Genomic DNA, 72,089 nt, shown 5'->3' with positions numbered 1-72,089 from the left:
TTATAAGAGACAAGGAAATGGGACATAAATTTATAAAATATTGCAAACAAATAGCACGTAAGGTAATAAACAAGAATAGCAATAAGTGAACAATTACTTATAATAAAATATAAGGTTATATATATATAGTAATAAGAAACAAAAGTAAGAAATTATGTACCTAATAATAAGATCTAGAAATGCGTAGAAAAACCATATATAGAGTAGTGTAAAGTAAGCATATATAAATAAATATATAAAAAAAGAAAAGTAAATGAACAAAATAACAAATATAACAATAAAACATATAAAATCTCTGGTTCTGCCAGGGGGAACGATAAATAAAAAAAAAAAAAAAAAAAAAATATTTTATTACTTATCCCTTAAATAACCTGTAGACCCCCAAATATAATTAAAAATATGACTCAAATGTTACTTTCACTACAGTTAAGACGCAATTTTCTAATAAATATTACAATATCAAAGTAGTATGAATATTCACAGGCGGGGGAGACGCGGCCGAAACGAGCAACGTTATGGAAATTTAATTATTTTATAGTGCTCACAATAAAACGTTGTATTCGGGAGGTGCGGGCTCGTAAAGCGATTCGTCTAATTTATTGCAACAATACAAACTCACGCGGTGGAAAATTCTAAATTATTGTGTACGCATACATTCCCTGTCTGTGACTTTCAATTCGCCCCTTACATTTCCATATTTATATGAAGTAGGATCAGTTTATTTTGGCGACACGAAATTTAATAGCGAGGTTACATGTATTTGTGTTGTTATATTGTGTGAAGACTTGTTAAAGTATAAACCGCCATCCCTTAGCTAAAAGTAAGAAAATCATTGGTGAGGAAACCTGCATACCTGAGAAGTTCTCCATAGGAATTTCGAGGGTGTGTGAAGTCTACCAATCCGCACTAGGCCAGCGTGGTGGACTAAGGCCTAATTCCTCGCAGTAGTAGAGATCGCCGTGCCTAGCAATGGGACAGCATATAATACAGAACTGATATTATTATTTACTATCCTAAAAATGTTCTTGCAAGCGACGTCTAACTAAAATCTTCCACCTGTCAAAAACAATCCCAAAACAGCACATCAATACATAAAACTTAAGCCTTACGAAACAATCCAGTTACCCAAGTCAAGGAACCAGCGGGCCGGCTAAACGGAAAGACGCGGCTGTGCCTGTTCCCACGCCGTCATCCGGATGAGTTTACCCGGCCGGGTAATTAAATGAGATCCCGTCAAGCGGACAAAAATTAAACGGGTATATTCATATTCCCAGTGATGAAATTTGCCCGGGCATTTATTAGAAGCGTTAATGATTGATGTGGAACGTTTAATTGGCTTTTTCCAGATATTGTTTTAGATATCTTCATTGTGAAATAGATGTACTTTTTGTAACGTTACTTTTACTCAGTCATCAGTAAAGACTTTATAGGACGTGATAGTATGAAGAATTTTATGTTTATTACTGCTGTATTTTGTTTAGTTTTAAGCTTAAATATTTGTTCAAAACTGAAATAGAAACGATAATTAAAATGCTACTTATACGATATATGTACTTGAAACAAATAACAGGGAAAAACCAAATAGATCCCTTCTGCATTCCAAATGTAAATATAATATTCTCTAATTCACTTGCATTTTATTATTTCAATTCGAACCGTTAGTTTCTGAGATTAGCGCATTTAAACAAACTCCTCAGCTTTACATATCAGTATAGATTTATATATAAACTAGCTGTTGCTCGCGGCTTCGCCCGCGTGAAGGATTTTTCCGGGATATTTTTTTTCCGACTTACTTGATATGTATCGTTATATTATGATCAAATTGCACAAAATCATTATAAATTGTAGCCTATGTGTTATTCTGATGAATAACCAATATTACTGTAAAGTTTCATCCAAATCCGTTCAGTAGTTTTTTTCGTGAAAGAAGAACAAACATACATACATCTATCCTCACCAACTTTCATATTTATAATATAACTAGGATCAACCATAAAACCGTTAAGCGGCGATAGCCTAGTTGGATGTGGAACGGACTGCCAAGACGAATGTCCGCAGGATCAAATCCCAAGGGCACACGCCTCTGACTTTTCTAAAATCAAGTGTGTATTCTTTGGGAATTTATCGTTTGCTTTAAACGGTTAAGGAAAACGTCGTGAGGAAACCTGCACATCTGAGAAGTTCTCTATAGGAATTTCGAAGGTGTGTGAAGTCTACCAATCCGCACTAGGCCCGCGTGCTGGTCTAAGGCCTAATCCCTCTCAGTAGTAGAGGAGGCCCGTGCTCAGCAGTGGGCAAGTATTTATATACTTAATACAGGGCTGATATTATTATTATTTTTAACCATAAAACCACCATAAATCTCAGTTTTACAAAAGAATTTCACAAAGGGTTGGCTCATTTACACGAAGGCAGCAATTATTAAAGGGCTCGACATAAATGCACATCACACATAGCGCGGCCACGGGAGCGCTGACGCGGCAAATTTGATCGCGCGGTTACCGGCTACGTTTAGTTATCGACCTACAGGATGATCCGGAACACACGTGAAAGAAGATTGAGATTGCATCGTGCAGTTGCCGTAAAAATGGATATAATATTCCCTATCCATTTCATTATTTCATGCCGCATTAAACTTAGTTTAGCATTTCCAAAACTTCGGTAATAAATGACGATAATTTATTGGTTATATTATAATTCTAATGCGTGCTAAAATTTAACTGATTCTGGGTTACAGAAGTTGTGATTTTATGTAAGGTATCGTTTCTCTCATCAACAGTAACTTAATGAGTATTTTTTTATTTATTGTAATTAAATTCCCATTGTTACTCTACCTTGATAATATACGAAGTTGCGAGAATGTGTTTAGCTATAGGTGTAATTATTGTACCGGGCCATGCGATGTTCCGTGTCACATAAGTATTACTATGTAAGTATGCGCTGGCGCCGCATGGATTGTGCCCGTAAACATTTAGTAGTAGCTAATGGATTTTCTTAAGCATTGCACGTCCTTGTGCTCCGTTAATTTGAAGTTTTGTTTGTCCCTGAGGTTGCCGACCAACACTCTACATACATAATGATATTTAAGAATGCAAAATATTCATTATAATATTCTTACAAATAATACACAAAACTAAAAATATAGTATACGCTTAAATCTGTATAATCTCAGAAAGATGAATTAATTCCATAAGAGACAATTACCTTATAAAATCACTGGCAATCGTACCATGACGTCATAAGTATAGTTCCACGAGTCCACCCTGTAGATAGCAGCGAGTACGATTCGCGAGCAAAGAAGCGTGAAATTGGTTTATTCGGTGGATATCCGATGAATAATTAATAACGTTACGCGTCTGCCGCCCGTGTGCACCGCCTAGATTGAACACCGACACATCTGCATACATCAGCCTTGTGGGAACGCCCGTCTGTTCGCCCTTATTGCCGTAGTTTTTCGACCTTCAGTTGAATAAAGATTGAAATGCTTCCGTCTGTCACTTTTAAAATTGTACATACATTACGTAGTATCACGCTTAAATCCCATAATAATAATAATAATATCAGTCCTGTATTATATACTTGCCCACTGCTAAGCACGGGCTTCCTCTACTACTGAGATGGATTAGGCCTTAGTCCACCACGCTGGCCTAGTGCGGATTGGTAGACTTCACACACCTTCGAAATTCCTATAGAGAACTTCTCAGATGTGCAAGGTTTCCTCACGATGTTTTCCTTCACCGTTAAAGCGAACGATAAATTCACAAAGAATACACACATGATTTTTTAGAAAAGTCAGAGGTGTATGCCCTTGGGATTTGAACCTGCGGACATTCGTCTTGGCAGTCCGTTCCACACCCAACTAGGCTATCGCCGCTTAAATCCCATAGAGGTAGGCAAAGACTAAGGATAGCCAATTTACTCGATTCTGGCCTACTTCTTTTGCTTTCTCTGCTCTCATCAATCTTCTTATGGATTTCCGCCAGTCTAAGGAACTTTTGACTGGACCTTTATCAATAATATCAGATATCTGACATTCGGAGGTTCGGTGCGATCAACCCCTACCAGCTCTTCTATATTTTTTTAGAATGCAAATAAAAAATGATCCGGTAATTAACTAAAAATGATTTGAAATGATTAACTATTTTTGAGGATAGAATCTATTTTTTATTATATTTTTATTTATTTATTTATACATATATTATAACACCATAACAGTTGATACTAATGCGATGTTATACAGATTTAATCTTAACAATTGATTTCAATACATCTCTAAGCAATTTCAGTGAATTCTGAGAGGTTACATATAAATATATCCAAGTTCTGGGATATAGTATTAAGCAATCGTATGACCCGTGACAAGGACGCAAACCTTAGAACATTTGTTCGCGGTGTTTGAAGGCGGAACAGTGGTAGGTGGCGCCGAGTGCTGACGCGGCCGCTCGGCACGCACAGCTGTAGCGCGGAGAGCAACTCCGGCAGGTGTACCCACCCGCGCCACGCTTTAAATATTAATTTGACAAACCCAACATCCCTCCTCACTTTCAGCTTGCAGTAACCAACCATACCTATCACAAACAGGTTATATCTAGTATGTTATCTATCGAATCTGTCTCCATATTTTTCTGGACAAGACTGTCACCCACAGCTATTGGCCTATCTAAACAAAAATGGTCAAAAAATACTCTAAACTAAATCTAGATTTGAAATCTGTCATTTTTATCTGAACAAAAGTGACAGCATGCAATTTAAATGTCGATTTATTCTAGACTCAGTTTAGATGTGTAACAGATGGACCATTTAACACGAAATATAGTATGTTAGTAGAATTTGAAAATAATATAACCAAATATTTTATTCAATACTAAGGTTTTTTGATGGATACCTTCAATCAAATGCCATTAAGAATCGCGTGTAAAACTGATAAAAACATATATTTTATCAAGATACGGTAAAATTACGACACTCGACTTGTTCTGATTCCTTACTGTGTAGTCAAAATACAATGTTAACTTCAAGAAACGTCACATCCCTCAACAGAAGATAGTATTACGCAACCCTGGGTTACTAGACGTACACCGATGGATTTAAAAACACGACACTAACGGGTTCTTTAGCAGTTTACAATGATAAAAATCCTATCTAAATGTGACATATCTGAGAAACATCTAGCCGCAAGCACATTATTTACAAATTCGCATGATAAAAACCGCTGAATACAATATATAAACACACCAAAATTCCTTAAGGTACATAGCTTATTTACACATACAAAACAAGACTTAAACACACCAAAATCTTCAAACTCCTTAACTCCTATTTTATACCCAAACAAGAAATTAATAAGCTGTTAAACAGCATCAACGACATTACACCCCTGCCCCCTCTTTAATTAACCCTTCCGACAGAATTGTTTCTCGCTGTTGAAATAACAATTCTTATTGAATGCTATTTGATGGGCAAAGTTGGTAATTGCGCGAGATATTTGGATTTCTGGTTAAATAAATGAAATTAATTTATTTATGTAGTACTTGTATTGCGGTAAATAAAGTATAAAATATATTTCATTTATTTTTTATGTAATTTTTTTTGACAATTGTATAATTTGTTATTTTAATTCCTAATGATACTATTCAAAGATAATATGTGATTCAGAAAGTGTTCCTTTTATTTGTAATAGTTTTTGAATTAAGTATTGGCAAAGTCTGAGAGTTGTAAAAATATAAGCTAATTTTACTTGTTGATGTATATGACTATTTCTTGTCCGAAATAAAATAAAATAAATAAATTTGCCTCATAATACAATTGCCTTTTTACAATCGTTAACTAGCGATAAGCTATAGCTATGGTATGTCATTCTTATATTTTTTTTTATTTTCTATTAGCATTACAATTGCAGACTGGATTCTTGTCTAAGGCTTCTCGTAATGTATCCCGCAATTGCCAAAAACATTAATATCTTAAAATATGTTATGTGTTTGGTTCAACAAAATATCGACTAAGGCTGGCAACACATCTATAAAGTCTAGTGTTGATTTTAGTTGGTAAAGTGACTAACCATAAAGTGATAAACCTAAGGGCTAATAATTAAATAATAGACTAAAAAACATCATTTGGCTACGTCTCACAAAAAAGGAAAGGAAATTTCATTATATTTAGCACAACTCCTCCGCGCCCCACCAAAGAAATTTGCCGAGGTCTTATAGATCAGATCCCCTTTTGATTGTAATTAGAGTAACCTACTATTATTACAATGTGGATGTTTACATGTGATGATCATTTATCAACAGATAATTTATTCATTGCAAGTTAAATAAATAAGACGAATATAAAACAACACTTAAATCCATTTTGAACGCAAAGAAGTCTTGTAACAAAATGAAAATAGGATTTCGACAATCCAATATCTTTGAAGAGTTTCTAAAGGCGTTATATTCAAATGCCCTATCAAAATGCTATAAAAAGCCAATGAAAGAACTATCACGTAGTAATGCAGCCGCAGGCGCGGAAGGTGACAATATTATTCGTCCCAAAATTCGGGATCTACCGCATTTATTAAAGAGAAAACCAGCAACAAAGGGATATTGAATTGTAAGGAAAAGGTGACGAGGATCAGTGAAGTTTCTACGTATGGATACGACATTTTAGGGTATTATGGGAATGTAGTATTAGGAAGACACAAATTCTAATGGAATAGACGTTCTAGTAATATGCTAGGACTTCCTGATGGTCCCAGAAAAGAATGTAAGGCGAGTTGAACATCTATGAAGATATATGCCCTTACAAAGCTTTGGACCAATCTTTAGTGCAATAATTATGACTTATGTATTTAGGTATAGAAGTATGTTTTATTGAGCAGTGAGTCATTTATCTAATCGAAATACAATAGAATCTGAATGTAAAGCAATCATCAGAGTATATTCCATATTTTAACAGTTACTAATGGGACCAGTCTGCTTTCCTCAATGTAAATTTGCTCCTAACACCAACCACTATATCATCTTAATCATACCTGATATATATCTAATCCGCTACATACATTACGATCACCTTCATTTTTGTCAATTCACAGAAACAATTAAAACTCCTCAAAACCAATACCAAAAGTGCCTCATCACACCGGCGCCTATAAGTTCGGCGCTCTGGGACACAGTCGGCAGATACCAAGGGTCGGGCGGTAGGTGACACGCACAAAGACCTCCTACTTCTTTCATTGTAGATTAAATTCTTTGCTTCCCGCACACCTAGCTTCAAGTCGTGCTTCCAGTGAGAGATGTTGAATAATATATTGGTGTAAAAAAAATTATTATAGAGGACATGACACTAACTTTAGGTTCTCAGTTTGTATAATGCAAGAGTTCATCTAATGAGATGCCATTGGTTTGTTCAACTCAAAGTTCTATATGTTGCCACTATTTAATGGTGGTGTTTAGTCACACATAGATACTCTAGTATGAAGAAGAATATCAAACAGCGTCTTCAAAACAAATATTTAATTATTAAATCTTTGGGTCATAAATATTTTATGACCCAAAGATGTATCAATGGGATCATGCTCTTTACAAATTTTCACAATCAACCGCCCTGCTGCAGTTATAAAAGACCTAAATTGCGTCAACAAAAAACAACAAATATATAAAAAAAATTATAGTTCAGAGCGCGCAGTGGATAGCGCGCATCATTAATATCCGTCGGTTTTGTCACCGGCTTAATCTCGGCGGTCGCGGATTTAATACATATTTCATTGGAATATCTCGCCAGGTATTACTTCCAACGCCACTTGTTTGTCAAATGGCAGTTTATTAAACGGCCTTTTACAACGCAATAAAAACGTGATGTTTGAACCCACGCCTTCGCCTTTTGTCGTGCCATTAATAAAGAAAAATTCAACATTTTGATTGAAACAGGACCTTATGATTAGGTTACAAAAGAACGTGCAGTTAGCATTTACAGTCTTCTTTAGTCAGAGGCGCCGGCTTTCTAGATTTTCTTGTTGGTGTTCATGACCATTATTTATTTGTTTGTTTTACAATAAAAAGTGTTACCAATATAACAAAATATTGTTATTAAGATCTTTGTGGTCATGGGTCTCTCTGGATCTCCACACCCACTAATTGGCTTTCAGGGGTGCTGGAGCCCCCAAACACTCACAAAGTCAGTCTCATAATGTGAATTAGTATGCCCCTTTTTATGCGGCATTAGATCAATAGATCAACATATATTTTTTACAGAAACATCGTTAGTACAAATTCCATTCCCGCCTTTTTCTTTAGAGACAGCAAAGGATAGCTTTAGGCTTTCATTAATTTCTCATTTTAAATAATTTCCATTAACACTAAAGTGACAATTAACATAAGTATGGAAAATACATTTAAAACTTTTTCGCACAGACACAAAGGACAGCGGGGTTCATAACTCTGGAGAGGGGGAGGAGAGTACCTCACAAACAATTGTTGCCACTTTAAATCAAACAGTTCCCGCGAGTCATTAACGCCACGTGCGACTTGCCGTTCTGCTGCGTCTTATGGTTGAGTTTCCATTGTAATATGCGGTACGATAATGATCAAATTAGCGCACTAAGAGCTCTCGCGTATTAAGCCTGTGATTATTATCAACTAACATATAAGTGGCACTGAACAGTCCCTGCTACTTTTAAGAGATAAGGCCATCATCATCATTCATTCAGGTCCTATATCCCCTATATCATGGAGGGTATCTACAGTGGACTCTCCATCCAACACAGTCTTTAGCAGCCTGCTTGATTTCACTCTAAGTCTTCTCAACACTTTTCCCTTCGTCGATTACAATGCGTCGCGAGGTTTTTTAAGGACGCTTACAAATAAGGCCATAGTTATGAATATATAGACAAAGTCACTTATGTATTACTTTTGATCTCAGTCAAGTTCAAAGTGAAAGATCAGTGAAAAGACGTATACGGAACAAATTTAGTGTGACTAACTATAAATGATTTACGATCCTAAAACACTTAGATTCGAAACAATGGACAAATTTTCCTTAATACGGGAACGAGCTCACGGCTATTTGGTTCATGACTTCACTGCGTCCCAGAGGTCAAAAGTTCGCACTAGCCCTGTCGTAAAACAATGCAAACACACACCAACAATAATGAAAGTATAAGTAAATGGACACCCCAGTGTTGGAATTATTTGAATAAACTTCGTCGTACACTTAATTTATCGCCCCCGAATCGTGTTCCACCTTCCGATCCTAACAATAACTTTGAGACAATAAGCAGACACTTCAAGATTATTTGTCTCAATATTACGCACCCTGTATGTCTGTATAAAGTTGTTTTTATTGAGCAAGATAAAAACATTAGTTCACTGAAGTGAGGAAAGTTGTCGCTATAATATTTTTGTGCGAGTAATACTGAGTTGCCTTTTGTTCCAAAAAATACAACTTCTCTCTCGAGGGCGTGTGATTATCAGCTTTTTAAGAGCCACTTTGTAGTCTCTTTTCTTGAAGGAGTCTTTCGACGTGAACTAGCAGTTTCTCTGTTACGTTTTATGAGATCTGCAAGGTGCCGAAATCTCAAAAAAATACCTTCCGTCACTAAGAAATACATGAACACTTTTCAATTTTTTTCAGCTAGAAATTAAAATATAAAAAAATATTTATTCTTTTTTTATTGCTGTGAATGACGAGACGAGCTTGCCATTTGTCTGATGGTAAGCGATACGACCGCCCATAAACAATAGAAACACCTTCCAACACATTGAAATACAAAGAATTGTCTGGTATTCCAATGCTCTCGCCATCCTGAGACGTGAGATGTTATGTCTCATTATATCCAGTAGTTACATTGGCTACAAAGTCTTTCAAACCGGACATGACAGTAACAACACACTGCTGCTTGGCGGCAGAAATAGACATTGCGGTGGTACCTACCCAAGCGGACTCTCATATATGAGAGGCCTACCACCAGTGAAGTGTAATCCATGTGCTCATTGGACTATAAAAAGATATTTAACTGCATTGTACAGCAATATTACATTTTCTAGAAAATAAAATCGTTGCAAAAACTTACACCTCAACGTGGAACAACAAGCGTGATAAAATGCCCAAAATTTACACCCATAAAGGTATGTTTTAGCATTTATTGTGGCAACACCAGCTAAATCGGCGGCGTGAGGGCTGGCAACACAAATCGTGATCAACGTACCATTGCGAATGGGCGCAGTCACGGCTCCTAACGTATTTGACGTCAAATGGATAGTCGCAGCCGATAATTATGGTGCTGATGGAGGGTTTGTTTTTACAGAATCATTTAAGGGAAAGCTGGAATCATGACAATGAATGTGTTGCATGGACATTTGTTACCTCCTAGCCTCTTTGACGGTTCTAATAATTGCTAAATAAAAAGTCCGCTATGCATTTGCCGAAATGAAAAGTAGTATCTATGTGCGTAATAAATTGAGCTGCTTATGCATTTACCTGTAACAAACATCCAAAGGTACAATGATCTTCAGTAATTATATAACTAGAAAATCATATCGAGACAGTGGAGTATTATGAATAGAAATTCTTGTTTTAGCTATTGGGACGGTAGGTATAGTAATTTTTTTTCACTAAACTGAACATTGACTCATCTAACAACTTGATCTACTTTACCTTATCGTTTCTCTTTAATAGAAACACGACTGTCTGCTGTGAAAATAGTGAGTACAGCGGGCCTTGAACCGAAAAGCCTCGGACGCACCATTTGACTAAGGAAATTGGAACATTCTGCCGGATTACGTGTCCTTTTGTGTCCATTACTAGCTGTTACGATTTGCATTTCGTGCTATTCAATGATTTTCGAAATATCCGATAAAAAAATAAAAATATTTAAATGTATAAGATTTCTACGTCTCATATAATTTTTATACAAAGCATTTTTCCAACATTTGCACAAAAGTCGACACTAAGCAAAGCCAAACAAGCCTTAGCGGCGATCGGAAACGTGGCACATTCAGTCGCAAACCGCAATGCTTACTTTTTATACCTTAATCCAACGGATTAAAGCTCATTTTCAAATGACAATACAGCAAAAAATAACTTACGAATGTTCTTACCTGCCAAGAGGCGCATACAGCTCTAGTGGACTCTACAGTAGAATTTTTATGGGTGATTTTTGCTAGTTTTGCTGCAGTTGTATTGTGGTGAAGCTTAGTTCAGGAGCAGCGGGGTTCCGTATAATCTGTACCGGACACCAATGGATTTATCGTTTGAGGTTTAGACAAGGAAAGCGGCTTTGTCTTTGAGACAAGCGCACCGCTGACTCTTAGACTGTACGTACTAAGGAGTGCTGTAAAAAGAATGTTTATTTACAGCCAGGTTGACTTCTAAAAAAGGAACATTTTAGTTGCTGATAATAACATGATCTGCTGTATCGTAACTAAAAGTCAAAATAATTTCAAATGATATTTTTACTTACAAATGAACTAAACAACAATATTCTCGCCTCATAACTATAATAATGACGAGACTAATTTGAACCTTAATTATAACCGCTGCACTCTTTACCGTTAATCATGTTTAATCTTAATTTCTGACACTACAAAGATACGATGTGTCTCTTAAATATTAGAATTCGATTTGATGATACCTAGAAGCGAAAAACTTCTTACAGTTCCCACAAACATTGACATACAGAGATTCAACCCGCGACACCTCTACACAACACCAAACTCTGCACTAAGATATAGTGACGAAGCATCCATACAACCCGATTACCGGGTTTCCTTTTAGATTTATTTACGTTTGTCTTAGTTTTTGTTTTCTGTTAAATATACCGCGATATGTTAACCAAGGCAAGGTGTTTTCCTCGGGTTACCTTTTGTTAAATTCAACCTTCGCCACTACTACGGAAACATTCAAAACAAAAAAGCAGAGAGTTAAAACTAACAACCCAATCGATAACACGAAAAAAGAGCAATATTTACACTACCGCTACAAGATTTAACTAACGAATCAAAATACCGTTATTGAAATATTTATATAGCAAAAATGTTAATCAAATAACTTCCCTTTGCATTGTTTAATGATATAAATCAATAAAGCCGGCAGAGTGGACCGACTGGACACAAACAAAATTATCGAGGGCCAACAATCAAAGGGCGACGAAAACTCTACTAACAGATTAATCACATTACCGATTTCCAATGCAAATAGTTCCTGCCTAGAGAATAAATTTGTGGGACGATTTTTACTGCTTTCTTGAAGAATTAGCAAAAAAATATAGCAAACGAAAGTGGCGATAACCTATTTGGGAGTGAAACGGACTGCCGAGATGAATTTCCGTAGGTTCAAAACCTAAGGGCACGCACCTCTGACTTTTCTAAAATCATGTATGTATACCAGTATATTATCGCTTGATTTAACGGTAAAGGAATACATCTTAAGGAAACCTACACACTTGAGAAGTTCTCCATAATCATTTCGAAAGTATGTGTAGTCTACCAACACGCACTAGGCCAGCGTGGTGGACTAAGACCTAAACCCTCTCAGTAGTAAAGGAGGCCCAAGCCCAGCAGTGGTATGGGCCTCCTCTACTGGTGTATATAAAACAGGGCTGAAATTATAGCAAATTGTGTAATATAAAAGAGCAGCAACAATACAGTATAATGCTGCATCTTCGCTGACAAAAACTGTTTCAATTCTATAAGATTTTGATTTAAACACTATTTATGGAGAGTATCATAATCTCACTTTTCCAAATAATATTTATTTTTAGAGTGGGTTAGATACTGGATAATTAATTTAATGGCTATTAATTTTAATCCGTTGTACAGTCAGCCACAAAAGTAGTTATAATTCAAAATTTCAAATCACTTTAAAACTTTTGTGTCCGTATCAACAATTTTATTTCTTCACTAAAGTAATAAGAATTTAAAAGAATTTTAAAAGTTTACTGTATTTTAGATACAGAGAAAAGTGTATTTGTATAGAAGTTAATATGTAGGGCTTTAAGTTTTTAATTTCTACTACTTTTATGGCTGACTGAACTTTATATGATAACTTGTAATAAAAATTTACTTTAGACATTGACGACTAGATACTAGTCATTACCAGCCGAAGAGAATCTATAGCCAGTATACTCACTAAATACATTTTATTACTATCTAATATAAAATATTATTCCTAAAGCCATCTAAAACGTCAAGACGAACGTCTCAACGGAGCTCATTAATTGTGGTCCAGGACCCCGAGATCGAAACAATTTTCGAGCAGTGTCAGATCAGATTGTATAGAATCCTGGTACGAAACGAACCTAGTCTTACTTCAAACCTAAGGATGAATCTATTGGTTGATTTCGAAAATGTATATTAGTCTTCTAGGCCATAATCAAAATTACCTTTTGCAGCATCGTCATTGTTAAAACCATTTAACATAGCAAATATATATTCTTTTTGTACTTGAAAACCTGCATTTTTCAATGGATATTTAAAGTACCTACTAAAATCAACGAATGTCAAATCAGTCAAGCCCAAATATGAAATTATTATGTATTCAACTTCACGAGTTCAAATAAAATCTTATTGAATTAATCAGTAGTCACGCATCACCTATAAATTCTACGACAAATAAAAGGAATGTCCAGTTATCAACAATTTGTGTGCTTTATCAATGAACAGTTGACCCTCGCCAGTCCAGCTTTCAATATTTATTATCTAAATACAATTATAACTACCCCTGATTCGGTTCCTGTGCAGCAAATATTTGAGCATTGGATTTTCAATAGTGACCAAATGGGTTATATTTATTTTATACTAGCTGACCCGTCAGACGTTGTCCTGTCTTAACTATTGTATGCATGCGCGCATTCTGTCAATCGCTGACAGTTATTTCAAACCACTAACATTTATGTAAAACTAATATTGTCATTAAGTTTTCTTAAATTTTCTAATTTTCCGCGCAAGTTTTTGATTTTTTTTTTTCATAATAATCTTCTCCTGACAATAACAAACCCAACAAAAAAATAGTGAAATCTGTCAAGCCTATCACGCGTGATGGCGTGACCAAGGAAAATGGGATTCATTTTTATATACTCGTATATAGATAAGTAAGTGACGAGACTTGAAGAAGGCGACGGATAGCGGATGGATGAGTGCTCAAGACCGGTATGGTTGGCGCTCACTTGGGGAGGTCTACGTTTCGCAGTGGACAGCGAGAGGCCGATTGAATTGAATTGCAGTGATGTAACGGACAACCCGCTTGCCTGGTGGTGAGCAACATTGTGAAACAAAAAATGTTATGCCTCATAAAGTTTAGTAATGATTAGTAATGATTTAAACACCCTATATATGTATCCATTTTATGTTCCAATCGAATTTCGCTCATACTGATTCGAATTTAACAAATGAGGTGTCTATGAATTTGTATTTATTCTGCGACGATTATAGGTTGTGTAATATTATTCCATATTTTTTAATTATTTTCCAATTACATGTAAAAAAAGAAGAATTTGCATTGTAAGGAAATTTTAAACGTGTGCATTAATTTAATCATTTACGTTTTACAGTAAAAATTATTAAAAGAAACGAATGCTATCTTGCAGCGTACTACTGTTTCTTTTATCATCAATAACAAGGTTAATTCCCTAAAACTTAGTTAGACCTTACACAAATCGAGCAAGAACCATATTACAATTACAAAATGTAGCGCCAAAATATGGAATTAGTTTATGCACGTACTTACTCCAATACATAGATAACTCAGGTTAAGTCTCGATTGTGGTCGCTTTGAATGCCTCTTGGCTGAACACCTGTCGAATCCAAGCAATGCCTCTCTAGACCACTTGTGTTACTATTGAAATGTCGCTGTAACCTTTGGTTAAATCGCACGATATTACGGGTTAAAATACGCAATCACTCCGCTCATTGACAGGTAAGAGGTGTGTGGTAAGGTTACTGGTTAATCTCAATGAGAAGCAATTTATTGTAAGATAAAAAATTTGAAGATGATTGAAAGCTTCCACAAGCTATCCTATTCTACATTTAATTTAGTCGGAACCGAAAAGACCGTTTGCCAGACTTCCAGACACTATGGGCTCCATTTTACAATTATACAAAAAAAATTATAATTGTAAAATCCCGAGACCCCAGAGACCATGAAGGCTGCAAAGTGTACGAAACATGGAGAGAAAAAATTTAATATTAAAAACAGCAATAAAATTCGTAAAATAGTTTCATTCCAATATCTAACAATGTCAAAACATAAGAAATCATTAGATAAAAAAATATTAGCCATTTTTAATGGACGGGCAAATCCCTATTTTAATATTTAGTTCTTAAAGACTCCCTTCAGTTTTAAGTGGTATTTACCGCTAACAACAGTAGGTAACACCAAGTTATTTGGCTTGGCGACGGTTGCAACAAGTTTGCGTATGTACCGTAAACAGCTTCCCTAATGAAGTCGCCTGGCAGAGGCTTTGTTACGCTGCAATTTTTGGTACGGCGTGCCGCAGTACGTGACTCGTTTCGGAGATAACTTGCGAATTCTAACGCAATACTCTATTTATTTTTAAAACAAGTTTAGACGTTACACGTTATCAGACTGCTTATATTTGGTTTATTTTGAGGACAGATATTAACCACGCCAACTCGATAATGTCGTCTTTACAATTGTAACATTTAAAGAGAAAATTAAGATAATATAGCTAAGTAAAGCTCTATTAATGAGCGTTTTTTATAATTCAAAACTTCATTTAAAATAATTGCCGTCGTCTCGTCTGGTGACAGTGACGGGCGATAAAGGTCAAGTACTTTGTGATACTTGTGAATTAGAATCATATACTCTCATGAACTATAATTATGCGGGTATTAGTCAATTAAGAAACGGCAAAACTGTCTCATGTGAATTAAAATCGTTTTGTATCTAAATACAGAAAATGATGGGCATAATAATAATAAGATTTGTATTACTTTTATTTATTTTATTTTTACTTTATGCACTTTATATTCCCATCAATGTATACACTACCGTGCTAAGCTCAAAAGCGGTATCTCAAAAAAAATCAAAATCATGATTTTTATGTCGTCAGACAGCTTTAAGAAATACCCATCCAATGAACTTATCTAAATAACGGTATCTTGTTTAGAACTTGTAAAAAAAAACCTTACAAGAGTGTCTCTATCTCATTTTTACATATAAAACTATATTTACAAAAATACGATTATGCCGAAATAAGGTTTCCCTGACGTACCGCTTTTGCGCTTAGCACGGCAGTACGTGCGGATTTAAAACCGTAAGCTTTCTCTCCCATACACACATATACATAGGAATAGCTTCTAGCAGCCAAAAAACTAATTAGTTATTATATTTTTACATTGTAAAATGAAGAACAAGAACAGAATATTCTTACCAGAAACACTATTCTACACAAAAAATAATACCGCAAAAATTTGCATATTTTAATTCAACATATTTAAATCGAAGTGGAAAGTCGCAAAAGCAATGCTCATGTATTGGCGCGTTCCTTCACAACTTTCTCTAAGTGTAATCAAAGGATAAAACCTTCTGTAGCCGAGTCAAGTGGCTGCATAAAGGGGAAAATTCACTTACTCCTATAGCGGACGCCGTTCCAAACATTGAGGATGGAGTGAACGTCGCGGTGTGGTCATTGGTTTAGATGCTGTGTTGGAAGAATGCTATAGGTTACAACATTAGCTGGTGAAACGTGGTATAATGAATATAAATGAATAATAAAGCAATGGAAGATGTATTCTAGCTGAACACTCTTGGTTGGCAATAAGGCCTTTACGACCTTGCCAACTATCGAAATAAATTGTCTGACCAAGAGGAGACCAGAATGACTTGCTTAGAAAAAAAAACAATAATTTTTTTTTGTTTAATTCATTCAGTAGACCGTTTATATGTATTCGACGTAAACAATACTTAGTCATACAATCGAAGGATGGAAACCAACTATCTGAGGAAAAAACATTAATTTGGCTAATAAAAAAACACAAGGCACTTAGAGTTGATAGAATACAATGAAAGTATTCTTAATTATTATATCAAACTTTAAAAAACAAATGGTCAAGATTTTACCAATGCTAAGGACCGAATCTACAACCCTTACCGAGTCTACGCGCCTTTATATAAAGCCATAGTTGGTTCAGCGAGCGAATTTGCATAGGAATGGCTGATTACAGAGGCATACCATAGGCACTAGGCAGTGCCGTGGACCTAGCTCTAGCCAGGTAGTCTGAATGGCTCCCCCGCCAAACTAGATTTTAAACTTTGCGAAAATGTCCTCTGGTTGTTGCCATCAAAATAATATTACTGGCCGTTTCGCGCTAGATCGTAATGTTTGCGGCAACACTGATACGAAAAGTTAATACTGTTTCTTTATTCAATGTAAAAGGAAAAACCATATTAGATAAAAAAAAATATCGAGGGACAGCAAAATATTGAAAAATCCAACTATCATGTATGAAGAAACATACACCCGAGAATTTTTCGAAAAAAATTGCATGTCTGTGAAGTTAATTTACTCAGGCCAGCTTGGCAAACGAAACGCCTTACCCCTTCAAATATAAGTAGATCCGTTCCCAACAATTAGCCAATTTAATATAGCTAATTAACTATTACTACCACATAGAGATAGATAAATCACCAAGCAACCTCTTCATTCCAATATTAAGTACAAAAAAACATCACAATAATAAAGAGTTAAAAATCAGAGAACCCCATTGAACCAGCACTCAAGTAATTAGCTAATAAGTAAGGCATGAATTGCGCCCACCCACGCGATATCAAAGGATTTCCACTCACTTTGAATGTTTTTGTGCCCCATGAGTATTGGCATAACCTGGTGTATTTAAAAATGGCTAAACAGTTAATGGAAGCGCGTAATAGATTTTTAAACGGACTGAAGTTTGTTTTAATGTAAGTTTGAGCATTGGTTCGTGCAATGTATATATTTTTGTAAGTTTAGTACTTAATGAGGGATGCTTCGACTAACTGGACATTAAATTATGCTTCCTGTTTATCTTTGTAAGATTATTTTTACATTAAATTTTTGTAACGTTCAAATAGCATGCGTAATTCGTAATCAGAAATAAGGGCGACAGCAGTCTAATAATTTCATGGAAAATCATTAAACGACCCCAAACACCTTAGACTTTAGTCAAATCCACTCAAAAAAATTTAAGAAACTACTTCGTGTTTCGCTTTTTCTAGCACATGACAATTTTTGTACACACTGCAACCAAATCCGAAACAAATATTTGCAGACTACATCCATATCTTTTTTAATTAATCGAGTTCGATAATATTAGAAATATCCATATGAAATCTCATTACACATCCCGATAGTTGCCCGCCGGTCCAGGAGACGGAGTACTGTCTCCGACCGTTATAAAGAAGCTGCCTTGAGTTTCATTTCCATCCGGGGAACTTTTTTCACGGTAACTTGAACTTTAATTAAAAACAGAATCACCTGGAATCAGGCACACGTCCTGCACTATATTTGCACTGCAGGCCGATATAATTGGTGTGTATATTAAAATCGCTTTAATATGAGAAAAAGTGTTTGCTAGCAAATTATTTGACCGCTAAACTGAATTCATTGTTTATGTAAAGTGCATTTTTCCAGCATTTTGATAACTAGTTGACCCGACGGACGTTGTCCCGTCTTAACTATGAATTTGCAGCGCGCATTCTGTCAATTGCTAACAGTTATTTCAAAATTAATATTTTCGTAAAGTTTTCTTAAACTTCCTAATTGTCCGCGCAATTTTTTTAATTTTTTCTTTCATAAGAACCTTCTCCTGACAATAACAAACACAACAAAAAAAAATAGTGAAATCGGTCCAGCCGTTCACGCGTGATGGCGTAACCAAGGTAAATAGGGATTCATTTTTATATAAATAGATTAAATTGAAAGTTTACCAATAAATATTAAATAATTACCACTGTTTATGAACTATTGCTCTACTATATTGGCCCTTTAGTGATTTCACTAACCATAAAACAGCAATCAAGTCAAAAAACATGTTACAAATTACAATACATAACAAATTAAAAACGCACGAAGAAACAAATGAACTCAGTTGGTAAAATATTTAATACTGTCACATTTTTTGTCCAGCAGTGTACAGCGGTCGGCACATCGCGCTGATAGAAGCCGCATTTTATCTGCCACGGACAGAACCGTAGTCTCGGGGGTCGACCCCATCGCACCTTTAAACCATCACTCTTTGGGGATACCGATCTGTTTAATTATCTATTGGTTTACAAATACTTCTTACGTTGAATCTTATTCGGCGTATCATAATGTAATATTATTTATATTAAAGAAGATGTACTTACATACATACATACATACATAACATCACGCATTTATCCCCGAAGGGGTATGCAGAGGCGCAACTAGGGCACCCACTTTTCGCCAAATATGTTCCGTCCCATGATGTGATAGGGGGCGAGCCTATTGCCATATCGGACACAAATTCCAGACTCCGGGCTGATACTGAGCAGAAAAACCCAAATATCATTTTGCCCGACCCGGGATTCGAACCCAGGACCTCAGAGCGCTATTGTACCGGACATGCAATACAACTACGCCACCGAGGCAGTCATGATCAGATGTACTTACATTGTACAATATCTTGGAATTCAGATGTCTACGAATCGTTACGCGTTTAAAGTTAAAGTTCGAGAACCATGTGCGGCTGAATTGGCGGAATCATCGTAAATTTTAATTTATGACCTTTGATATTATCTATGTATTTGCAATTATATGTTTATCATAGACATATTTATTAAAAAAAAAAATATTTTATAAATTTTATAGGTACTACCCTAAATGTACAGTTTTATTGACGTGCACCTACTATGTTCTATCTCTGTACCACCTCAGGTTAACTGATAGAGAACGCCGCTGGCATTAAGGCCGCCTTTGCATGTTTTGTATGAAGTGCAATAAATAAATATAGATATTCATGATTATGGATCTTTATATAAGGTGTAACATCAAGCAAACCACTCGCCATATCCTAAAAAATACGATCAAAAATAGTTTGTTTCTGATTTATTTTTTGAAATACAATATACATCTAAACGGATCATAAATCTCGCTCCAAGACATTCCGATTTACAAATAAGCATTCCCGACACATCCCATTGTCCGGTGGCCATACATCATTAGTTGTCAGATATGTTTTACGGGGTCGCCCAACGCTGCCCAATTTCACGCGCCGACGCCCGTCCATATATCCGGGTATTAAACGGTAATATACCTAGGTTTCCCGACCGTCTGCTAGTTTTGTAAGTACTTACGAGTACCTAAATAATCGTTAGTGAAAAAAAATTTGCCGAATTATGTCCAAGTTATGTCAGTATTACTTCAGAGAATTCTGAAAATGGGTGTCAAAAGCGTTAATTCAATATGTTCATTTGGATGACTCGGCAAATTTTGTTTCTATACACTGAACACTGATTTTTGTACCAATATTTAATCGTTGATTATTTTTTTAAATAATTAGGCAATCTGAAGGTATCAGCCAACAGAAATAGACTATGAGTCGTACAGCTACTTTAACTAGTTTTAACATGGACCTTTTACCATCTTCCTATCCTAAAGACTTAAATAATAAAATAGTGATACCAGCCTTTTATTATATACTGTCCATTGATGAGCACTGGCCTTCTCTACTACTGAGAGGGTTTAAGCCTTTGACCACCATACTGGCCTAGTGCGGGTTGGCAGACTCATATCCCTTCGAAATTCTTTTTGGAGAATTCTTAAACATGTACCGCCTTATTACAAAACGAGGTTTAACTAAAAACTCTGGTTTAAACCTATGCAAATTACGGTTTATATAAAAATGGTATTACAAAAAGTGGTTTAACAATAAACCATGGACTATTTGATGGTCTAATCCTAAACCTCGGCGGCTCCTAGTTTGACGATGGTCTAAATCGTAAATGTCAAATCAAATTTCAAATCATTTGGCAGATTATCTCTGAAATTAGCATCTGTTTCGTTGTCTCGTGTTATTTTTGATCGAAAATGGATATTAACGTGGTAGATTCAGTCGATATTGAGGATATTGAAGCCGTTGAGCTACTGGAAACGCCACGCCTACTCAATAGACTCGACTCAGTACACCAATTTTCAGATCTTTTTTTTCTTTCGTTGATCCATCACTATAATACAAAGAGTCAATTGTTCTATACAATAAGACACTGATAATAAATTTCAAAGGTATTTGCAATAGTCACTGCAATAGTTTTTTTTTTAATGTTAAGGTTTCATATAATGCGCGGGAAGCTTACGTTTCGTAACACGCATTTTGATGTATTACCAGCTAATACAACATTAGTCAAAACTTGAAACCTAAACAAAATTGCAATCGAAGTTACAACTATTATTGATCTTGGAGCAAAATAACCAAGTCTGAATATTTTTTATACTCCTAAATATTATTTAATCATTAACGTTGTATGAAAACGTTTTCTTTTTTGGATATATGGAAAGTTGCGATTGAATGATGTCGTATTGAACGAGTGTTGTTTGTAATTATTTGTGGTTTATATATAGGCCATGGTTCAAATGGCGGTACTAAGAAGTCTACGGTTTTTATGAGTTTTGTAATACGGACAAATTTAAACCGTGGTTTCCCAGATAAGCCTGGTTTTGTTAGTACAGGTTTAAGCTAAGGTTTATTTCGCTTTTTGTAATAAGACGGGTAGGGTTTGTCGCAATGATTCCTTTTACTATTAAAGCAAACGATTATCGATAAAGTTAGAAATAAATGAAGATTTATAAATAACTAGATGACCCGGTGAACTTCGTATCACCTACATACATTTATTATTATTATTCATCGTGGAACGCAATTTTGCCATACCAATACGTATGTTATCATTATCTGTCTCCCGTTAGTCAACAGTACGGCTTGCACGTGAAGAAGCTCGTCGCACATTTGATAAACTTCGACGATCTAAGTCATCTTCTCCGTGGCATTTTGCGACAATAACATTAAATAAAGTTCTCACGCACTGACAAATTGATGATAGATTTTAATAATAGTCTTGAAATTTATTTATTTATTTTCTATTTTTAAGAACCCACTGACACTTTTACACTTTATTTATTTCTGAAATGTTTTGTATTTGAACAAAATAAACCAAAGAAATCGGACCTCATAGTACAACTATGAAACAGACAAATTTCTGAACGCACCTATATATATGTGACAGCCAGGCCAATTCTTTATTTCTAAAAAGACAAAAGACATCGAATGTTTCATGGCTAGGAACATTTTGTATTGAAAACTTATATTGCCGTTTTTAGTATTTTCCGTTATTTATTATTTATGTTCGTCACCGTTTAATCCATCCCTGAACTTCCACAATTAATTCAAAACCAAAATTAGCCAAATCGGTTCAGCCGTTCTCGAGTTTTAGCGAGACTAACGAACAGCAATTGATTTTTATATATATAGATAACAATTGCAATACTATTAAAAACTTTGAAATAGTGTCCTGGATAGGTCAACATCTTGTAGTTCTAGGTTAAAAAATAGTAAAAGAGGCTAAAACTAGCTAGACTATCTACAACCTATACAGATCGGGAGACACTAGCCGCAGAACATTTGGACCGCTATGAAGACTGCAAATTGTTCGGGTGTTTGCCAGAAAAGAGGCACCCGTACAGGAAGCTCGTTTGATCTGTTATTTCCTAAGATACGTGAGACTAATCTCATTACCACTTAAGATGTTTCAACATTATATTTGTTAATTAAAAACGAATACTATGTTTTTTATGGCGATTTTTGCACGTCTATGTACATAAATATTTTTTGTACTTCAGGGGACTCTTAAAAGTGAATAAAATAACCATAGTAAGTAGAAAGAAGCAATGCTAAATATGCCGACGACGCGATGCATCGCATACTCATGCACGGGTTTCCTTTGCTAGAAGAATGAGAAAACTAAAAGTACTTGATGGTAATTTAATCTGACGATGCATCTATTAGTCGACATAGCTAGCCTCAATTCCTCAGTACAATGTCAAATTTATGTTTCGGTAACTAAAAATATTTCGTGCAGATATAAGAGTTTTTAAATTTCAGAACAATACAAAACAATAATTGTGATCAAATGATATAAATATCCAAAGTAAGTAATAACTCAAACAAATAATTTTGCAACGAGAAAGTTATTTTTTTTTTATTTCTTTGAATGTCGAGACGAGCTTGCCGTTCGCCTGATGGCAAGCGATACGACCGCCCATAAACAATAGAAACACCATCTAACACCTTGAATTACAAAGTATTGCTTGGTATTCTACTGCGCTCGCCATCCTGAGACATGCGATGTTAAGTCTCATTATGTCCAATAGTTGCACTGGCAATGTCCTTCAAACCGGAACACAACAGCTGCTTGGCGGCTGAAACAGACATTGCGGCGATACCTACCCAAGCGGACTCTCACATATGAGAAACCTACCACCAGTAATAAAAATCTTAATACAAATCAGTGTCAACTGCCAAAAACTAACACAAAACCCGGTAGAAAGGCATAAACCTTACCTCTGGGGTCACATCGAGAGGTCCGCGGGGATCGGAAATATCAGATATTAACATATGAATTCGGAGGGTGTAATAAAGGAATAATATGCAAATAAAGAGAGTCGCTCGCGTGCCAGGCGGGTCGTAAAGTTCTGACTTGGTTATGATTAGCGAGTACGCATAAATCTAGACTTATGTTTTATAGGTCCGCTGGGAGTGTACAGGAATTCGTCGGAAGGGCTTTGGAAACACATGTGAAATCGCACAAAAACTAGTGAGTATTACCACGTGACTATATATTGACTACGAGAATTGGGTAGATTGTAAAAAAAATAACTTTTAACATATTCCATCTAAAAGGCCAGCGACGCATCTCTACGGCCTGGTATTGCAGATGTTAATGGGCGGCGGTGGTCACTTATTATCAGGTGAATCGTACGCTCGTTTGCCCCTATATAAAAATATATTATACCTTTATTTGAATAAATCTCTTACTGTTATTTTTCTTCTAACCACTATCAACGTAATAATATATGGTAAGTGATGATAATTCCTTTCCTAACCAAATTTCGGCCACGGCGGCCAATCTTTACGGAGGCCAGCCAAGTACGCAGGACATATTATAGTGCACAAGTGTGTGCGCAATAAACAGGTACACTCCCTGTCCCTTCACTCTTATAGTTCGGTGAGACAGCAAGCAGACATTACCGGAGAGAGATCAGGTAGAGGACCAACGGATTTACGTGCTTTCGTGCTGAGCCACAGGGGTAGTATCACAACGCCAATTTTCTGACTCCGAGCTGCGACTGAGTGATTTTTTAAGATGGAAAAACCAAGTTACAATTATTTTTGCTCGACTCGGGATTCGAACTCAGGATCTCAGCGCGATATATGTACTCGTACCGTATATAATTACAACTACGCCACCAAAGCAATCAATGGTAAGTATATTATTTATGAACATATGTCAGAGAATCATACGTAATAAACTAGTGCTCTACCACAAATAATTTGCTAACGCATACAAACTCTTCATTGATTTGAGAGTCATAATCATTATTATTTTGATAGGCATATAATCGAGCAGATGGCGCAAATGATGCGTGATGGGATAGTCAGCAATCATCCGTGTAATAGTTTTATAAAATAGCTTCGTATGCACAAAGTCTAAAGGCCGATGCACACTGAAAAGACAAGATATTTGCTGGTAAAATATGTATTTTTTTATCCGTCCGGATAGCGGGCATTGTACACGAGGTGTTAAAAACCTCCATAGTGGCCCATGTAAATGTGTCACGTACCAGTCAGCTCAGCCAGTATATATCCGGTTCCAACAGGCCGGCATTATGTCGACTGTCGAGGGGAAGTCATCTGTCGTCAATAGACATTCTATTGGACCCCTCTCCACTCACCAACAGTGCAGTCTTGCAGGTATAAAAATATAAAAAGTATATAACAGTAAAAGATTTTGTACCAAAAAGCTGGTAGTTCCTATATGAGCACTATCGCAACCATACCAGAGGGAATGTAGACGCATTCCATAAATATTAATATTTTTTAACAATGTCTCAGTAAAAGTTTTGTGACAATGAACGTATTTGATACATAATGTAGATAATTACTATTATACTATATATAATCGACCGCCTGCGCAACGTCAAATTGATCACAATATATATAATTAACCACCCGTGCAACGTCAAATTGATCTGAGGGTATTGTCGGGCAAGTTGTATTAGGAAATATAAACAACGTCTCACCCTAGTTAAAATAAAAAATACATGTGAAATCGCATAAAAACTAGCTAAACCTAAGGATCTAACCCACAGGATCGCTAGATTAAGAAGTTAGATAATGAAACAAGAACAAACACTACAATACAAAGGGTGTTAAATTAAACCCTAAAACAATTAAACTAAAAAATCCGTCGCGGTCCTATCTTGAATCAGTGAGCGGGAGACCTTATGCGATCTCGTTTGAATTCAAAGCCGCTAATTGTTAGAGTATTTCGACAATTTTCGGGGGAATATTAACCGCCGGAAGCTGGTACGTATTAATTTAAATATTTTTTAATTAATACGTGGTTAGTCGGAGAATAATTTGTATATTTTTTTAATTAATATGTGGTTAGTTATAGAATATTTTTTGTTGCAATTTATAAATCATACTTATATTTCTTAAGGGTTAAATGAACCCAGTACGTAAACTTCACCGATTTTTTTCTATGTCGAGATAGATGATGATATAACGAATAACGCGCACAAATTGAAAAGTGACAGAGAATTATTCCCAGAAAAGTATAGAATATCCAATCAAAAATCACAAATAATTATTAATTAATCGCTCTAGCCATCGCCTCAACTACTCCACCTCTGCTTGTGGTACCATGTAAATAAACAAGTAAATTAATGACTTACTTAATACAAATTTAAAAGCTAGATAGATCATTTTTAATTCCCGGCATTTTGGTCAATATATAGAAAATTTATAAAGTATTTCTCGTAATTGCTTGTTTCGGACGACGGGTTTTTCATCAAACGTAGAAAAATGTCAACATTCAATCATATTAAAGTCAGAGTTAACTCGATTATTTCACGTTAATTTTTAAATAATAAACCTGTTAAAATTATCCAGTAGGGAGGGCGCGACTGCAAACACGCCCGCTACGGCGTACAGGCGCGGATTGTAGGGAAGGGTGGATAGAGCCTCACGAAGCATATTAACAGTGGCTAACGAAAGTGCAATAAATGTTTGCATATTTAGCGAATTATAGATTTGTTAATGAATCAAATTGAACTTCTCTATGTTCTTTTGTCATTGTTTGTGTTGTTCACGAACAGTGGTCCAATTATATTTCAATCTGATCCTTGTAAGCCTAACCTAAATTAGACCTATGTCTATAAAATAGGAGTAATGGTTAAAAACGCAAATTTCTAATTAAATAGTATAATCATATAGAAAAAATATAATGACTCTAAATTACAAAAGTACTTATATTACATTCTACTAATCATTTGACCTTAAAAAACTGCAGTTGAAGCTTTCCTGTATCAAAAAATAACTAGACCTTAGTTCTGAATGCGCCCCCGCACACAGCCAATTGGGAGGGATTTTAATTTGTAATCCAATATGGAGATTAAACAGCGACCGGTAAATACATATGCGGGATTAAAAGTTTTCAGTTCATTTACTGCCGCTGCGTTACTTTGTTTTACGGCTAATTAATAACTTTATGTTACGGTCTACCGAGTTACTGGTAAACAGACAAATCTAAAACGTGTTGGACTTAGGCCTAAACTCTTTTAGCATAGAGGAGGCCTTGTCCAGGACAATAAATGGATTATACGGGGCTAATATTATAATTAAAAAAAATCTAACCAGCAGTCATTGTTTATAAGGAATGAAATATTATCAAACAATTGTCTAAATTAAATTCAATATTGGCTAGCGTTTTATAGTAAAGTTGTAATTATTTCAGTGTTTGTATTTAATATTTAATTATTATTCTTCAATATCTTAAACAATCTTACTCATAGGTACATAAAGGTACTCGTAATTTATAACTCCTCCTATGTACTGACATATTGCTTAACCATGACTGTGACAAAATACTGAATTAATCGTCTATATTAATTAAATTATTAGAAAGGTTAAATAGTTCCAGCATAATCCCCACATCTTTATTAACTCCAGAGAATTTATCGCAAAATTCTGAGCTAGCGTATTAAAATTCTAACGTAACTGCTGCAAAGTCTATAGATCTAAGCCTCGAAACAAACATTTTTAGTAGAAAGTAAACAATTTTCATGTGGACACACAAAATCTCAAGAGTACGGCTGTGGAGTCGCAGCGGAGGGTAATTGGTCAGAAAATGCGGCGCGGCTCCCGGCCATCGCCTGAAGTGGGCACAACATGTAACGAGACGAGATGCGAGATTTTGCATAAATCCAGCCGAAATGTTGCTTTTAGTTTGATGGCCCGTGGGGTAGAAACGGTATTTTTAAAAGTTGAATTTTATGTCAGCACCATTAAATTGTGAAGCGATACACCGGAAGCATTTCTATTTTATTTTCTGTGTTGGATTTAGAATGTGCAGCTTAAATATTTTAGTCTTAGTGATATCATTAATTGACAGCTTTCGTCTACCCATTAGCCAGTATCCTCCGATGGACGAGTCCTCTACAGGACGGAGAACAGGGTACATGCGAAATCCTTCATTGCAACAATGTATCATGTTTTAAAATCCCTTTCTCTTCCAAATATTCCCCGCATCAGTCAACCTTCACCTCAAAATTTTCTTGCACGCGAATAATTTGTTTAATTATATATTACACAAAGGTCTATCTGAACCCCGTCCCAGTTAAACCAATACCTGATTAAAACACTTACCTTCACTTGTACGCAACAACCTTCGTATAATAAAATTTTACACGCCAACAAAGTTATTCAAAGGCGTCGTTTGTCAAAGCACTCGAGTAAAGTTTAGCTATTAGACGCTTCCCATCGAGTATCTCCACTTACCTCCAACTTAACAGCTCCCCCCACGGAAGTAATAGATGTATACAGGCATTTAATTAATAATCGTGCCGAAACAGAGGCGGTACTTCATAAATGGTTTACTTTTGGAAATGTTTGGTAAGGAAATATTTATGCCTTTATCGTAATACGACTAGAAGTTACGGTAGCACATTTCATACATGATTTAAAGATGATTTTAGCTTACCTTTTAATAGTTTAATACAGATATTAATTTCTCCAACGAATTATCTAGTTTCGTACGATGGACATCTCTTGAACAGCAATTGTTTCTATAAGAATAATATTTAAAATAAACATTCTTTACAATTAAAGAAGCTCTTAGATTAAATTATTTTTTATTCCAACATTCTATAAAACACTTAAAAAGGCCCAATAATACCTCCCGACCGAACGCATCGATTCCGAACCTATATTATGCACATTAAAAAACGGTATATAAAATTAAGTCAACACGTTCCTTCGAAATATTATTCATAGAAAACCTTCTTGAGGTGCTAAGAGCTGGATGGGGGGGAAGAAAGGGAACGCGGTAACTTCCTTCATGAATTGTAAATGTAATTTGGACGGAATGTGTGGCAATTGTTTCTTCGCGATTGTCGGCTTACGATTTTTGAGATGTATACGACCGTACATGGCTGTAAATGTTACTTATGAATGCTGCTGGGTTTTTTAGATCCCGTGAGAATTACCATAGTGTCCCTGTTAATGGGAAGCTGGTGATAATACTGCAACAACTCTCATGTAGCAGAAATAAAAAAGAAAATGATGATGTTTAACATAACAATAACTGTACTTAAATAGGAGAAATATAGAAAGAAAATAAAGATGTTTAACATAACTACATCGGTACTTACATTGTAGAAATAGAGAAAGAAAATGAAGATGTTTGATGTAACTGCGTCGGCTCTTAAATAGGAAAAATGAAGAATGGAAATGAAGAAAAATTGTAGGAAAAACATGTATACATAGAATGTAATTTTGTTAAAGTGAAATACACAAATACATAAACATGCAAACCATAGTTGGACCAAAAGTCCATAAATAGTGGTGGTATTTTTATGGCATCATTTAATAGAGAATAGATATGTACAAGATAATTAGTGTACTTATCTGCCAACATCCATATCGTGTTGAATACACCGGTTCTCGTTCTATCACCGAAGTGAAGCAGCGTTGGACGCGATCAGTACTTGGATGGGTGACCGGCTGGGAACATTGCATGATATTTGCTTTACATTTATGATTTCCATTATATCTCCCAACTGAAAACAATTACAGGATCAAATTAAATAACTGGTGACATTTTTTTAACGATGAGCGTACTTTTAATGAAACACGCCTAAATCAATAAAATATACTCAGCAATGCCTTGTATCATATTCCTACAAAAACAAGTAGTTAGATCCACATAATCACTTTCCAAACAAATATTTTAGGTCACATCAATTTTATTCTCCTCACAACAACCGTACTAAATTAAATACTCTCAGTTATCATTTAATTACAAGACTTACAGCATTATAATCTATTAGATATACGTAATTCATGAGTAGGTAGATCTGCTGAAATATCTGGTAGACTGCTGACTACAATTTAAATATACGATTATTTACCTAACAGACTTTAATACTACTAAAACCAAATAAACCAGCCCATTTTTCTTTATCAACAAGCATTGATTTTCTCTTATCTGATGCCAAGGACATAAACAGTACTAAACGGCATAATATAAAAAGATACTATGCGAATAAAAACTATTCCGAGTGCAATGTAATTCCGAATTATAGCCCGCTGTCTACCCACCAATCAGATAGACGGTGAGTGAAAGAATTTGATGGGCTTATTTCATTCGATTAAGAGTGAATGAAGGAATGAATGGAGTGAATGAATCTCAGTGTCTACTCCGTCGCAATCGATTGAGTGAAGGAACGATTGCATCATTTAGATGGGATTTATTTACAGATTCATTTCATATATAAATTGCTTACTTAAATAGTCATGTTTGATAGCTAAAGAATGAAGTAGTGATGACCATAAACTGTAGAATGAATCTAACTACTAAACCACACAATCCTTTGTGTGACCATTTTGACTAGCAAATATTTATCACCTCCCTAAATATTCTGGTCGTTGGAAAGGATTGTTTTGGCATCACCTTAGTACCCAGGCAGACTGCACAGCCAAAGAGAGTAGTCAGACTGTCCTCTCTTCATACAGTTAGATAAGAAGAGACTGGAGACCGTACAATGAACCTAATCGAAGTATAGACGGCGGGACAAACGGACAGGGGCTGTCTCCATAAAGCACACGTTTTACCGACATATTATACGGTGACGTTTTGTTAAAACGACTTTTTCGGAGGGAATCTAAATTGGCGTGAATTTTATGATGATAGTTGAACGTTAGGGCCCGGACGTGGCGACTTATAAAAAGGCTTTACGATGATTCTTTACCGGCAAGGACAATATGTTGATAGGTAAGAAAGGATGTTTGTTTATAGTCGTATGGATTACGCCATATATCGTTAACTAAATCAGAACTTTAAACTCTATGGCACTAGATTTAAATATGCTCGTCATGCTAACACATTAAAAATGTCTTACTCATTCACTATTTGTCCAAATCAAAACCAATATTATTTTTTTATTAGTTTGAATGATGAGATGAGCTTATCGTTTGATGAAACACCATCCAACACCTTGAATTACAAAGTATTGTTTGGTATTTATTCTACTGCGCTCGCCATGCTGAGACATGAGATGATAAGTCTTATTATATCAAGTAGTTACACCGGCTATAATGTTCTTCAAACCAGACCACAACAGTGACTACACACTGTTACTTGGCGGTAGAAATAGACGTTGCGGTGGTACCTACCCAGGCGGACTCTCACATATGGGAGACCTACCACCAGTAAATTCGACACTTATTTGTTCTTCAGCATCCAACACTTACTCGCTTTTAACTCTCACACATGCCCAAGTCCATCGATTGAAGGAATTACAAACTCTGACAGCATTTTAATTCAAAGCAAAGGAAGGCTAAATACATTAATTACATTAAGAGTCAATAGAAAATCGTCAGGTACCTTCACAATGTTTTACTTAATAAAAAAGGGTTCTATCAAAGTTAAACTCAAGTTGGAGGAGATAGCACGCTCCTTCAGGGCCGGTTCGTTTGCATTTTTATTACTTTTTAATTTTTTTGCTGCTGACAGATTTTTAAATAAACCGATGGATCGACTTATGCTGTAATTAAAAATTCTCTTTCATGATATAATGTTTAGAAATTAGTTGATTTTTATTCTAGTAAGTAATCCAAATTAAGTCGACAAAAGCGAAGTTATGTTCGATAAATCACGATATTATGCCGGTCTTTCTTACTGGCTTGATATGAGGTGAGATTATTCTAAGCAAACCTCTATAAGCGTATATGTGTCTACGGTAATTGCTACTTCTGCTGCAAATATATCGGTTACAGTCGCACCATATATATCATATCAACTGACACATTGATATTCTTATGTTTGCGCAAATCTTAGACATTGCAACAAAACTATTTTACAGAGCGCGTCACGGGGCGGACTGACCACGAAGGCTACAAAATCATAGATAGAGAAGATTATAATATACAAAACTGCGATAAAATAGTTTTATTTCAAACTAGCTTCCGCTCGCAGCTTCGCCCGCGTGGATTTCGGACTTCAAAAATGGAGCCGGTCGCGAACGTTCGAGAATGTTCGTTTTACGAAGCTACTCGCTAGGTAATTCGCTAGCCTCTAGGTGCCAAGCAAGCCGCCTGCCTGTGCGTTCGCGACCTTATATATATACAAAAATAATCCTTATAGCATGATTCAGTATTCACGCATGATGGCTTATTATTAGCGTATTTCATGTATAACTTTGGTGTTTCTATACCGATTTCTATGATTCTTTTTATGGAATATTTAATTAATAATGTTAACTTTTTAATTAGGGATGACTGAGAGTGTTATAAACGTAAGAGTAGACAAATATAATGAGAAAGCTTCGAACTGCTAAGCTATCGGGAGTTACACGTGTTATTGTGAGTCAACCATAAAAGATAGACATATGCTGTCGTGGGATATTTTTTACATAATTTTAAGGAGAACATTTCCGTCATACATGATTTCTGTGTAGCTTTAACTATTAAGGTGGCACACGCGACGGAAGCTTAAAAAATGGAGTAACTTCTCCCGTTTTCCCAACATTTCCCTTCACTGCTCTGCTCCTATTAATTGTAGCGTGATGAAAAGTATACTATAACTAGCACAGGAGTATGACAAATAATTGTACCAAGTTTCGTTAAAATCCGTCGAGTAGTTTTTGTTTCTATAACGGTTATACAGACAGACAGACAGACAGACAAAAATTTTACTAATTGCATTTTTGGCATCAGTATCGATCCCTAATCACCCCCTGATAGTTATTTTGGAAATATATTTCATGTACAGAATTGACCTCTCTACAGATTTATTATAAGTATAGATATAGATAGATAGAAGATAGAAGATAAGTATAGATTGATATACACCCAGCTACAAGTTATCTGCTTAGTTCTACAACAAATAATAGCTCAAAATCAAGGGCTTAAGTATTCAAGACATCGGAGTACTCCAAACTTAAGCTGCAAGACGGCTTCCCATCTTAGTTTCGAACCCACGTCACTTATCACGCATTACCTGAGCTACAGGCCCCCAGATACCGTATGAGCAACAAATCTGTCAGTAAACAGGGCCCGTTAGTCAGCCTCACTGCTCGTCCCCGTGCCAGCGCAAGCGTATTAGTCTTGATTATACTGTTGCGATTAACGCCCTCCATTTATCTTTTGATACATTACTTTTATAGTAGACGATTTTGTGCCTTACTGTACGATTTTTTCATTGTTTTTATATTGAATAGTATAACAGCTGTCAAAAAGTAGCACGATTAGTAGCAACGTTTAGCGTAAACGTATGTAGCGTATATCAATTACTGAATGTACCAATTACCTCTCTGATTTAAGTTCCTCTTTTTCGTCGAAGGGACGCTATCCACATATTCCCAAATTTACTTCCAAGACTCAAGGTTTTTTCTCTTCTTTCTTGTCTATTTCCTAATGAGGAAATATTTAATTTATTAAAAAAATATAAATTATGAATTATTATAACTAAATAGTTGACGTATATCACTATTTTGAATGCATTTAGGTGCCAGAAAATATCGTATAGTATAAAAGTACATACCTTCGACAGCTACGTATCGAATTATCGGATTTTTAATGAGTTTTCTGCGAAGAAGCAACACATTACTGTTAATGTTTCTCAAGAGAAATGAGAAATAATTATGTTGAAAACGTTCTAGCAAAATTAATACACATTTTGTTTTATTAATTAACTAATAACTGTTTTATTTTCGGCTTAAATCTTCTAGACCGAGTCCTAGATAACGACTTCGCATTTGTGTTACTTTATTTGTATTTGGGTAGAATATGTAACCATAAATTCTTATTATTTATATTTTTTAAATCGCCAAGGTCATATCGATTATATTGTGTATATACAGTACCCTACAAAATACTTATTGTACTGTTCAGCGCCAGTAATACAAGAATCGGTAGTGTCTAAAATCCATTCTCACACCCATTATCTACTAATTAAAGCACGCTTTAAACTTATCTGTAATTCCAATCACTTTACAGAAGCCAAACCTTAAACAACCCTTACTATTTACTAGTATTGTAAATTCGAAAGTGTGTTTCTCCTTTTTCCACGCAGCAACGAAGGATCAAAGTTTCTGATGAGTGTATAATGTGGGACCTGAAGTGAAAATTACGACCAATAGACTCCACAGAACGATCTCGTGATATTTTTATTCCATGTAAAGACTCATGCAGACGGAGCCACGAGCAAAAGCCAATATAAAATAACCCGTACAAGGGTTAAGCAATCACAAATGCATTAGAACGCACTCGAGGCGAGTGGCGCAGGCTGCAGGACGCGGCGCTGGATCGCATGCAAACTTGCAGGACCGCAGGATCTAGTCTCAAGTGACCGCATGCTAATGCCTGGATATTTACTTTTGTGAGTGGCGAAGTTACAGCACCTGATTGTGGGTTAAATTTTACTACAGTCAGTATAAAGAATATATTGTGAGTGGACGTGTAAGAAATAACATCTTTATTTTTACAACAAAATTTAACATCTCATGTCTTATTATGGCGAGCGCAGTGGAATACCAAATAATACTTTGTAAGTCAAGGTGTTAGATGGTGTTTCTACTGTTTACGGGCGGTCGTATGGCTTACCATCAGGAGAACGGTAAGAGCGTTTCGTTATTCAAAGCAATAAAAAAAAAATAGGAGCAATTAACTTATAATTTTTGTATTAAACATACGGAAGTAAACTGGCATTAAATAAGATACTAATTAACGATAATTATTTAATTTTTAGTTGCTATCAGGTTCAGCTTTTGAAATGAGCAATAAATCAATCCTACGATTAAATACGCGTGAAGTATTGAGTTCTAATATTCTTGGAATTCGTTTATACTTGAAATAACTAACACCGGTAAGCCCATAATCCAACTTTATCTAGCCAGTATTATAATTAATATACCACAAACACATTGTCCCCAACTTCCCCTAGTATTCAATGCATTGTACACAAACGACATTTGTTTTTAAAAGTTCCATCGTCTATAGGGGATAATCAGAAGTTTTGGCCTTTACCCCGAGTTATCGCGCCGCGGCACCTCTAATCAAGTTCTAACGAGATGGTCTTGTAACGGACCGTTTACACCTCCCGAAGTGTTCAATAGACTGACATATAATTGTGTGCATCGTGTAATGCTGTTAATAGCATGACCGGAGGTACCAAAGAGTTGCTAGTTTTCAAATCTTTTTCATGATCTTTACTTTATGCATATTACACTTAAGTAAATAAATTACACAGAAATAAATAAATTATTTTCACTGCTAACTTTTAGAATAAAATATAGTTAATAGAGTGTCACAAATTTAAAATAATTGTTCAAATGACCGTTTCAATATAAGCTTTTATAAAATAAGCAGATTTTGGTAAAGCAACACTATTTCAATTTAAGTTTCTGTGGTCCAAAGTTCTGAATATTTAAACAAAACTTAAATTGGATTCTGATGGCGTACCGTAAGTATAAATCTTCTCTCAAATTCGTTGAAATATTCTTTTATACTAAGAAAATAAGTTACCAGTTTTACATTAACTGTCTCATAATATATAAATTGAAAAATCAATTTCCTTGCTTTATATTCCTTGGATTCCAATCGGGATTTATTGACCTTATATCCTCAGGAATCATGATCTGAAGTACCTGCGTACGTACTATTGTTGGTTACCACTTTATAGTGTATTTAAATGTTTTTCTAGACTTAGATAATAAATAGTTGGTAGAATGAAAGCCATAAATAACTATCTTATATTTAAAACAATTTAAATACTTAAGTTTATTATGTTTCATTTTTGCAATATGTTTTTTTTTTTTGTATAAACAGAAGCCAAAGTTAAAGAGATATTTTAAATTTAACAATCTCTTGCCAGTATGAAAGGGCCACAACAGTATCGCCTGCGTAATCAAGTCTTGAACGCAAATAATACGAATGATCCCCAGTTAAAGTGGTTTCATATCTCGGCACGCGCTGTTTACCAACAGCCCTCGCGCCCTCTACACCTGCGCATTAAAATGACGTAATGACCCCGAGGTCTAATACTTAACATTTATGAAGTGGGAGGTTTCAACATTATTAGATTGCTGCTTTTGGATCGCGGCGCCACTGATGTAAATTCTTTTCCGGAATTAAATGTAATGTCTTGGATTTAAAGATACATAAATGTATAGGATAATTTTATTTATTTTTGTATATTTTAAGCTCTTATGTAAGTCTGATTTGTAATAAACTATTTGAATTAGAATTTGAATAGAACAATTATATAGATAATTAAGTAGTGGAAATTGTTTTGTTATCTTATAATCTGTTTGAAATTTATTGTTATTGTTGTCATTACTATTGTAAATTAAGACTTAGATTATAGGTGTATTGTTAGATGTAAGTGTTTTGGCCACGTGCTGTAAACATCTTTTAAGTTGTAGAAGAAAAATGAGGTGAGATTGAAAATAAATAAATGCTAGTATCATTAAAATCTGTATAAGCTTTTTAGGTTATATATTCATGTACGTATTTCGATGTAGAGTATTGATTAATAAGTGACTTCTGACAACTACAACTAATTTATCAGAGTCTAAATGAGGCATTCCATCACTTTGTCAGTTCAGCACCTCATACAGGATTTTGGACGGTCCATCAAAGTTATGAGCCGATCACCCAAGCAAATCAGCGTGCACAAACTGCAATAGCAATCCGTTCGTATTTAAACGAAATACTGAAAAAGTTTCCTCTTCAGTTAACTATAATTGTTCAACGCCCATAAATCCTTTGGCCAATTCAAGGTACCAATTTAATAGCGAAGGCATCGAATGGAGCCACCGATAAAAATGCGAAATCCTCTTGCAACGAATGGAATTGCGTATTGGGGCTCAGACGGGGTGTAATCTGCCTGCCTACGGAACCCAAACGCTCCCGAGAGTTCCGCGCTTCGAGCACTCTGCACTTGCTGACATAGAGTAGCCGATAAGGCAGACAAGACATGACCTATCATGGAACATTCTAAACAGGTCACTTCTTCCATGCTGCTTAAGTTTATATCTTCATTTATTTCAATAGTAAATAATTTTGCCATGGATCTTCATTTTAACTCAGGTGTAAAATGAAAACCCATACATTCGACCGCGTATTATCTAGATAAACTGTTTATGGGATATGAAAATGATGTGGAACCGAAAGGTTTTGTTGTTTCCCTTAATAATTGCACAATGTGTATATAATGGGATCAAAACTACGCGTCTGCACCTAGTAATCGATTCAAATTTGATAAAAATTTATTTGTTTTTTGATTTAATTTTGAAAGTGTTTTCCAAATATTTGTTTAGCATCCCTAAAGCCTAGACCAGACAAGGCCGATCAACCGAATGTAATAAATTGGAACATGAATATTGAAAAAGACATCAATTTCACATTAAGCTGGTTGTATAAAAAACTGCCTAAGTTAATATCGATAATAAAAAACAAACTATTCAAATGTAATTGCAGAATATTATATACGTTTGTGGGAATCTAAAGAAAATTTTACTAAGGCACTTATAAGTAATGACAAACGCAAGTTGTTAGAAATATACCATCTGCAACAATCTGCAGCGGGGTAATCTATGCCGGTGCATGGAATAGCGCCAGAACTAAATGAAATTGAAATTAGCTTTCTCTCCCTAGAGCCACTCGCGGAATTTTCCAAAATAAAAGCGTATTATATTTTAAAATACGATTCCGTCCGCCCTCGTAAATGGGAAAGTACGGAAAAACTTAGCCGCGCGACCAGTGCTGATGCAATTTGCTTAAAATTGTGATCTTACACCTATGTCAACTGTAATATAAATAGTGTACGCATCGACTACTTGCTCTGTACTCTTTTTTTATCTACATGTCTGTTTGTCTGTAAGATTTACCTAGAAGGTAGCACTTGCTAGTATATTTTAAATTATATTATCCCTAAATAAACAAGAAATCTCTATTTGAGCAAATATTTTAACAATTTATGAAAGTTGTAAAGAAATTTATTGAATGCAACATCTACTACACACAACATATATTTTACACGTGTTCCATACCTACCCAATCTATATCGTAAAAACATTATATGTCGGGAAAAATATAGTACTGAGTTCCTTAACTTGGGATACCAACATACTTTAACTACAAACTCCAAATTTGAATTTCAATAAGACACCGCGTTAAGCGTCAATACTTCAATATTCAAAACTCAACGTGAGAAAATCCAAATAAAATACGCATTATAAAGGCTTAAAGCGTGACATGTTTGCGTTGGTGTGCCCGTTCAAAATTCAGAGCCGCGCATAGTATATGAGGCTGGTGGGAAACGAAGCAAGTGGCGCCCACCGAGGTGCACAGCCGTTGGCACCCCGTATTGTATAACTGTATCGGAGTAAATTGTACATGTATTTATAACAGACGCTAAGTGGAGATAATTTGTATTTATTATGTAAGCTACATATTTCTCGACTATGAAGCTGTCTGTAGCTTTTTTAATTGTACTCTATTGCTTTATAGAATAAGGGATTTGTTTTAGTCAAAGTGATTTAATGTCATTGGTATTTCTGGAGACACTGTATTGGTACAGTATAGATCTCACCAATCAATCAAACAAAATATTATGTTGAAACCTAAAACGCAGTACATTCTTACAGTTATAGGTCGATTATCTAAAGCAGGCGCGTACAACCCATTCAAATATTGTTCGTATGTTGTGTCTGTGAATATAGATACGTCAATTATCATGACAATGCAATAGTCACATATCAACAAATTTATAAAGTTTTAATTTTTGGATGCGTCTATGTATTGTATGTCCCTACAACTATAAAATAATAGGTTTTTTTTAACATTTTATATAAAATTGTATTGGTGAAAGTATTGTAAACATGCCAGTTTTAGTTAACTAGGTAGGTTGGTGATTTTATTATTAAAATTATTAGAATTCTGTAGGTGTTTTGATATGCAACTTTGTTCATTAACTGTCATAGATTTTTAAATCCTAAATACAGATTAGCGAATTATAAGTATATCTTTTTTTGTTTTATTTACTTTTTTTTTATTATTATTACCCCAAACACATCACCAACAAGGAGTTATTGTTTATTTCTGTCAACTCATACGGATATTATGTAGCTGTTGCGCCACTGTAGTTGACCAGCTTCTCTATAACTTTATAAAAAATTATTTATCACGCACATATACCACCCATGTTTTGCTGTTCCGCCTGAATACAATTATTAAAAGTAGTTTATATCTACTTCCTTTTCTATACATTACTAACTCTATGTAAAGAATGATGCCAATTTAGAATTTCGTTTCGGTCTTTCAGGAAAAAGCAATAAGTTAAGGGCACTTTGGAATTTGTATTATATAATTTTTATTAAAACTACCTGCCACTGTATAATTAATAAATTACATTATAGAAAAAATCATTAACAGAACATGAAAGATATGATTAATAGGAAAAAAGCAATTTAGATCATTATCAATAAAAATTACTGATTGTATTATGAGCGACGTACCTTTTTTCCTCATATTGTCACACAAACAATCGAAATCAACATGTGGCCGCGCTTCGACGGCGTTAACAAACATCCTCTCCGCATGTTATTCAAGCCTTTATTGATCATACAAGCACCTTTGGGGTGTGCAAGAATCAACGATTTTGGAATCTCTATTCAACCACTAAAAACATGGCAGAAGATTTATAGCATCTGTTATATGATACTGTGTGCCTTGGCTTACATACTATACACAACAAATAAGGAAGGGGCGCCAACTTTAAAGTCTGGTATCGTAGAATTTATTTTCTCTGCAGCTCAACTTATCACTAACACCGTAGTCAATTGCGCAGTTGTAATCGTCAACAATTTAATTTATACCAAAGAAAATGTGTACATTTTTAATTGTTTACAACATATTGATACCAAACTGAAGGTCGTCGGAAAACCAGAACACTACAACGCTGTGTTTAACTTCATTATCTGTGCACTTATTTTCAATTCATTTTTTCATGTATATTACATTATCTGGGGTGTGAAATCTTTACCACTTATAAGTAAATGGGTGCCTTTGTTATCACATTTGATGATTGTAGATGATTTAGAAATGATTTTTATAGTTTCTGTTGTGTTTCTGATGTATAAGAGAGTTAAATACATAAACAAAATCCTAAATCAATTTAGTTCAACGAAATGGAGACATTCGACACATGTTAATGAATCTGTAGTGTTTAGAAGAATGTGGGAAGCATTTATCGGCATCGCAACTACTGTAAGATGTTTAGAAAACACATCTAGTATTTATGTAAGTATACAATTTTCACACAATAATCCTCTCGCTTTACTATTTTATTGGTAACACTAGTAGCTTCTTATTTTGACGCGTGTTAAACGCAATTAACTTCGCCTACTTGATCACGTTACAGGAAAAAAAAATTAAGCCGATAGAACTATATTTTTTTCCTAAGATTTCGCCGGCAGAGAACGAAACTCTATCACACATATCTAGAATTATTTAAAGAATAACAAAATGTATAATTTTCTATTTCAGATGCTCTGTGGAGTATTGCATTTTTTCATTTATCATCTGTTTAATGTGGAAATATGCATAATCTATGCGCAAGTGAGTTATCTGATTATATTAGAATTAAATGTAGAAAATGTTTCTTAGTTACCTTACCTATATTGCTGCAAAACACGTCTTGATACAGTTCAAATCCTAGCGCATGAACAAGTAGCTACCAATTTATAGAATTGGTAAGTTTTTAACTTTCTAATTAAATGGCTCGTAAGTAGCTTGCCGAGATTGGTTAAGCATCGCGAAGGATAGAGATAAGTGGAGTTTCTTGTAGGAGGCTTTTACCCAAAGGGGGTCCATACAAAAATAACTTTAAAAGAATTAAGTCACTTATTGCATATTTATTGAACTAAGTATTGAATAAATAAAGCTATATTATTATTAAGTAGCTTGCGTGATAATGAGACCTAACTATCCATAAACAGTAAGACCACTTAGAAATTTAATTCCAAGCGCTAGACAGCTCTTTTCTGCGCGACGACGACGTATTATTGTTGAGTTACACGTTGGGCAATAAATAAAAAAAAATATATTATAATACTATGGAGACACCATAAGGATATGTACAGGTCTATGGCTAGCACATTGCACATGCTGAAATAACGATTGACCAATCCCACTAGACCAAAAAGATGAAGTTTTTTTAGAGGTGCACGTAAACGTGACTCCACTGCGCCGGATGGGGTCCAATAGAATGTCGGCCGACAAGAGATGATTACCTCTCGGCAGTCGACATCATTATACCGGCCTGTTGGAATCGGATATAAACAGACTGATCCCGGAATGCAACATATTCGTGGGCCACTATGCCAGGTTTTAACATCTTGTGTACGGTGGCCGCTATCCGGTCGGATATAAAATATATCCTACCATCAGCAAATTTATATAAATAATTTCAATTTCAGGATCAAAGCAAGGGATACATTCTTACAAGAAATTGGATTTTATTTAAATATCTGGCAAAGGTTACAGTATTGAGTCTGTGTATGAATTATTTCGAAATATCACTGGAATGTACCAAGGACCAGTGCTTTAATGTTTTAAGGAAAAATGATAATGGTACGTATTTAGTAATCAGGTTGTCAACATTAACTTTACATACAAAACAGATAAATAATGTAGGTTTTATTACTTCGTAGCTATAATGACCGCCGCTCATAAGCACAAAATTAGAAGAAAACCACAAGTTTCTGTTTTTGCAATCAACCTGTAATTTTTTTTTTATCATTACTTATATCAGAAATTTAAAAGAGTGCTCGCTTCCCGGTCTGCAACGAGTTGGCTGTGCCTTTAGCATTGCTTTAGCCCATGAGCGGCGGATGCTGCTTGTCATCAGGTTACGCACTCACTAATTTGTCTACTAAGGCAATATAAAAATACGCATCGCAGTTCACTCTTAAATGGTCATTACATTTGATATAAAGGTTTACTGGAAGAAATCGCTTTTAGCGATAACACCGCCCATTGTGTAACCATGTCTTATATATATTTTCTTTTGTTTTTCTTTATGTTTTATTGGTTATGCAATAAACAATTATAGTATTATTATTAAATTCTATCTTTTCTTTTCAGTGTTATCCCGTCAATATGTGAAGAACATCATGAGGCTGTTGACTCACAAACTGTATCCAATTAGTGTGTACAGGATCATCAATGCGAACGCAGTGTACAGGCTTATATTCCTTACTACGGAGTATAGTATTGTGCTGCTACAGTTTGCCTATCTTTAACTTTTGAACTGGCAATCTTTGTTCATGTGTTTTTTTCCGGCACGGCTGTCTTTATATTGAACCTTTTGTTAAATGCAGTAATATGAATATTATGATGTCATTTAAAGAAGGGCATTACTGTCCACGATGCTCTTGAATTTTGATCATCAACCGGCGGCATATACACCCTCCGACGAATAAATTATTGCATGAAATTACTTTGACCAAACCAAACTATAAAAATATCCAAGTATTTCTCCGTTATTTGTAGCACTTATCAAAATATTATTATAGTCTCTTTATAATACTATTACAGTACGAAATACATTACAAAGTAACTTAAAAATCGATGTCATCAATCGTCAAGACAGTCGGCGGCCATCTTGCGGTCTGAAGCAACTTTCCCCGCTTTACAAACGCACGGACGAACAAAAAGCCCACCTATGTACAATTTCGCGCCGTTTGCTGACCGCACGTGCATTCATTGCCACTGACAATGCAATGTTGTGGATGTGGTATTCTTTTTGTGGTGTAGTTGAGTAAAGAAAAATTATTTTAACTATCATAAAATATTCCATTATAAAATATATTTACTGACAAAAACAAATCTACAAATAGATTTTGCGCGATACTTCAGTGACATTATCAATGCTATCTTAAACACAATAAGTTAAGATTATACAAAACAAGATAATTCATCTCATAAATATACAATCTAGATCCACTGTTCGCATAAACTGTTATAGTTGCGTTGGAAACATGAAGTTTTTACAATTCACGTACAAGAATAGTGATGAAGTCCGAGTAGGATTTCTTTCTGGAGAAAATGTAGTGGACATAAACAAAGAAGATCCAACTCTCCCATCAACCCTCATAGAACTGCTAAAGCAAGGTCTAGTAGACAAGGTAAAAGCAATCAAACCATCAGCTACAGTGCCATTATCTGATGTCATTCTAAAAGCACCCATACACGGCAATGATAAGGTTCTGTGTGTGGGGTTGAATTACAAAGACCATTGTGAGGAGCAAAAGTTAACTGCACCATCAACACCATTTATATTTAATAAATTTCCAAGTACCGTGATTGGACCAAATGATGCAGTTAAACTCAGAACTGATGCCAGCCAAGCAGTTGTTTGCGAAGTAGAGTTGACTGTAGTGATTGGAAAGAAAGCTTCAAGAGTGGAAGCATCTAAGGCGTATGACTATGTTTTCGGCTATACTGTTGCGCAAGATATTGGAGCAAGTGATTGGGAAAAGAATCCCAATATGGGCCAGTTGTTATTGGGCAAAGCGATGGACACTTTTTGCCCGATTGGACCCTGGATAGTGACTGCTGATGAAGTAGGCGATCCTCAGAAATTGGACATCAAATGCAGCGTTAACGGAGTGCAAAAGCAGAAAAGCAACACCAATCAATTCATTCACAAGATACCTGATGTCATCGCCAGATTGTCCAAGGTTATGACTCTACTGCCAGGAGATGTTATTTTAACAGGCACTCCGGGAGGTGTTGGGGTTTACAGGAATCCTCCTGAATATTTGCAGCCAGGCGACGTGATCCGAAGTGAGATAGAGAAGATTGGTATATTTGACACTAAGATTGAAGAGTTTTAATTATGTATGCAGGATGTAAATATGGAAAATAAATTCATAAATTGGTTTTTATTTTAGTGTCATTTTTTTGGGCGATTGTGCATTTTTTGACATATTTTGCTTTGCCAGAATTGGGTTTCTTTAAATTTGCTATCAAAGATATCTAAAATGAATGACAAAAGCTTATGATAAAATCCAAAAAACAGAAGTTATTATCTCTTCAAGATTAGATGTGGCACGGTTTAAGTGTCACGACAAATGGCAACTTCCATAATCCCATGATATTATAGTTTTCATATTCTACAAATGACAAAGTGACTAGGTAAGTGCACCTGATGAATTCTGTAAAAGTAACAACTTATAATGAGAGACGATGCCGGTTGTCCATAGTTGCCAGGCGGCCATTTTGCTTCTTCACATTATTAGAAGGAGAGAACATACGTAGCCGTACACTACAAACCTTAAAAAATTAAAGATACAAAAATGTCTGAAACGGGAGAAAGCTTCAACTAGGCTTTTACAATACAAAGTCGTCTATGAACTATGGTATAACCGAATTAACTTCACGGACCCAAATAAAACATACCACATCCATACAGAACAAGCCCTTGAATCGCTACTAGTCACGAGTTAAATTAGATACATATTGTGTATTCAGAGCGCGCGGTGTTTTTTCGGCGCTGCGGCGCGGCTCGGCCGTGCGTGTGCCCCGCTGAATTGTGACGCTGTGTACAACGGACTCATGCCGCCAACTTGTGTGGAATTAGAATTACATTGACGCTATATACCTAGTATTGCAGAAAGCTCGATAAAGGTATTAAAATTATCTATTAAAACTCGTAAATCACACTATGAGTTTCTGAGTAAAACTTTAAAAAGTGTGTCGAAACGTTGAAAACTTAAGTTCTAACGACATCCATCAAACTATCAAATCAATCTAATTAAATATACGATTATTAAAGTTTGGATAATTCCTACTAGAACATAAGCACTCCAAAACTCTCAATAAGCCATTGTAAATCGAAAAATTAATTCATTTTATTTTTAGAGAAAAAATATTTGATATTCATATTCAATTGTTTTTCTTAACTTTTGAACTTTTTATTTACTGTTGTAACAAGTTAACGCTATGAGCTTGTCGATATGTTCTGTTTATGGCATTTGAACCTGTTTAATTTTTTCAATAAATCAATAGTTTGATAGTAGTAATGTAGGTAAACATAAAACTAGCTGTCTTACATCTAATGAGCAAAATTTCATAGAAATATTCAAAACACTATCTCACCGTTAAGTTTTGAGACAGACCCGTAAGCTTTTTCTAGTAGGGTAAATAATATTTTCTTTACCTAATACAAAGAAAACAGTTTAACAAAATTAGTAAAATGATAAAGTACCTACTTGTACCTAGGTATGCCCTTAAACGATGGCAATGGTTACTTTTTGTACTATAATATCTCGTGCGTAGATGCTTGATCTACATTAAGATCAGCCGACGTGGCCATAATTCGGCTAGGAGCGATTCATTAATTTCGATTGATGTGATGTATTTTAAGTTTTGAATCTGTTCAGCTACTTTTGTTTCTGACTGTATCTGCACAGAAAATATAAACCCTACAGGGTTATAAATTATACCGTCTTCATAAAAAGACAAAAATATAATAAAAAAGCACAGTCATAATGTAGCCAAAACTCACTGCAGCGAGGGTCTACCTTACAATAGAATTAGTAAATATTCGTATTTGGTTTATAAGTATTAATTGTATTTAAATAATAAATACCACTGTGTAACAATGATTTATTTATTAACAAAATAATAAATATGACAACACATTTTTCTAGTGATTATTCTTGTAACAATTGAAAGCAATGCGAGAGCTAAATGTTCGTTGGGGATTCTAAACTCGAAGTTTTATGTTTTTTTCATAAGCATGGCATAATCCTCTACGTAGTATTTATAACACAAAATTCAAAATATAACTTTGATATTGTAATAAATGAATGGAGAATAAATTTTCCGTTGAGTTTTCAATAAATGATTCCAATCTCAATCCGATTTCGAGAATGAACCAATCAGAATAACTCATTTGTAAGTTTGTCACAAACATTCTGTTCTGATTGGTTCATTTTTGAGATAGATAAAAAAAGCGATTGGAATCAATTATTTAAAATGGCAATTAATAAGTACTGGGTGTAAGCTACCCTCCTCTTAAATTTTTACATAATTTATTAATGGGTAGAACAGTATTCAAGTTACTAAGCTTATTTTTACATTACGAGGTATACAAAAATAACATTTTTACATCACAAATCGTTTATAAAGATAAGCTAACAGATGTTTCCAATAAACGATCTCAATCTCAATCTCCAATCCGATTCCGAGAATGAACTAATAAAATAACTCATTTGTGAGCATGTCAAAAATACTTTGTTCTGATTGGTCCATTTTTGTGATAGATCGAAAAAAGCGATTGCAGTCGTTTGAAAATAGACCTTAAGACTATAGTCGATCAGTAAGTATGATTATTATATTTTTATGTTAACATATGTTTAAGTCTCAAAAGTACGAAGAAAACGTAAAAAAAAACAACACCAAAGTCAATTAGTATTATTTACATTTTTAGCCAATTTTGATTCTACTTTGACAAAAACGTTGCTCTATTTTATCGTTTACTGCATTCTGTAAAACAACGTACAATATTAAACATAAAAACCTGCCATATTATTTTTACTAGACATTTACTTATTAATTTACTCGTCTTCCAAAGTCCTAGCGTACTCACATATAGGTTTAGGATGCGTTTCCACCGAAGGAGAGCATACAGTAAGGAGCTTAATAAATGATATAATGATATGAAACACATTATTATTTAGCTCAATATGAAAATGCTAACGGAGAGGAGATTCATAATATATATAATATGTATAACGAATTTTGACCACAGTGCAGTTTGAATCGATATCGACTAATGTTGTGTCTCTCGGCATTTTTAAAACTAATATACAAAAGTATATACATCGATTGAGTCCGGAGTACGATTCGCTAAAAGTCAACGTGTACACGAGTTTCTATATAAGATATACAACTAATGCTAAAATATATGCAATTCATCTCCGCTCTACTAAAACCAGACCAGTGCCTAGAGTGTGGCAAAAAACACGACACAACTCCGTGTCATTTTTGGGATTGGTTGAGAGACTAAGGGGCCGTTCAAGTATTACGTAATACAATTTGGGGTGGGAGGGATCTTGTACAAAGCGTTATGGAACATTGTTTTTTTTTTATTTTAAAACAATAACAAAGGTATTTAAGCGACTTTCCGGTATTTTGCGTAAAATAATTGAGAATATTACAAAAAAAAATGGCACTTTAGAGTTACGTAATTTTTGGAGAGGGGACGGGGCGTACAGGAAAACGTTACGGCGCGTTACATGGCGGGGTGCGGGGGTCAAAAATCTTCAAAAATTGCGCTACGTAATACTTGAACGGCCCCTAGCACATGAGTGACGCATTGATCTCTCGGCCAATCAAAAACTTCGACATACGAGTCACTTTCTTAGGGGCAGACTACACCACTCACTACAGTTGAAACGCATGTCCGTCAGATCTACTCATGTCACTGACTCTTTGCCTTCCTGTCCCTCAGCAGACTCGAGATGAAGAACTCTCCGGCTCTATACGAGGATCTGACGAGCGGTCCGCTGGCTGTGTACAGGAACCCCAGCTCATTGCCTCGGATCTCCCAGTGTTTGAACTTCGCTGGAGTGACGTACTCGAAGACTTTTAGGTGTTTTTTGGTCGGTTGCATGTATTGGCCGAGGGTGACGCAGTCCACGCCGGCGTTGCGGAGGTCTGGGGAGAGTTCAGGAAATGTGTGCTTAGTAAAGATATAAAAAGTTTATTTTGTCTTTAAAAAAAAGCCTAGCTCTAGGGTTTACGAGAGTGCCTATACGAGGTATAAACCTGTATCTAGGGGAATCTAGTCCATACCCAATCCAGAATTTTATGGTGTCCATAGACAAGACATTGAAGTAGCCTACTATAAATTTTTCAAACGACCAAAATACTCGATTGTCTCAAAATCATAATTTTTAATCTTGGACATAGTTCATTTTAATCATTGCAAATGCATTACATAGACCTCGAACTTAATAAAGAAAAAAATAATTTGGTATAAAGTAACTATGGAAAATACACACCTTTCATAGTTTGTTCAATTTGCTCATCTGTTTCACCCAGACCAAGCATTATTGACGACTTGGTGATCAGGTCTGGATTGATTTCCTTAGCTGTTTGAAGAACTTTCATTGTTTGTTTGTATCTAAAAAACACAGAGATTGATGTATAAAATTAAAATATATATATATATTGTTTTTATTAACCCAAATAACTCTTTGTCTTGCTAAGGTTTATCCCAACTTTGTCATAATTAGGGAGGATGGGATCACTATCCACATCCTCACTGCGGTATGATTTGCCTGGTTGTCAAATATTTATATTAATCCTACATAAGAAATATTAAGTTTATGTCTATTTCATACTATACTGTATCATCATTCATCCATTTACTTTTTCTTCAAGTCTATTCTAGAACAGCTAGAGTATTGTAGCATCGCCTATTAAATCTATGAGGGTGTCTGTGGCACTCACCCTGCCCGAGGGTCCCTGACGAACGGCGTGAGTCTTTCGACCGTCTCCACGTTATGTGCGAACACGTCCAGGCCACAATTAGCAATGGTCTCGATGCACTCACGGTTGCCCCTGAAGTCCGGCACCAGACACTCCACTAGGATCTCTTTGTTCCTGTAATCACATTTTTTACGTCTATGAAAAAAAATATTCAAATAACCTAGGTGGTGTGTAATGTGTATACAGCACGACTTATTTTAGTGTACAAAATTATCTATCTGATTTATACAAAATAAAAATACAACTTACTGTCGTTTGATTTCTCTAACCGTTTCAGCGAAGTGTGAGGAACCGCCGTCAGGTAAGTCTGAGAAAAATATAAAATCATTCAGTATTTGTAGGATTTTATATTAAACCGTTATTAGTCAAATACTAAACATTAGAAATGTTAGTGCAGACTTCTATTACATCCAGACAAATGTTGTGTATTAGTTTTTGGTGTTGTGGGTCTTAAATCCAGGGCCTTGTGTAGTTGGAACGCTTGTCATGTGTATGCCATCGTTAGCACACTGACCGTCCCTGTCGACAGAGGTGAGCACGATGTACCCGAGCCCCCACTGATTGATGGCATGTGCGGTGTTGCGCGGCTCGTGCGCGTCCAGCGGCGGCGGCGCGCGCGACGTCTTCACCGAGCAGAACATACAACCGCGCGTGCACGTGTCGCCCATCAGCTGCAACACAACCGAATATCGATTATCGATTTATTTAATTCGAATGGTTAATTATAACGATTTATAATTTAATTTAAATTAGATATTATATGCAGTGTATTATTAGATTTGATAAGAATATAAATTAGATAATTCCATCAGCACGATTATTCAAGTAATTGCGTAAATTGTTTAGTTTCATTAACAATATCATCTTAAGATTAACTCAATAGAAGAGTCAGTCAGACCATCTGTTTAATGGATCAAATAAATAATGAATCATACCATAATAGTAGCTGTAGAAGTGCCATTTTTGCCGCCGCTCCAACACTCTCCTATGTTAGGACACCGAGCCTCCTCGCACACTGTGCTTAGCTTCAAACTACGTAGTTGCTCTTTGAGCTCACTAAATTTAGAGCCTGAAAAAAATCAAGATTATGTTTAAGAACTTTCTATCACACTAATCACAATAGAGATGCTACTGTTTAAAGGCTTGATAATTATCTAAGACAAAATGGGGTGGGTGTGAATTACCAAATTGAAAGTTTAATATTGATGATGATTTTAAGCCAAGTACTGTCATTCAGCAATAAAAAGATAGGGGCTAGTTATTAATTATTATAATAATAATAATAATATCAGCCCTGTATTATATACTTGCCCACTGCTGAGCACGGGCCTCCTCTACTACTGAGAGGGATTAGGCCTTATAGTCCACCACACTGGCCTAGTGCAGATTGGTAGACTTCACACACCTTCGAAATTCCTATAGAAAAGTTCTCAGATGTGCAGGTTTCCTCACGATGTTTTACTTCACTGTTAAAGCGAACGATAAATTCACAAAGAATACACACATGATTTTTTTGAAAAGTCGGAGGTGTGTGCCCTTGGGATTTGAACCTGCAGACATTCGTCTCGGCAGTCCGTTCCACACCCAACTAGGCTATCGCTGCTTTTTATTATACTAACAGTTAACTATAAAATCATGGAGTATATTATATTAATTACCAACTATTAAAAAAAATTATATGAATACCATATTGTCAAAAAAACATAATCAAACCTCTAGAACTGTTTCTAGTAAACAATTTATATTAATATTGTTTACTATTTATCAAAGTTGATGCAAGTTTACTTCACTATATACCTACTTCATAGGAGCAACAAAGATAACCCTATGATAAGAAATGGGATGGTAGTTTGTACATGTAATTAATATAAAAATCATCTTGAGCAACTCTTACTATATGTAATCAGAAGATGACCCAAGATTTTGGACAGACATTGTTTAAGTCTGTAAATGTTCTTTGATACTAGTTTACAAATGGCAAGAATATGAGTTACTTTGGTTTTTTAAGATATTCATTATGAAGGAATTATGAGGCTAATGTGTCCAAGTGACAAGGGCTTTGTGGTGCCATGCAATGCTTAGTAATTAGATTGACATCAAGATTTTTTTATAGAATTAAGTTTTAGCGGCGTAAAGGTAGACGCCACTGTAGAGGAACAGATGGTTGCGTTCCTCTGTGGAAGGGGAAGATTCCCAGTCAGGCAGATGTTGCGCTGACCGGCCGCGGCTCTTCCGACGGTTCCTATTTGGAGGTGGTATATATGCTGCACGTCCGGCAAATTTTGCAATCGTAATCCAGGATCATTTATCGCCATCTTGCGTGATTGCTATGGGATAAATCACTATAGTTGTGTCAATACCACATAGGTCTTCTCGTAGTTCTATTGATGTTGACGAGATAGCGGTGAGGATACTAATTGTACTGCCACAAAGTTTGCTAATTGCAACCAAATTATATAAAAAATACCAATTAACATTGTTAGTACCTGTAGGTATGGTAGTCTTCAACCATGGCGGAAGCCGCAACCTCTCAGCCTCTCCTTTCTGCCGCTTTAGCTTTCCTTGATAATCATCCCAGTTCTTTGGACGATCTTCGGACACAAAGTCGGCAAAACTTGGACCTTCTCGAAGTTTCTCTCTAATCGCATCAAGTTTGGCTGTGTGTTTACATCGTTGTATCTGCAAAACCATAATTGGTTATTGATAAAATCAAATGATATTGTTACACCATATTTTGCCCTTAGGTTATACTACTTACGTCAATGTTTTTTGATATAATATGCGATTTTAAAGTATTTCGAAACATTTTCAAATACAGTAAATAGGATTGTTTTCTTTAATTTCACGTAGATAATGTTAAAATAGTCAATTTATCGACTTCATGTTACACAAACAAATTAAAACTCTAATGGACAAATGCCAAAATCACCTGTTTATCAATTTGACATTCATTGTCATTCGTCAGATCTACGTAGAAACTAACAAGGTAAAAAAATTGCAAAAATAATACAAATTTGTATTAATTCTTATTCGAGCAGCTCTGTTATATTTGGTTTTTTTCTTTTTTTATTTTCATTTCTTATTTTTAGATACACATTAAAAAAAATTTAAAAAAATCACACAAGCAATATATAACAATATTTTATATCATCGAGTTGTGCAATTATTCAATAATCGATCCTTACTTTGCTACACCACTGGTTAAAATCGGACTTGGGTGAAGTAAATAATTATACTTCCATATCGCTACTTCTTCATATGTATGTGCAAAATTTATGAAAGCTCTTGTAGTGCAATATTACAACATTTAATTCTTCCACGAATTCATAACAGTCAAAGGTGCAAAATTCTATTAAATTTTTAAAAAAATAACACGGGGTTTATTTAAAAGCCGTCATAGCCTTTGAATGTCTAGATGTCAGAGATCGAAACACACACTCAAATCGCAGGAATATTTGTCACCTCATCAGCAATACGATGCGCATAAAATAAAGATTTAGCGCACTATTCTCATTATGATACTCGGTACCAAGTTTTAGACATTGCAACATTTGAAATAATATGAATTGATGTCATTCATGACTTGAAATCGGACAAACCACAATCGTAATTCTCATGGCGCAAACCACAATCCCATCACTATTTTTATCCCATACGGTTTAAAGTTGTCGTTTTTTAATTATGATATGAAAATAAAATGTAATGACGTACAAAATATTATTTAATTACATATAGAATACGTAATTGTATATATAGACATAGTAAATATTTTAGCGTTAATGTAAAAAATAATCAAAATTGGTGACCTTGAAAGCTTACAGCTGTCAAGCGAACTAACCTAACCACTATTTAGTTGAAAATATGAAATAAACACAAGTGTTTTTTTAAAAATTACAAACATGAGGAACGTGGGTACTCATCTCTTGGAGGACAAGATGGACGAGGCAGTCAACCAGTATATAAATTCTCATCAGGCAAGCCAGGTACGTTAGTTTTGTAATGTCGACGCGTTAGATGCGGGCCTTTGTTAAAATTCGTGTTTTAGGTAAAATAAATAAGTTGTTTGTAATTCAGACACGAACCGTTTATTTCTAGTCACAAAATTTGTTTTCGGTTGTGCCACTTCAATGAAAACGGAAGTGCTACCTTAGTCTATCCAAAATAGGGCATATTTTTTAATGGTAGATCTGAATTTTGCATGCTGTGTACCATATTCTGAGGAAAAAGTATAAAAAAATAGATTATTATGTAACCCACTTTTCATGTTTAACACCAGTAGTATTTTTTGTATTAGTGTGTCTAATCAGATGTGTATGTTGAAAGTAGATAGTTTTGTTTATGACTTTATTGTTTACAGTATTTTCTTGATTACCTTTACACTGTGGTATGTAAAACCCAAAATATAAACTCTTACCAATTAGATGTTTTTAAGCGTTGAATTGAATGAATTATAACAATATCCCTTGAAAACTCAATATCTGTTGATGACACTACTTATTAAAACAGTTTAAGCAAAATAGTCTGCTCATGTAATGTTTATTGTGTTATGGAGTCTGTGAAAATGAAAACACTTCATAAAAATTGCTCTTGTGTTTACCCTCTTAATCATTGTTGTGTCAGACTGAGGTGAAAGTCAGTAACACACCATACACAGTATTTACTTGTAATGTTACTAACCATAACATTTCTGGAACAGTCCCATAAGTACTGTAATACAATGACATTTTGTCACAATACATAATTTGTGTTGTGTCCACATTTTATGCAGTACTAGCTGTTGCATCCAGCTTTGCTTGTGTGAAAAGCCTTTCACCCTACAAAATTCCCTAAATCGTTGTAATGATCAAAAGTGCTATCAACTTAAAAATTTGATTAAAAATTCAAATATTTCTGATGGGAGTAAATTACCAGAATAATATTTTTATTTTAGGACATGGTCTACCCGGTTGCCAAATTGTATCCAAATTTGTTCAGCTGTTTGTGCATTTATTTTTAACAGACATCCAAATCTTTTTACAACTTTCTAATTTATAAAATTAGTATGACTAGTAAGATAAAAAAAATGTAGATATGAATATTATGTATTTATTCAATTACTATTGTGACAGCCTTGACTATTTTATAAGATGTTGCATTCACTTGTATGTGTTGAAATATGTGTTTTAGTGTCGCAAAATTGTCACAAGGATGTGAATGAGTATTACATATTGGGCTAAATAGATAATGGCCTCAATGCCTTAAAGATTACTCGTTCCAATTTTAAGTATGTTATCTAAAAAGACAATAGGTACTCATGTTTTATTTTTTATAATTTATGAAATATTGGATTTGTTCTTTTATTTTTTGTGTTTTAAGAACCACTATTTATAAGTGATTGATGATATCCTGTAGTAATAATAAATATTATAAACAATGTGTTGGGTCAATACTTGTGTGGCAACATTTTTTAATCCTGCCACTCCAAACTTACTAGATAATAACTACATTATCCATCTATAATATTGATTAAAACATCTCTCAACTGGTGTTGGCATTATGTTAATAATATTTTTCTAGATGACCTAATAAAAGTCACAGGAGCTTGCTGGATGCAGGCCGCTTCCAATAAGTAGATCTGGGAATCATCTATTTTTGAAGTCCTTAAACATTTTTGATACTAAGTGTCTTTTTATGTATTCTGTATAATTTAGATATGACACTACATTATTCAAACTATACAGTATGCTTATGTCATTAATATTTCATGTTGTTGATGTTATATAATGTGATTTCTGTCCACAGCCAGTGCATGTGAACACCAACCCGCTGGCTCTCAATGTACAAGATGATGGTGGGAGAGTCACAGTCATGCACACGCAGAACTTCACTACACAAATGTGCAGGTAATGATTATTGGTATAAGAAAGTAAGTGTCAACACAACCTATATCAGAGTACGCTAAGTTTAGATTAGCAAGAATAATATATTGGCAACAAGTTGTTCACACTATTTAGATGGTGCTGAAGCCATGCATTATCTGCAAACTTCGACATTTTCAGAAGTCCGCTTATTGTGATTGTTACACAGTAAAATTTGATTGCCAAGTAAAAATTGACTTCTGACAACTATTCTTTATTAGATCCTTAATCTTTAACTATTCTTAATAGTTCTATTTTTTATTAGATCTTATTGTAGTAAAACAATATTAGTTATACTAATTATCTGGGCTTAAGATCAATGTCTTACAATAGATCCTTTAACAGCACTGAAGCGCAACAAATAGGTCATGTCAACTAACTCTCTAGACATTATAAGGTTACTCATTTTTTAAACTGACAGCAAATTGTCATCATTGTCCCTAATGGTAATTATATTGTAGTCCAAGCGTGATGTAATCCAACAAGATTATTGCACGGACATTATCAATAATCAGGCCGGTCTGTTGTGTAGGGTACACTGGCTGATCACTGGACATGACTCATCGATGCAAATAAATTGTGGGTTTTTGATCATATGTGCATGGTAACTGAGCAGTTGGGTGTAAGATATATCTGATATCACCAACAAGAAGTGGTGAAGGGTTCATGTAATTCTTGTAGAATCTAATTATAATATGCATAAATGGCATTTACGCATATTAATACAAATATGTGTCGGGTTCCCTTTTAGAAAATTCCACCTTTCAACAATATATTTCAGATAAGAATAATGTTTTTCAGACAAGTACCAGTTGGCGAGCCGGTTCCCGAAGGACAATGGGGCGAAGAGCTACTGGACTCGGACAGCAAGATCGCGGCCATCGTGGCCCAGTTGGCCCAACATTCTCGCGCTTCCCACCACCAGCCCCATCACAAAGTGCAGACAGTCAGAAGTGACGTGGATGCATCTGTCATACTCGACGGGTCCATGAGGCTTTTCAATGCGCAGTCTTTGGTAAGAGGTATTTATTAGAAATTCACTTCTTTTAGCTGGAAACTATCAAAAATGGCCGCTTGTTAGATATTTGGGTAGTATTGGCTGTATTTGTCGCTATTTTTTATATCTACTTAACAAAGTAACTCCACTCAATTAGACGAAAAGTGGAGTAAAGTTCGGACAGAGTGTCAACTGTTGACTCACAAGAGTTGAGAACCTGTCTACAATACACAATTATGCTGGCCTGTTTGATTAAGGGCTACCGAATGGAGTACTAATTTATAGGCCTTTGAACATCTTTTATTTGAAAAGTACAGTGAGGTTACACACAGTTTTGCTTGTTCCATAAATTGGCCGGCTCCACCAAGGCGATAACATTGCCATGCAAAACCGATATTTATGATTTTTAGGAGCAATTTTGTATGTTTAGGTTAATGTTTAGCCAAAAGTTGTTCTTATTAGGTTAGGGTGTTTAATGACATGACAATAAAGCAAGGCCTAGTTCAATACAAATTTAGCAGCCTGCGGTTTGGATGTGTTATCTGTTGTTGCAGTTGTGTTTATAATCTTACATTTTTTATTATGTATTGAAATGGTACGCACAAAATATTAAAGACTTCTTTGACCTATTTTAGTATAAAAAGGATCTAAAAAGCGATATCTACATCATTTATTGAAAACGGTTGTTAATAAATTCGGTGTAGTTAGGGAGTTTATATCCAATCTAAATATTGATTTCTGCTTTCCAGGATCAGCCAGAAAGTATAGTAGTCCACGTGCCCACGCTGCCTCCTCTGCCGCCGCTGCAGGAGATGAAGAGATGCCAGGAAACCGCCTGGTTCAACAACAAAACTAAGACCGTAGTGCCGCTAAAGGTAAGCTTAATCGAGAGAAATAATATGTATGTTTAAATTTCATACATACCGTTCCCTGTACCCCGAAGTGGTAGGCAAAGGTGCATCCAAGACACCCACATTTCACCAAGTGTGTTTCACCCTATGACCGGATAAAAGACGTGTCTAGTTTCTCTTCTTCAGCCTATATACTCACCCAACACTGAGTGTAGGCCTCTTGCAATGCACACTAAGTTGTTTTGTCCAGTTTAGTCCTCGTCTAGCTTCATCCCGCCACGTGGACCAGGTCCTTGGTCCACCTCATTGAAGGCATGCCCCGGTTTCTATGACCATGGTCATGGTGGTCATTATTGGTCTCCATTCTATCGCTATATCGAGCACAAAGTCCAGACTGGGCTAATATTGATATTGTTAAAGTTCTGCCAGTCTTAAATAAAAATATTTGACATTAAGGTGGGGTTAGGAGCTGATAACGATAAGATATAATATGATTAATCTGCATCACTAGAAACGCTTATAGCTTTCATACGTGTTTCAGGATGACACGCCGATGCTAGGAGAATCTGACAGTTCAGTATTGGAGCTGGGCCCGGGCGCGTCCCCCGCGCAGCACAAGCAGCACAACAAGAAGAGCTTGCCGCACAAGAAGAGGATATCTAGAAAGCTTAAGAAGAACAACGGCAGTAGTACACCACAACAGGTAAGAGACAATCAACTCTCACACATATCACGCCTTGTATCTCCAGGAATGCAACCACAGCACCCACTTTTCGCAAGTTTATTCCGTACCATAGCGTGATAATATAGGGGTCCCCCACAGGGTAAGCCTATTGCCATATCGGGCACAAATTCGTGATTACGAGCTGACATTGAGCAGAAAAACCCCATACCACTTTGCCCGACCCGAGATTTTAACCCAGGACCTCAGAACGGTGTACCGCACTCATAATACAACTACACCGAAGTAGTCTATACTATTAATAAAAGTTTGCCAATAAGTCACGTATGTGATGGTAAGTGATTGCTGAAGATAAAGTTGACTATAGCGTGATTCCATCACTATTACAATTAAAAAAAAACCCTATTATTCTTATGTATTGGGACTCACTGAGAATGTTTGATCTGTAGTAAAAATAAATTTCAAATTCAAATTCCAGGGTATAGTAGTTATTAACTGCAACGAAGATGTGCAGCATGAAGAGATCCTTCCGGACAACTTCGTGACTGCTGTGCAGCATCAGGAACAGCTGCCGGAGGACACTCATCATATCACGCATGAGGTAAGGATATTCTAATTTTACCATTTTTAATAAACAAACCTAATCTTAGTCTTCGATTCGATCCTGAGAAGAAACCAATCAAAATAAATCATTCAAAAATACTTTATTCTGATTGGTCCATTTTCGTGATCGATCAAAAATAGAAACATATTTAAACTAAAGCTATGGATATCAAATAACGAGCTTATCTATCCAATAAAAATTATGCCTGTATTGAAAGTTTGAACATTAGCAAGTTTTTACATTTTAGTAGCAAAATACGAATGGTATTATTTTCTGTGTTACCTTAATTTATCTATGATCTAGTAATTACTTGGGCGGACCGATTATCTTCCTCAGCCATATAAAGTCCACTGCCGAACATAATGCGTCTTCTAAAGATTTCCAGACAGAATTGTCTAAAGCAGGCATTCAGTCTAATACTATTGACCTTGATGAAAATGGAATGTTTTCCGACAGGTGCGTGCGATCCTGTTGTGCCAGCTGTGCGGCGAGTTCTACGGCGAGGACCAACTCAAGTTCTACCACCACCTGAAGCAGCACTACGAGCCGCAAGCCATTATCATAGACAACCCTGTACCTGATTTAGCTATAGATAAGGTATTTTATAGTAGAGGACAGAATCAGTTTTTACTATAAGCAGCGGCTTTGTGTCCTTGGATTTTCGATGTATATGGCGCGAGGAATCTTTGCCTTCAAGTGGGCTATTAGCTCATCTGCCTTCATAAGCTAGAGAAATAAAATTTACGGTGATCACTCTGTCCCAAAAATGTCCATAATAAAAAAGGTCTCATTGCTGCATTGACTTTTGACGTGATAGGCTGTTGAAAATTTTTACATTAGTATCAGTGACTGCTCATACTAAGGTAAGCCAAAGCCAGCTAGAGTAGGTGACCTAACTCAGTAATTGATCATCACTGACAACCATACTGTTTGATGAATTGTTAGCCAGTTTTGCAGGGGTAAAATAATATTTATTATTGGATTGGTAAGATAATATGTTACCTATGAGGACAACCAAAGGTTCTACAGTTTTCTTTATGATTTATTAAGGTCAAGCCACAATAATGCAGATAAAATTGCCTACAATTGATCTCATAAATATATTTTTTTTCTAGGCAACGTAATGTGCTATTTTTATAAGGACCTACATTTTATATAATCCATAAATAATTTAACAATTTTTCCCAGATAACAAATACCTGTATAGTAGACAACGTAGCAACACTGCCAGACTCAATCGTAGAACTGTCTTTAGAAAACACAGTGCCCAAAACAGTGTACCAAAGCATAGACAAACACATCCTGTACACGTCGAGCGATAAGACGCTCAACTACGCTTCTAATAAGGTGCAATACTCAATGGCGAGTATGGACAAGGAACCCCACACGGTTGACAAGGCGGATTTGTACGACACATTGGATAAACTCGAGTTGTATAACTGTGCGAAGTGTAACAAGACGTTCAGGAAGCAGAAGCAGTTCGAGGCTCATGTGAAGGAGGCGCATTCAAATACTAAGGTGTGTGAGACTATTTTTAGTTTGATTTATAGCATAATGCACTGCGTTGCTTCCTTATCTTTTCTGGTGGCAGTTTACTTACGCTATAGACCACTTTGGGTTTGATTATTTGGCCGGGCAAGTGAGTCTGGATTTTAAAATAATTTTTCTAGGTTGTACAATGTAGTTGAATATAATTTTTGTCTCATTAATACACTATATTTATTATTAGAAACTTAAGCGGTTTTGTTTTAAATTAAATCTAATTTTACAGAAATACTTTTACTAATATATTACCAACCAACTGACGCATACGAGAGTCAATGATCAACTGCCCCTATCTATCAAATGTTTGAAAAAAATGCATAAATACCCTCACAATTTTTTATTGTGTTAACAGTATGTACTATTTCCAGTTAGAAGATATGGGAGAGTTTAGCGAGCCCGAGGACTTGATGGAGGGGATCCATGTGACGGTAGACGTCGACGCGGAACAGCCGGATCGCTCGCACCCTGGGGCCGACCCCACGGACCCCGACTATGACCTCGCGTTGCTGCCGCATCTCACCGTGGAGAATGGACACGTGCACCAGGACCACGTCAGGCACTGGTCAGTAGGAATGATACATTGTTGGATAGTAACTGGATTTGATTGTAATTGTCATAGTGGTACCATATAACGATTTTGAACTAGCAAATTTTATACTATGTGCACTCATAATATTACATTAAAATACACTTGTTGGTGTGCATCAGGAGGTATCAAGAATTCTCTACCATTCCCATACAGAGCGAAAGATGCAAAACATTTTTTTTTTTTTTCAATATCTATATATACAAATAAAATTGTAGTATTTGTCACTGACTACTTGCTTGACGTTAATCCTCTCTCTGGGAATCTAATCTCTCTCAAAACAAGTTATGGTGATGATGAGTAATATATATGGTGATGTGTGTAGAGTTGTTGTGTTATGTTGGTGGTGAAGTATGGGGTTCACAACTCTAGTGATAATAAAACTCCAAGGATGGCACTGAATATATTATGTATTTCCAAAGTGCCAGAGTACGTTTAATACACAGCGACGTACTTAGGTGTTAACAGTAACAAATTAGAAGATGTACTAAATTAACAAAGGCGCACGTCGTTTTTATATGAGAGGTACGGTGTGACACAGCGTTCTCGCACAACTACGCACGTGCAACACTAGCTGCGCAAGTGTGTGCGTCCCAACAATGTGTAACATATTATGTTTCCGGTCAGGTACCTCCGCGGCGGTTCGTGCGGCGGTTCGTGCGGCGGCGCGGGGTGCGGCGCGGGGTGCGGCGCGGCGTGCGGCTCGGCGTGCGCGCCGGGCGACGCGTACTGCGCCGTGTGCAACGTGCCGCCGCCGCACACCAACACGCAGACCAACACCACACACACCATGACGATCACCAACCCGCCCAGGGAACACGAACAGCCTGCTATGAAGATGATACTTAAAGGTACTTGCGAATTTTAAGGTTTGGCACTTAGTCAATTTAGCTTAGCTGGCTACAAATTCTGATTTAAGCTTTACGGAAACTAAATTAAACCAGTTGTAAATAGCCAAGCCAATGGATAGCTTATTCTAATATAACTTATCGGTTCCTTGTGAGAAACCAAGTACAATCTTACCTTTGGTTGCAGTGTTCAAAACACTACAAAATAATTTTTATATTATCATTGTGTTAATGAGCATATTATTAGTAATAATGTAAAAAAAAAAATTGTCAAATTTATTTATTTAAAACTAGTCTAAATACCTGGCTCGGCTTGCCTAAACTAATTTAGCCTAACGCTTGATTGGCTACCTTTGAGCTTCCTGTCATTGCCCATGCAAATGACATTCCCTATGCAATGCCTTACTAACTTCACATCAGATATAATGGATTGAAGTTAGCAATAACGTCCATTATTTCTTCACAGAGGAAGTCCTCCAACGGATATTGGACACGAGTGTGAACAACGAGCATGTAATACCAGACAATGTGATGGTGACTGAAGACCCGCCACCACCTTCAGAGTCCCAGCCTACCACCAAGACCAGCAAGAAGAAGGGCACCAAGAAGTACTCGTGTGGTCAGTGCGGCCGCGTGTTCGACCACCGCAGCAGCCTGCTGTACCACGTGCTGTCCCACGGGGGCAGGCAGCAAGTGTGCCGGGACTGCGGGAAAGGGTTTTACACCGCCGGCGCTTTGAAGGTCAGTATATTTGTTCATAATCACCTTTACTATCATGGATATCTAAAGCTGGAATGTGCAACACATTGATTTATTCTATGTGTGTAGTGTTTGAATAAACGTTAGTCGTCATGACAACGTAATGTTCAGACATGAAGGGCAAGAAATATAGTGTCATTGAAATTAAACTAATTTTCGGATTCTATCGCGGTTTTTTGTATTTAATTTTTCTCCTGACGTTTCGAAGACTTTGCAGCCTTCATGGTCAATCATCATCAAAAAAAACTTTAATAAAGATTTAACTAATGTATATATTTGTTTGTAGATCCATCGTCGCGTGCACAACGGCGACCGTCCGTACAAGTGCGACGTGTGCGGACGAGACTTCCGGCAGTGGAGCGACCTCACGTACCACAAGGCCATACACTCCAAACAGGTCGGTCAGCATAATGTAAATAGCCTGACTGCTTAATAATATCAGCCCTGTGTTATACTGTCCCACTGTTGGGCACGGGTCTCCTCTACTACTGAGAGGGATTAGGCCTTGTCCACCAAGATGGCCTAGTGCGGATTGATAGACTTCATACACTCTCGAAAATTCCTACAGAGAATTTCTCAAGTATGCAGGTTTCCTCGCGATGTTTTACTTCACCGTTATAGCAAGCGATAATTCACTAAGAATACACACATCATATTTTAGAAAAGTCAGAGATGTGTGCCCTTAGGAGTTGAACCTGCGGACATTCGTCTCGGCGGTCCGTTCCACAACCAACTAGGCTATTGCCGCTTTTTAAGGCTGCCTGACTGCTTAGCGACATCCAATGCCAAGTTTAGACTAACAAGAGCTTGCACCAATATATTTGGGTATTTTTAGATGTTTTTTCCTTAGAGGGATTATTCCAATAGCGTAGCCATACACATGCGACTTGCTGGGTTCGGGCGGTGTCGGGACCGTTCGCGCGTTTACGGCGGCGCGCTACAAGTACATTCGACTCGTCTCCGAATGTCCTTGAGCACGCTACATGTGTCATTTATGGGTCTCATAAGGCAATAACGTTCCCACAGAAATGTTTCAAATGTGAGTTCTGCGGCAAGGAGTTCGCGCGCAAGTACTCGCTGAACGTGCACCGCCGCATCCACACCGGCGAGCGCAACTACAAGTGCGAGTACTGCAACAAGAGCTTCCGCGCCTCCTCCTACCGCCTCAGCCACATGCGGACCCACACCGGTGAGCTCCACGACATCCTCACACGCATACACACTCACAATACCATTACTAGCTGTTTATAAAGCCTTTCCGCTACAAAAACCCCTGAATCACTATAGCAACTAGTCCAATTGCACCCAAACTCATTCACCAGATTACTAAAGAATGCTAGCAGACATAGACGATCAGGAAAGTGATCTACTTTAGGCTTATATATGTTATACAAAACGCCGGTTTTTTTGCAAAATGTCTATGCGGAACCTCGATACTAAATCAGTGATTTGACTTGTTTTTTTATAAGTTCTCCCTGAAATAATTTGTCTTATTTGTTGAACCAGACGACAGGCCGTACAAATGCGACCAGTGCGACAAGTGTTTCCGCGTCGCGTTCGACTTGCGCCGGCACTTCCTCACGCACGAGAAGGCGCGCAACAGGTTCGAGCAGCAAAAGACCAAGATCAAGGAGGAGAAAGAGGGAGAAAAGCCAGAGGAGGACACCAAAGAACCACCGCCCAAGGTCAAGAAGATCGCCGTCGCGTCCACCACCAGGCTACCGACCATCCTCAAAGTCGATAAGAAACAAAAACCGTCGAAAAAGAACGCCAAAAAAGGCGCACCTAACGTCACCGTAGGACAAACTAATGGCGAGTTCAAACTTAATTCTGAATATACAAACAATGTTGAAGTGTTCGACACTAGGCAAGAAGGATACAATAAGTTTAAAGACGTGTATAATGAATACAAGGAGACGTTCAAACAACCTGGCGACTTCAAAGAGGAGGATACTGACAGAGACTTTGCGATACTTAAACCGATGCTGCAGCGTAACGCGTTAGAACCCGATAAGCCGGTGTACGCGCGGACTGAGAATACTGATGGAAAAATGCAGATCTACACCCATGTAGAGAAGAAGGAGTATGCAAGTCCGATAGTCCAGAATTCTCAGGTGCTAGGTGACGCCAGGCATATGGAGCGGGAAGTGAGGTCCGACATGACGGCCGATGGTATCGAACACGGGTTTCTAGAAAGGTTAACGGCTTTGTACAATATACCCGCAGTCTGAGTTTAGCTGTAACAAATTTAGTTAAATTTTTAGTTAGTGAAAAGGGATGTTTGCGTAGTGTGCTAAGATCAATTCGATTTATGTTCGAAATAAAAAGAAAATGGTTCGGAACAATTGTGGTAACTATTAGATATCTTGCTGGTCATTATTTAGACTGTTCTTTATTTATTATTAAGTAAGGTGGTCTTGTCGCCGTAATAACAACTCTAACTTTGTTGCCCCACTCGACAACTCACCTACAATTGCTGACATTTTGGGTATTAGTGGAGATTACCTAAATACGAACGTTCTCCCTTCAGCTTACCATAGGTATAATTATAGAAATATACGTTAGTTTACACATGTTTATAAATTATTTTTTTTTATGTCAAGGTACAAGTTGAGGGATCAGTAAATTGATTAAATCAAACACAAACATCCCGTTTCGTTAATGTTATAGTCTGATCTTGTCCGACACCGAATTTCCAATTTTATATCGATAATGGGTCTGTATACTCTATGGCAATCGGATATCGGATTTATGTAAAATATGTATTACACGCATTTATCCCCGAAACGATATTATGTAGAGGCGCAACTAGGGCACAAACTTTTCGCCAAGTGTGTTCCGTCCCATGATGTGATCGGGGGCGAGCCTGTCGTCATATTTGTGCCGCCGTACCGCTCAACTTTCGTTTATGCTATAGCATATTTTAAATAAACACGTATGTGTTCATATTATGAAACGGTCTAAGAATTATTCTGATCAGACAAACATAAGACCATAGACAACGAGATAGACGTTTGTCATAGAGAATTACAGCTCTAAATATGACCAAATAATGCCTTATGTTAATGCTTTCAGCATTTTTTTTTACTTGTATTAAAAGCCTTATAATAAGCAATAACAATATGTATAAAAATCAGCACTTTTAAACAAAGAATTTATATAAATTTTATTATAGCATTAATGCTAATGAAAGTTATGATTGTCGATAAAAATAACAATATTTCCAATGTATGCAACGTTTTACATAATATAACAAATGTCAACACCTAAAAAATTTTTAGGACATAATATTGGATTTACTAAAGCTTGACCAAAATGAATACTGGTCAATATTTTATCGATAAACAGTAACTATTTTAACATTTACAAGAAATCAATAAAACGTATGTGTTCAAGGGCCGATATTGATAAATTAAAAAGCTTGTAGTACTTAAGACATTTAAACTCAGCCTAAACAAAAATAGTTACACCATTTTATTGTGAACATTGTGTCGAGCACATTATCGATAAACTAGCATAATATCGTGTACTATAGTGATATTCGTGTAATAATATTTTTTAATAATCGACTGATATTTTTTATAAAACGTGCCAATGAGCTGTATATCCACATTGTATATAGTAGAGTTTATTTAATTTTAATACGTGAACGTATGGTGGGCTTTCACAGTGATTTATCGATATTATAATGTCTTATTTGGTTCGTTTATTTTAGAATTCGGTGTTTATAAAACATTTTAATATTTTTTGTATTGAAATTATAAATAGCCGATTAAAGAGTAGGAAGTACGGGTGAGATTATTTTGAAAAAAAAAAATTGGTAAAAATATTACAGTTATTAAAGTAACCAAATTGTTCGAGATGCGGACTTTCAATAATTCGGGAATAATTAATTTATATGAAGCTTTAAGTCGAGTTTTTCGGGATCGAATTTGTATTTTATTAGTATACAAGTTAACAGTGAAAGAATTTTCTTAATCGGTGCATAAGTTACAAACATTTCTTTTTTAAAATATTATTATAGATAAGCACTGCATTTTTAATGTATACTTTTCACACCCAAGTTTATATATCTGTATGCATTCTTTATGATACCACGAATTAAATTAGGCACAAATATTATTTTTAACCCAATATACTTTGTACCTAAGATCCGTTTTACCTACTCTGCCTTGTGGGGAACCCTAATAGCCAATACATGCGGAGCGGCGACAAACCCAAAATTAGATCATATTGCAACAATTTGTGATAGACCTTTGGGGTCTCCGTAATGTAAAGACTGCCTTTGTAGCATAGTAATGCTTACACGGTACGAGTACGGCTACTGCGCTGAGGGCCTGAGTTCGAATCCCTGGTCAGGCCAAAATAATTATGACTGGGATTTTCCATCTTAAAAATTACTCAGTCGCAGCTCGCAGTCGGGAAGCTGGCGGTGTGATTCTCCCGTGCCTCGGAAAGCACGTAAGGCCGTTGGTCCTGCGCCTGATCTCTCTCTGGTCATGTCGGATTGCCGTCTCACCGGACTATGAGAGTGAAGGAACAGAGAGTGCTTGTGTATTATGCACACACTTGTGCACTATAATATATCCTGTGTACTTCCACACTTGTGCACTATAATATATACTGTGTGCTTGCACACTTATGCACTACGGTATCTCGTGCGTACCTGACTGATCTCCGATGAGATTGGCTGCCGTGGCCGAAATTCGACTAGAAGCGTTTCATTCTATGTAAAGAACGGAAAATTGACACTAATATAGTAATCAAATTTTAAAACATTGTAAGAGTCCAACCTCGTTCTGTCACTTAAAAATGTCTTTCATTTAGCTATTGTTAAATAATTTTACCGTTATTTGAGTTTTAAACATAATAATCAACAGGTCAGTTTCATCACTCATTGAGTATTTTCTGTGCCTCATGATGAGGAAAGTTCGAGATAATATTTTTCTTGCAACTTGCAACTACACCATTGCGGACACATAGTTGAGGTATTAAACAAGTTATAAAGCATTTATATTAATATTGTTGTCAATTAATCCAAAGTTGGTAATGTTTAAAAGTTGCAAATGCTCTTGTCAAGTTGCAGAGGATATATTGACTTATCATGATGATATGCTTGAAAGGTAATCAGTGCGTTGTAACTCCGGAATGGGATCTATTCTGAAGGTATTACATGATTTTTTATGTTTACGCGAATTCTAGACATTAAAATTAAACAATTTTTCGGATTTTATTGCGATAACTTAATTATCAAAATGGTCAAAATATAATAAAAAATAGTTTTAATTGAAAAAACAAAGCCACACAACAATTTTATATCAAATAAAGTGACTTTTAAAAATGATTCGCAAATTATGAATCAATTTACAAGGCAATACACTCCCTATAAGAAATGGGAGAGATTTGATCATTCTTTATAATACAATTTCTGATCCGAATTAAAAAAATTGAATTGAATTTTAAGTGACCAACGTAGAGACGTAAAAATAGTACGTAAGAACAAAGCTTCATTCCAATTTCCCGTACAACAATGGTAATCCACTGCCTGAAAATTACAGGGTGTTTACCCCGGTCGGGATGGCCTAACCTGCAGACAAAACTGGGTACAAAGTAAAACTGTTTACAAGCCCTGTTAAAACTAAACTACCTCTATGGCTATTCTAAATTGATTGACAGATAAAATAACTATAAAAATTAAACTTATAAAAGTATTAGAAGTGCCTTCAGAATTACTTCCCTCAGTTTTGACAACGGTACATTGTTTTAATTTGTAAGTTTTTATTTGTAAATATTAATTAATTTATAATAAAATGAACAACTGAAATACGTTTCCCGTTATGTTTTGTTTTATTGTCCTGAGTTAATGAATTGAAATTCTGGATGTTGCAACGGGCTTCCGTGGCGCGTACTAGGTAAAAGCTTATCTAGAAGTCTACAAACAACTTAACCTCTTGATACCGTGATGGGGGGGTTTTTGTAGTCGGACACAAAAGTAGGACACTCAAAATTTAAAATCGTGTAAACTTTACCGTTCCTATCAACATTTTTTTTATTAATAAATACAGGTTTAAAAGGGTTTATTTTAGACTAGCTTCCGCTCGCAGCTTCGCCCGCGTGGATTTCGGACTTCAAAAATGGAACCGGTCGCGAACGTTCGAGCTAGGTGATTCGCTAGCCTCTAGGTGCCAAGCAAGCCGCCTGCCTGTGCGTTCGCGACCTTATATATATACAAAAATAATCCTTATAGCATGATTCAGTATTCACGCATGAAGGCTTATTATTAGCGTATTTCATGTATAACTTTGGTGTTTGTATACCGATTTCTATGATTCTTTTTTATGGAATATTTAATAATGTTAACTTTTTTATGAGGGATGACTAAGAGTGTTATAAACGTAAGAGTAGACAAATATAATGAGAAAGCTTCGAACTGCTAAGCTATCGGGAGTTACACGTGTTATTGTGAGTCAACCATAAAAGATAGACATATGCTGTCGTGGGATATTTTTACATAATTTTAAGGAGAACATTTCCGTCATACATGATTTCTGTGTAGCTTTAACCATTAAGCTTGCACACGCGACGGAAGCTTAAAAAATGGAGTAACTTCTCCCGTTTTCCCAACATTTCCCTTCACTGCTCTGCTCCTATTAATTGTAGCGTGATGAAAAGTATACTATAACCAGCACAGGAGTATGACAAATAATTGTACCAAGTTTCGTTAAAATCCGTCGAGTAGTTTTTGTTTCTATAACGGTTATACAGACAGACAGACAGACAGACAGACAGACAGACAGACAGACAGACAGACAGACAGACAGACAGACAGACAGACAGATAGACAGACAGACAGACAGACAGACAGACAAAAATTTTACTAATTGCATTTTTGGCATCAGTATCGATCCCTAATCACCCCCTGATAGTTATTTTGGAAATATATTTCATGTACAGAATTGACCTCTCTACAGATTTATTATAAGTATAGATAGAAGATAGAAGAAGAAGATAGATAAAGAAAAAAGTATACCGCTTGAAATTAGTAGAAAAAAAATGTTCTGCTATTTTTGTGGCCGACTGTAAGTGTAGAGGTCTAACGTTCTAAAATTCTACCACGTGAGTGCCAAGTTCTTTGCCGGCTATCACATACATTTATGCATTATTTTGTCTCCCGTTTTGCTATGGAGGGAAGTGGACAATTAATAATTCTAACCTCTTTCTATCTTTGTATTTGATAAATTTCGATGCGGGATAAAAAAAAATCTGTTCCCTGAGACTCGCCGAGCTTCACCGCTTGGTGTCATAAAATGCGTGCCACTGCTGATCCTGGCTTACAGGAGTTGTAGTGGTGAGTCTGAGGGCGGGGAAGTCTCCATCTACATTTACTGGTAGGTAGCGCTGGCTATGAATGAATTTGTCAAAGATCCTTAGAAACAGTTCATAATATTCCATAGAGAATTCGCTTATTCACCGGTCAATAATGAAACTCATATAAACAAAACGAATTTACTTCATTACTAACCAGGTGCGTATTTAGTACAAATATTATCATGTGTATTAGAATTCCAAATATTCACACAATTTCCGTTTGAAATGGCGCCAACAATTCCCCATTCTCATGTTTAGAATCGTAAAACGGAAAAAAAGATAACGGTGAGTAACCGAGATCAAAGATCCTGAACTGAGACACATTCCTGTAAATGAGTCTTGGAGACTCGCACTGAGGCGTAACTCGGGTTGACATTTTAATGGAATTATTACCGTTTTAATAAACAATGCCAAGCCTTATCATGATTTGATCCCAAGATTCGATATACTAAAAATAGCCCTGTATTATATACTGTTCTACTGCTGGGTAACGGGCCTCCTCTACTACTGAGAGGGAATAGGCCTTATTTCACCAGATTGCCCTGGTGCTTTTATTGACAGATTTCACATACCCTCAAAATTCTTATTGACAACTTGGGTATGCAGCTTTCTTCGTGTTGTTTTTCTTCAGCGCTATCGTTATCTTTATCAATTAGTTTATCCAGTTAAAATATGTAATCTCTCAATTAAGTTTGACAAAACTTTGTTCTGTTGTTTCTGATTGGTTCATTTTTGCGATGGATTTGAAAAACGATTAGGGTCGTTTATAGAAAATGGCAGTATGTGTTTAGCCTATAAACACGTCTTGTAGCTAAATAGTGTAAGATCCTTCTAGGTATGTAAGTGTAAGTAGTATTAGTAGCTACTACCCGCAAGTAGTTTAAAAAATTAGTGGTAGGCAATGATTTGTGATGAAACGAATATGGAGATGCTACGGGTTATTGGCCAGTTGTGACAATTTCGATCAGCCCTATCTACTGGGGCCGTAGCTAAGGTGTCTTTTGACAATCGTTCATGTTAATAGAAAACTAAAAAAATATGGGAATGGATTATCCCTACTATAGGTAAGTTTATCGCTCGGTATGTCATTATCATATATACCGCGTTAACGATTCTAACAACCAACCAGAAAAAATAAATTAATACTTTCTTTTCCCCAATAATTTATGTTTAGAATTCTATCCTGTTTTATGTTTCAGGTAGTGACTTCTAACAATATTATGCACTACTTTAAAGTTATTTTTAAATTGAGGTTAACGTGTCATAACCTAAATACGAAATCGGAACGCACTACACATTTAAAATAAGTTTATTTTGTTTAATTTGAAATTAGATCAACTTTCGCAAATTTTGTAATCATTGCTCAATTTGCAGACTACGGCTTGTGTTAAGTTTTCAGCACCTGAGGACTCAAACTAAATAAACTGCCGAAGAAATGCCGTAAGTAATTACTCCAGACACTACGGGACCATTTGATGCCAACGCAACGAATTGAGTTATTTTGTAATTCAAAGTGCTGTGTGTTGTTTCTTGGATGAGTTGGCGTTGCATAGCGAGCGAACTGTTCTAAGGTTCGTTTCGTAGTACTTCGATATATTTACGGAACTTAATAAAATAATAAGTTAACAAAAAATAAAACCGCCTCCAAAACCATTAAAACCAAAAAAAATATTAATATTATACAAGTACCTATACACAAGCAATGTACATTGCTTCTCTATTTGTGATTCTATCATGTTTTTATGCACATTAAATAATTTCTGAAGTCAGTGTCCAATGTAAATTAAATATTCTTTTATATAACATATATTTTCTTGACTTAGTTGCCAAATTGAGTTTTACCTATGACCCTACATCTCCAGTCTCCTCTCTGCTTTGCTTTTAAAATGAAGAGAAAAAAGTATCTAGTAAAACATTACATTTGAATATTTCTTAACTACCCATTACAGAGATGATAGCAAGCAATAAAATAATTTAGCACGTGTAATAATCGAATCTTATGTTCCGCATTGAGGCTGTACCTACGAGTGCTCGCCGCTGCCGCGTACGCGGAAAACTTTACAGTTGTTTTTCATCTACCCTTAACATTTTACTGTTTCATTACTCCAATTCTCGTGATCAGAAATTAAAATAAAATTTATTTTTAAAGCTCACAAAGAAAATAACGTGTTTTGATTCAAAAAACGGCAACGGCACGGACACGCCACGTGGGCGAGGTTTAAATTTAATATGTGTATTTACATTTCACCTGGAATCCGTTTCTGGTGTACTGAGTAATAACAAAGGTATTTGGTGTACTGTGGCCGCGTGTGCAAAGTTTCAGGAAAGGAATTTTCCGTAAGCACTGAGCACGCGATGCGCGGAGGAGCGGCCGCCGCTGCGGGTCGGCCAGAACGGCCGTTATAATGTAGGCCCTAGTACTTTCAGTACAGATTATTGTTACTCTCACCCCAGCTGCCAGCCTGGCGATAATATTATCTTCACTGTTTTATATAGTGGTAACTGAATTTGACTATGATATTTGTAAGCTATATTCTTCTGTTGTCCCTGAATGTCTTAAAGCCTTTTTGTCACTATATTGCACAATACTGACTGACACAATACTGAAGTAAGTATATTATATAATAGCAAAAGTTGAGTAACAATATAAGTATGGCTTATCCTGCTTGAATTTTCAGGGATCTAGAGTCTCAGTACTAGTACCGTAAATTAATTTCCACTCATAATGTAGCAACTGAGGCTAATAATGCGATTTACAATGCTTATACTTTGAAACTAACAGTATGAATGAGTCAGCGGAGGTTTCCCTTTACTGGCACTACCGCGATGCCGCGGCGCGCAAATAGAACACGGGCGCGCCATCTCTTGATCAGAAATAACCTGCCGCGAAACGTGGGCGGACATCGTAAATTGCATTCCGAACTAAGAAAATTCGAGACGCACCTCCTAATTCTAAAAATAGTAAATATTTAATTCATTATTAACTTAGGGGATTAAGGACATTTTTCGATATTTGAGAACCGCCTTGATATTATGCAAAACTGAGTTAGGAAATGATTAAATCCAGTCATAGTATTAAATTGTTGCATCATGTTTATTTTATTTTCGCTCTATAATCTAAAAAGATCACTTACATTATCTTATTTTTGAAACAATTTATATGCGTTGAGAACTTATAAATATTTTGTCCATTTTATTTCCTTTCCATGCCCATATAAGTACGACACACCCGCAAATCCACCGCAGCTAAAAATATTCACATTCAGGTTCATTATTGAGAACGAAAAAAAAAATGTTTAATATAAACACGAAGGAATGCAGGTAAATTATCGTTTCATATAAAATTCTTAATTTTAGCACGTCTGCTTTCTATTTAAACGTCGAAGCGTTAAAAATAACTCGAGAGTTCATTAATAACAATTAGAATGGGTGCAATCGCCGGATCACCTCGACCGAAATGTAAGCGTGTCTGTCAGCGCAGCTAGTGGATTTACACTAAATCGATGTTTCAAAAACAAACATGTCCGTTTAGGCGGTAAAGCGGTAACAAATAGGGCGTCGGTGGCGGCCATCAATCTGCCACACTGGCCCACGCTAATGCGTAACCAACTGTG

The 72,089-nt window shown here is 35.9% G+C and overlaps 4 protein-coding genes and 1 pseudogene across 4 annotated transcripts; 4 read left to right on the top strand and 1 right to left on the bottom strand.

Annotated features, from left to right (window-relative positions):
* Positions 1-29,179: 29,179 nt before the first annotated feature.
* LOC115444951 lies at positions 29,180-29,298 on the top strand (annotated as a pseudogene).
* Positions 29,299-39,308: 10,010 nt separating this feature from the next.
* Positions 39,309-42,714, top strand: LOC119190153. The gene is made up of 4 exons (XM_037441367.1): positions 39,309-40,073; positions 40,320-40,391; positions 41,252-41,405; positions 41,919-42,714. The coding sequence occupies exons 1-4, from the start codon at positions 39,330-39,332 to the stop codon at positions 42,074-42,076; spliced, it is 1,128 nt and encodes a 375-aa protein (XP_037297264.1). The 5' UTR covers positions 39,309-39,329; the 3' UTR covers positions 42,077-42,714.
* A 59-nt stretch (positions 42,715-42,773) lies between these two features.
* On the top strand, positions 42,774-43,723 carry LOC115445268 (fumarylacetoacetate hydrolase domain-containing protein 2). The gene has a single exon (XM_030171488.2). The coding sequence runs from the start codon at positions 42,815-42,817 to the stop codon at positions 43,670-43,672; it is 858 nt and encodes a 285-aa protein (XP_030027348.1). The 5' UTR covers positions 42,774-42,814; the 3' UTR covers positions 43,673-43,723.
* Positions 43,724-45,432: 1,709 nt separating this feature from the next.
* On the bottom strand, positions 45,433-51,289 carry LOC115445267 (lipoyl synthase, mitochondrial). The gene is made up of 8 exons (XM_030171487.2): positions 51,097-51,289; positions 50,825-51,017; positions 49,274-49,407; positions 48,853-49,009; positions 48,588-48,645; positions 48,300-48,452; positions 47,849-47,970; positions 45,433-47,501 (listed from the first exon to the last, which is right to left on the bottom strand). Exons 1-8 carry the CDS (start codon positions 51,142-51,144, stop codon positions 47,266-47,268), a joined length of 1,101 nt encoding a protein of 366 aa, XP_030027347.1. The 5' UTR covers positions 51,145-51,289; the 3' UTR covers positions 45,433-47,265.
* A 665-nt stretch (positions 51,290-51,954) lies between these two features.
* On the top strand, positions 51,955-66,945 carry LOC115445266. The gene is made up of 14 exons (XM_030171485.2): positions 51,955-52,321; positions 54,120-54,220; positions 55,037-55,250; positions 55,982-56,107; positions 56,625-56,786; positions 57,244-57,366; positions 57,826-57,966; positions 58,558-58,887; positions 59,283-59,476; positions 60,128-60,351; positions 60,815-61,089; positions 61,394-61,504; positions 62,134-62,296; positions 62,614-66,945. The coding sequence occupies exons 1-14, from the start codon at positions 52,238-52,240 to the stop codon at positions 63,336-63,338; spliced, it is 2,973 nt and encodes a 990-aa protein (XP_030027345.1). The 5' UTR covers positions 51,955-52,237; the 3' UTR covers positions 63,339-66,945.
* Positions 66,946-72,089: the final 5,144 nt, after the last annotated feature.

The sequence above is a fragment of the Manduca sexta genome, chromosome 22 (assembly GCF_014839805.1).
Source record: "Manduca sexta isolate Smith_Timp_Sample1 chromosome 22, JHU_Msex_v1.0, whole genome shotgun sequence".
Taxonomy (NCBI): Eukaryota; Metazoa; Arthropoda; class Insecta; order Lepidoptera; family Sphingidae; genus Manduca; species Manduca sexta.
The sequence above is the reverse complement of the archived record's forward strand: the minus strand, read 5'-3'. Positions and strand labels throughout refer to the sequence as shown.

Bases quoted from the DNA above. Each gene is read 5' to 3' on its own strand.
- LOC119190153 (XM_037441367.1), top strand. From the start codon at position 39,330: ATGTGGCCGCGCTTCGACGGCGTTAACAAACATCCTCTCCGCATGTTA. The intron at 40,074-40,319 runs GTAAGTATACAA...TTTCTATTTCAG, and splicing joins AAAACACATCTAGTATTTAT to ATGCTCTGTGGAGTATTGCA. The intron at 40,392-41,251 runs GTGAGTTATCTG...TTTCAATTTCAG, and splicing joins TATGCATAATCTATGCGCAA to GATCAAAGCAAGGGATACAT.
- LOC115445268 (XM_030171488.2), top strand. From the start codon at position 42,815: ATGAAGTTTTTACAATTCACGTACAAGAATAGTGATGAAGTCCGAGTA.
- LOC115445267 (XM_030171487.2), bottom strand. From the start codon at position 51,144: ATGTTTCGAAATACTTTAAAATCGCATATTATATCAAAAAACATTGAC. The intron at 49,408-50,824 runs GTACTAACAATG...GATTTTTTTCAG, and splicing joins GAAGACTACCATACCTACAG to GCTCTAAATTTAGTGAGCTC. The intron at 49,010-49,273 runs GTATGATTCATT...GTTGTGTTGCAG, and splicing joins CTTCTACAGCTACTATTATG to CTGATGGGCGACACGTGCAC.
- LOC115445266 (XM_030171485.2), top strand. From the start codon at position 52,238: ATGAGGAACGTGGGTACTCATCTCTTGGAGGACAAGATGGACGAGGCA. The intron at 57,967-58,557 runs GTATTTTATAGT...AATTTTTCCCAG, and splicing joins CTGATTTAGCTATAGATAAG to ATAACAAATACCTGTATAGT. The intron at 61,090-61,393 runs GTCAGTATATTT...ATTTGTTTGTAG, and splicing joins ACACCGCCGGCGCTTTGAAG to ATCCATCGTCGCGTGCACAA.